Here is a 72,089-nt window from a genome sequence, read left to right on the forward strand (position 1 = left end):
TCGACTGAGGAAATGAGTATTTGAGGATCCTGGATCCTGAGGGTAAGCATATGATTTACTGGGCAGCGGTGACCCCTGTGCACTGAATGCTTTGGAATCTTGAACAAGCTACAGCAGGCACCCAAAAGCATTGGACAACCATCTGCACAAGATCCTCTAAATCTAGTGGCAGGAAAGCTGATCCAACAGCCATGTACCCTCAGAAGCTAACATATCCAATATCAAGGCACGAGTTGTGCAACACCTGATCCTCTGGGCAGCATATGTTGCTTGATCGTAATGAATGGCGGAGCAAGCTCGCAGAGCCGAATGGCCTCCTCCTGTTCCTTTTTTAAATGTTTCTATGTATGCCTGACACTATGGGGTGGATTATCATCTCCTCATAGTGGCAGGCTTTGGCTTGCAAAATGCAGAATGTTTCTTTTTTGCAGGAGATACAATTTTCCAATGCCTTCCCAGCTCCATCCCATTTTTCTGTGGCATTTTTTGCAGGTGGGGAAGGTCTTGGGTGCATAATGCACACATACCTTTCCTGAGGTCAGCATTCCCATTGTAAGGACCACAAAGAATGCTGCATCTACCCCCATAAACTATTTCTGTGCACTGGTGCGGCGTTTTTTAAGATAAAAAATGTGCCTCATTGGAGATTTCTGGAGCAACCTTACTAACGAGTGGGAACATTCTAAAAATTAAGTGTAAAATGATTTTATACCTTCATTTATTACTATCAGATTGTATTGTAAATTGAATACGTTATTGCAAAGTAGGTGTATTTTTAATGCAATGATCCTTCGTAAGGCTGTTTCCTGCAGAGATAAGTTTACCATTATATTGACCAGTATTGTGTAAGTTCTGACATGTGTTGTAGTACTTTTTCATTTGCAAAAATACCATAATGCATTCAAAATGTAGAAAGTGTGTTGGTAAAGCCTTCCTGTCATGTCTGGAACTGGGATCCAAATGTACAGACAGCTCTAACTTTTAAAAAAATTCCCAGCATTTGAAAAAGCAAAAAATAATAAGTACCTTCTCCCTTCTATTCATTGGTAGACAGTTTTTCTTAGAAATTGAAAAGAAAGCATGGCGAGATCTTCTGGCCACACCCTGCTGCTGGGATCTTCCATACCTGCTGAAAAGCAACGGTCTTTTAATTGGACTGACACACCTCTGTGAGGAGTTCTGCCATTTCTGCAAAATTCTGGCCCATATGTTTTCTTTTTCAATTTCAGGTTCTTGGAGGTGTAATAATGTTTGAATACCTGAAGTTATTATGCATGCTTGGCTGAGTTTCAAAAACAACTATTGCCACACTCAGCTCAATCTGTTGACACAGTTTTATAGGACAGATTTACAAGGTTGTAATAGTATACTCTGCCTTTTTTTGGTTTCAGAATATATGGCCATTTCCAATAATTGATGGCCACTTAAAGGATTAATGTTTTTCAACAGAGAGAATTTTTTTTGCAATATCAATGATAGATTTTTGATTGAACATTTTATTAGATTACAACAGGATTTTTTTTTACATCTGAATTTAAAATAATTCTCATTGTTACTGCATGGTTCCTGAGGCATGTGCGTGGTGGATAATGGGTGAGTGGCTATGGAGGATACATGGGGGCATGGGCATTCTGAAGGGGTATGTGGTGGCTTGGAGAATTGAAGGTGAGGGTGGTGAGGAATGAGGTTTAGAGGGACTTACATGATGGTGAGAGCTGGACTGCAATCTCTGAAAACCAAGGTGGGACTTCTAACCAGCCTGCCACTGCACCAACAATTCTCAGGCACTCCATCGTGGCACGCAAGCTGTGTTGCAAACCCAAATTGTGTGTGAAAAATAAAAAAATCCAGGTCAAGAATCACACGAGTTGGGTGTGTGTTTCAGAAGCTGCAAAAGTGGTCAACACACCTTTTCGGGTTTCTGCAGGAAAATACAGGCCCAGCTTTCAAAGTAACTGCTCTACCTAAAACTCAATCAGAGCAGGAGGCTCCCTGGGGAACAGCGCAAGTGCTTCAGGATTGTTTCAAAGTAACCCTGAAGAGATCAAACATCCCCACCCATTCTTGGCAGCCTGTGAAGAACCAAAATAGAGAGGGTTCATTCAAGAAGCCAAAACACCAAACACATCTGAGAGACTTTGTTGAAAACATGCAGCGCCAAAGCTGAGGTGTTGAAGAAAGCACACAAATCTCAAAACACCAGGTAATGTATTTTGGGAGGTTTAATACAGATGGGAAATATACAGTAAATGGCATAAACCTTAAGTGTATTGATAGGCAGAGGGATCTGGATGTACAGGTACACAGGTCACTGGAATTTGCAATGCAGTTGCAGAAGGTAGTCAAGAAGGCATACGGCATGCTTGCCTTTATTGGCCGGGGCATTGAGTTTAAACATTGGCAAGTCACGGTGCAGCTTTATAGAACCTTAGTAAGGCTGCTCTTGGAATTTAGTGTTCAATTCTGATCGCCACACTACCAGAAGGATGTGGATGCTATGGAGAGGATACAGAAAAGATTTTCCAGGATGTTGCCTGGTATGGAGGGCATTCACTAAGAGGAGAGGTTGGAGAAACTTGATTTGTTCTCATTGGAATGACGGAGCGACCTGATAGAAATCTACAAAATTATGAGGGGCATGGATAGTCAGAAGCTTTTTCCTAGGGTGGAAGAGTCAATTGCTAGGGGATATAAGTTTAAGGTGCGAGGGGCCAGGTTTAAAGGAGATGTACGTGGCAAGTTTTTTTACAGAAGATGGTGGATGCCTGGAATTCACTGCTGGGGGAGGTAGTGGAAGCAGATACGATAGTGACTTTTAAGGGGCATCTTGACAAATGCATGAATAGAATGGGAATAGATGGATATGGTCCCCAGAAGGGTCAGGAGCTTTAGTTCAGTCAGGCATTATGGTCGGTGCAGGCTTGGAGGGCCGAAGGGCCTGTTCCTGTGATGTAATTTTCTTTGGTCTTTGTTCTTTGTTCACTTAGTCGAGCTGACCCTTCAAGCACAACTTGCCCTGCATGTGGCAGAGTCTGCAGATCTCATTTTGAACTCATCAGCCATTACAGAAGCCATTGAACTGGACTGGAAGCAATCTCCCTCGATGATGTGAGGCTCCCTAAGAAGAAGGGAGGGACAGAATGCAAAGGGGCTCTAGCACTCAAACTAAGAGAGATGGCCTACTGAAGTGGAATGGGGTATCTTCAATATTCCCACCTGATCAAATGGAATTAAGTAACTAAATGAACAAAGCGAATTGAACAGTACCTTTCCCTTTGTACATTTGTGTTACTGTTTCAGAAAGAATTTTTAAAATAATGAAAAATATATTCAGATAACACATCATTGATAATTTATTCCCACCTGATGATTATGTGCCATGCAGTTAATCTAATTGTAAATCACCATGAAACGGTGCACTTCATAAGACGTTATCCCAACATTATGATTTGGTGTCGCACTATTGTGCAAAATAAGTAAAATCTCTAAAAGGTTTGTAAGTGTGTTTTGCAATACAGTATTAGGAATGAAATACATAGCCTGATTATTTTAAACATCTGCCTGCACTATTAATTGAAACATCAGCCAGTTTAAAATAGATGAGTGGATGCATTCATTAAGACAACAGAAACACATTAACAGGCTCAATGCTGATACTGTGCAGTGTGATTTCAAGCCACAGTTGTAAGGAATCTTGTCTTCAACCCAGCACATCTCTTCATCCAGCCTTTTGAGGTGTACAGAGCAGTGAACTGGGCTTTTTTCGATTGGGTTTTGACCTGAAATACATCAGCTCAGCTGCCTAAACCATGAGTCACAGAAGGCAGAAAGCCTGATATCTCACAGCCTGGTATGGCTCCTGCTCTGACTGAGACTGCAAGAAATTACAAAGGGTTGTTAACCTTGCCCAGTCCATCACGCAAACCAGCCTCCCATTCACTGACTCCATCTACACTTCTCGCTGCCTCGGAAAAGCAGCCAGCATAATCAAGAAACCCGTGCACCCCGGACATACTCTCTTCCACCTTCTTCCCCTGGAAAATGGTGCAAAAGTCTGAGATCATGTACCAACCGGCTCAAGAACAGCTTCTTCCCTGCTGCTATCAGACTGTTGAATGGACCTACCTCATATTAAGTTGGTCTTTGTCTTCACCCTATCTGTGACTGCAACACTATATTCTGCATCCTCTCCTTTCTTTCATCCTTATGTACTCTATGTATGGTATGTTTTGCCTGTGTAGCACACTAGAAACAATACTTTTCACTGTATCCCAATACATGTGACAATAATAAATCAAATCAAATATCTGACTGGGACAAACTGACTGTTCGAGTAGAATCCGGTGATGTCAGGATTTTGTCTATCTAAACTGTCCTTTCAAATTCATACGAACAAAAAGTGGATAGTTTTTAAAATCTACTTCCTTACAGTCAGGGAACATGCCCGACGGAATTTCTAGGCTTCCTCAAGAAAATTCCAACCTTATGCTTTAGTGTTAAGACCTGTAAAAAAAGGTTTCAAACATTTGCCAGTTGAAAAGCTGCTGATCCCAGAGATTGACTATGTTCCCAAACAGGTCTATTTTTTTTCAGGAACAGGAAACAGGATGAAGGTTTCTCAGGACCACAACCAGGCCTTATAAAGTACATTTATGAGTGCCACAAGTAGGCTTACATTAACACTTTAATGAAGTTACAGTGAAAATCCCCTAGTCGCCACACTCCGGCACCTGTTCAGGTACACTGAGGGAGAATTGAGCATGGCCAATGCACCTAACCAGCACATCTTTTGGAGTGGGGAGGCAACCGGAGCACCCGGAGGAAACCCACTCAGACATGGGGAGAAAGTGCAGACTCTGCACAGACGGTGACCCAAGCCAGGAATCAAACCCGGTCCCTGGCACTGTGTGGTGAACCATCGTTGGTTCCCACTAGGTAGTACTGAGCCAGGGTCTGGCCAGTACTACGAGTAAGTATATATGTTGCTGTTGGGGTTAGGGATGGGTTGTTCTACTTGTTGCTGTTGGGGTTAGGGTTGGGCTGTTACACCTGTATTATAGTTATTATAGTACATCCCAGTCGGGCTCCGCCTCCTGGGAGGGGTATAAAGGTCACTGCTCTGTTTGGGACCCCTCAGTCTGGGATCGTGTACTATACATGGTAGCTTCGTTGTAATAGTAAATAAAAGCCTTTATTTCCTTGAGCATCTCAAGCCTCGTGTGTGATAATGCGCATCACACTGTGAGGCAGCAGTGCTAACTACTGTGCCACTGTGCCACCCACTTTGGTGCTTTAGTATTCCTCCTGTTGATATAGGGTGAGTGCCATTAATCTGCTCTTACAAGACAGATGGACCTATGACAGCCATGCAAACAACTTAAGCCCCAGGAACTGAGCGAGGATGTCCACCCCGCCGTATTTATACTGGCATCGTGAAACCTCTCCCTCCCCAGGAGTTGGGGGCCATTGTGATTTTAAATTTGATTAACACTATTTCAGACTTATATTAGATTCCTTATATTATTTGTCACTGTTCGTATACAATGTAACTAGCAATGTTAATGAAAATATACTTAAAACTGGGCTAAAAATTTAGTTGCCCTGTTTTTAGGTAGCGTGAATTTATCTGTATCCCTGCAAATTGAGATGGGCACCTCACAATTTTCATGTAACAATCTGCAGTGTAGTGTACAGCAGTGTTTGGAGTGCAGTCTGGTGTTGTAGTGTTGGTTTGAACCTGCATCAGTGCAGTTGTCGCTTCCTTCAGCTTGTAGCTCCTGCACACAGCAGGGGGAGGTCAATAGTGTTTTCTGCCAATCTTGTGGAAAAGCCAGCCCACTCTTCTTAAAGACAGGGTGCACCTTAAAGAAAAGTTGCACAACAATGTTGCTGTAATGTAAATCTTTGCGAAGTTCCAAAGCGATGGACGTAGCACTGGAGACATTAGTGGCAAAAGTGGGTAAAAGGGAGACACTAGTCCCTCATGGACCATCCTTAGAAGGGAGTGGGAGTACATGACCAGGACGGCTAGCTCTCAGACTCTGGGCCCAAAAACCTAGCAGCAGTGCCACAAGTAGTCTAAGGAGCTCATGTGACTAGCTATGGTTATATTCACACGAGATTCCCTATCCATCACAGCACCAGCTGCTCACGCTACATTTCCATCACTCACCCAGCAACACTCCCTACCACTCAGGATCTACACCTAACATTTAGATACCCCACTTCACCCACATGGACTTATCATAACTACCAGCCTGGCATCCACATCTCATTGCTTCCACATACTGCTAGCAATTCAGCTATGGTAGCTCTTCCAAACATTAAGGCTCTCTTGCAGGACTAGATGGCACACAATTGAAGAACCAAGGAGGGATCAAGGTTGCCTTTGTCTCCAGAGCCCTAAGGAGGAAGTGTTTCTCTGCATCATGGAACCAATGAGTCCTATTACATCTAACATCGCTGAGAAGATTGAGGGTGATGGTATCTCCCCTCTAGACTCTCAGGTCACCATCATCCTGCTGTCTGGCCAAGTGCAGATGGTGGAATCATGAACTTCTTTCTTTTCACCTAACCCCTTTCCCTCACACTAACTTTCCCCTCCTTAGATCCTGCTTTCAGACATTCAAGAACTGCCCCATGTCCAGTCACAGGAGCCCTCTGGAGGGAGAAAGAGAACAGCAGTTCAGTATGGACAAAGAGGCCCCACCACCGGTCTGACACTTACAGTCACCAGCTCAGTTGGTGCCACTGCAAGTACCCTGGAGGCTAGGATAGCATTGGGATCAGCACGTGATGAGTCATTGGGCACCACTGCGCTGTAGCCATGCCAGGGGTAAAGGAGGGTTCATGTTCCAGTTCATGGGAAGGTGGGATGGAGATGGAAAGAGCTGCAGTGTACTCAGATGTGGATCTCAATGGGATGGCATACAGGAGAATGCTGATGGGTAGGCACCACCAAGTCACAAGATGCATTGGCTGACCTGCCAGACACACACCTGTCACTGTTAAAGAGCATGGAGGCATCTGAAGGCATGGCATTGAAGCTCCTCCTCTCTGCAGCCTCTGCTCCATTTCCCTGTTGTGCCACAGACCAAAGGCTCAGACACTACTGTTCCCATACCTATTACAGCCTTTGTGTGAGCCAGCTACCTTCCCCTCTGCCATCCCTGTGAGGATGCTACAACATTCTAACCATCTCAGGGAATCCCCAAAAGACTTCCAAAAGCACTCGAGGGTACCTTCAGAAAGTTTGCAACAGGAAAAGGGTTTAAGAAAAAAAAATGACCTCACCTTCAATTTGGGTGGCTGGTCCTTTAAATAATGTTCATGTTGGGTCCATCTTGCAGCTTGGCAATTGTTGCTTGCAGGGTGGACACCAAAGACACTTGCCCACACATTCATTCTCCAAGTTAGGAATCCTGGTGTAACATCAGTCACTTGGACTGTGGCATGTCAGGATGGCATGTCAGGATGGCATGTCAGGATGGTATGTCAGGATGGCATCCATTCAAAACCTTGCAGTGCAAGTAGGAGATGCCCTCTCCAGGGGACATATAGTCCTTAATTTTTCAAATAAAGTATAAAAGAAAATTCCATCCCATCCTCGGCATCATCTTTGTGTTGTGTGTTGCATTGTGTAAGGCTAACAAATGCTGAACAGCAGTTTGCCATTACGGAACAGTTTTATTTATACCTCTCCAGCAGAGAGGACAATATAACAAAATGCACAGACCTTGCAATATAATTCAATCACAATCTCAAGTAAAGCGTTGGTCATTTAGGACTGAGATGAGGAGACATTTCTTCACTCAATGGGTTGTGAACTGTTGGAAGTCTCTACTGCAAAGAACTGTAAATGCTCTCTCATTGAATATATTCAAAGTGAAAGATCGATTGATTTTTGGATACTGGAAGAGAATTGAGGGATATGATGGTAGTGCAGGAAGGTTTAGCTGAGGGAAAAGCTGGCCATTATCGTCCCAAGAGCTGGAGCAGACTCTAGGAACTAAATATCTTTCTCCTGTTCCTATATCTTATATTGTAATGTATTGAAAAATTCAGGTGATCCATAGTGAGGAGGATTAGCATTTCAATCTTGTGAATGGTCTGATCTCGCAGAGAGCGTGGGCTATGGTCAGTGTCATAGATGGGATATGTTCTTCATCAGGCATTCTGTTTTTACCACTGGTTGAGTAGATTATTCAATTAAATTAATGAGAGTTATCTCAATATCTTGGACGACACACCGAGATGAGCACGAAACGTCTGTAGATGAGCGGCGCTATGCAAGGCAATTTCTCACCAAAAGGTTTGTGTGCTAATATCATCATCAATCACATATAAGCTTATAGGCTTCTTTCTTTAAGAGACGTGTTGCACAGTCAGCGCTAGCAATGTCATTATTAATGATCACTGAGCTTGCTGAAAAAAAACCTGATTGCCTCAAAGTTGCTGTGCTATACAGCAATAAGGGAATACAAAGGTCAATCAATTTAAGTGCTGGTAGCCACAGTTTTCATTTATTTAGTGGCTTAGCTGTTTAGTTTTCGTTTTTAATTAAAGCGTAACTTATTGAAAAGGGAAGGCAAAAAAGAAAACACAGGGAACAAGCAGATAGCAGGAAAACTGCAAAACCTGAAGGGCTACCAAACAATTTATATATTAACCTGCAATCAAAATCTGTTCAAATGAGAAATCAATGTTGTTATTTAAATTATACATACCCATCACTTTGCTGAACTACTTTTCACATTTCTTAGAGGTGGCAAGTTGAGAACAAGTAACAAGGTAAAAATATGTTTCAGAGTAATCTCATTAGAATCTTTTCAATCTGCACCAGTTAGTGTTACCAACTGAATTTACACTTGTAGCTAACTCTCATTAATTTATTTGAACTATCGATTTATCCAGTGGTAGAAACAGAATGCCTGATGAAGAACAGAAGGGGCTGGATTTTCTGGCCATGCTCCCCCAAGACCAGAAAATCCCACCCAAGGTCAATGGACTTTTGCATGGTCTGTGTCCGGCCCACTACGATTCCCGTGGCGGATGGAACGAGAAAATGCTGCCCAAGATATCCCATCTGTGATACTGACCATAACCCACGTTCTCTGCGAGACCAGACCATTCACAAGATTGAAAAGATAATCTCTTACCATGCATCACCCTAATTTTTCAACGCATAACAAGATAGGATATAGGAACAGGAGAAAGATATTTAGTTCCTCGAGTCTGCTCCAGCTTTCAGGAAGATAATGGCCAACTTCTTGCTCAGCTAAACCTTCCTGCGTTATCCCCATAAGCCTCAATTCTCCCAGTATCCAAAAATCAATCGATCTTTGACTCCGCATATATTCAATGAGAGAGCATTTACAGTTCTTTGCAGTGGAGACTTCCAACGGTTCACAACCCATTGAATGAAGAAATGCCTCCTCATTTCAATCCTAAATGGCCAACGCTTTACTTGAGATTGTGATTGAATTATATTGCAAGATCTGTGCATTTTGTTACAATATCATCTCTGCTGGAGAGGTATGAATAAAGCTGTTCAGTAATGGTTACCTATAGTTCAACATTTGTTAGCCTTTACACATACAACAGAAAGATGGTGAGGATGGGATGGGATTTTCTTTTACTCTTCATTTGAGAAATTAAGGACTGAAGAAAACCAACACATTTTTGGAACTCTGAAAGTTGATTTTGAAGAAGTCAGAGTAATTTGAAAGATTGCTTTATGCGCACAATAACTCAGCACTGTATGTAATTGAAAAAATGGCACTGAAGGCATGTATGGAGAAAATGGGGGGATTCAACCCCCACAAAAAGAGCACGGCATGGTACACAGTGGTTAGCACTGCTGCCTCACAATGTCAGGGACTCGGGTTCGATTCCCAGCTTGGGCCACTGTCTGTGCGGAGTCTGCATGTTCTCCCTGTGTCTGCATGGGTTCCCTTCGGGTGCTCCAATTTCCTCCCACAATCCGAAAGTGATGTTAAATTCACTCTCAGTGTACCTGAACAGGTGCCACAGTGTGGCAACTAGGAGATTTTCACAGTAACTTCATTGCAGTGTTAATGTAAGCCTATTTGCGACACTAATAAATTTTAAACTGATATAATTATAAACAAAGGTGACACATTTGCCTGAAGTCAAATAAATTTGAAGAAGAGAATAAATGTTTTCCGCTCCATGAGAGGGCAGGATAATTTTGACGTAGCTTTCAGCACTGTGCAATATATTGAGACCAATTAAATTTTGGGATCATATTCATGACTAAGAATGAAATTGCACTGAGAATTACATGCTGCAAAAGGAAGCAGTTAACAAATGAGGCTGTTGCAGTTTACATTCTGGAATTAAAGAAACACTCCCATCCCTGTGGTACACCGCAAACTGAGAAATCAACCATAGAAGCATGCTTGTAGGAAGCCGAGAGAATAGTAAATCCAGGTCAAACCTTGAGCAAAGGCAATAAACTGGAGTGGAAGGAGGCTTTTGATGAGGCCACAGCCATAGACATAGCAGAAAGAGATAGTGCCAGATTGCAAGAAACTTCTCTTTTTGAGCTGGCACAGGAGATCCACGGGATTTTAATGAGATACAAGCCACAGTAGCCAAATTCACAGTCGCAGAGTCAGAAATCAAATGCTACCATTACCATATAACAATCCAACCATTTAAATGTCCCCATTTTTTTGTCCAAGTGTGATGCCTGTAGAAAAGTTAGTCACATTACAGTAAATCTCTAGGTCCCAGTAGAGCACAAGTCACAGTCATTCACCAAGTCAAGGTCATGGTAGACTGAAAGCTAGCTTAGCAGTCTGGAAATTCTTGGATGTGTATATGATAGATAGGGAAACATCAATTGTTGTTATCGAGCAAGAAGATCAAAATTTATACTCAGGCAAAGAGCACAAAAAAAAGTACTTGGAAGAGAAGAACAGGGCCGAAGATAAAATTCCAGCATCCACAGTAGAAATAAATGTTTGAGATATACAATGTACTTTTATCATCGATACAGCTCTACCCATGTCTGTTAGTTCAAAGGACATCCTTAAGTCACATTCCCTATGCAAAACTGGTGTGAAACTGACTCGTTGGCTGGGGTATTCCAACCCCCTATGGTGAGTTTTCCCATGGCAGAGGCGACTTGCCATTGGCTGCTGGCAGGATTTTCCAGCCCTGCTGAAGTCAATGGTAATTTAAAGGCGAGTTGGTTAGGTACATTTACCTGAACAGGCGCTGGAGTGTGGTGACTAGGGGAATTTCACAGTAACTTCATTGCAGTGTTAATGTAAGCTTACTTGTGACTAATAAATAAACTTTAACTTTAATTTGCATGGCCCACCATCTCACTGCCGGGGTATCCATAGCAGGGGTCATTTATAACTGGGCTGGAAGATCCCACCAGCGAGAAAGGCCATAAAATCCCACCCGTTGTTCCAGTAGCTGTACTCCTGTGTTGAGTGAAGTACATGTTATGGTGGAATATAATGATCCATCCTCTTACTTGCCATTAGTAGTAGTAGAAGAGTGAAGTCACCCTGATGGAAAGGAATAGAAGAAAATGCATTTAAAATGGGGCATATTATTTACACTATGGATTAATAAGAATATGTCTGACATTGAGGAAATGCTGAGGGCACAAGGTGGTCTTTGAGCAAGTAGAAGCAAATGAGAAAATTAGGCATTAGAATGTAGAAGTCAAGATAAAGGACAATGTATAGGTGACATTTAGCAAGGCTAGTTTAGGGCCTTACGTAGAGTTAGAAGTATTAAGTAAAGAGTTGGTGAAATGTTGTGAAGTGTGCATCCAAATGACAATTGGTCCATTCCAGATTTCTTTAATTCGATGGTCAAACGAAAAAAAAAGTGGGAATGAGTACGTGTCAATTTAATTGTTTGATAATACACAATTTGAGCATTGTTGAAAAAAGACATTTTGTTGAAGTCTTTTGCCTTGCACACATCAGGGCAATTGCAGGAATACCAGCGTTAGGGGAAACAACAACCTTCTATTGCATGAGAAGAGAGTGCTGATTGGTTGGCAAGTGGACTCTGATTGGTAAAGGTGTTGTCATGGTGAACACACCAGTCAGTGATGACGGCCATTCACTGGTTCATTCCTCAGGGCAATCCCTTGGCCAATCAGAGTCCAGCTGCCTTGTTTAAATTTTCAAACAGCGCTTGGCAGTTAACTGTCAGTCACCATTCAGAGGAGGAGAGGGGCAGAAAATCCCACCCAGGGTCTTTCATTAAGACACATCAATCAATGTTGCAATCCCAATCATTAAGTGGAATTGGTAGTCAAAGTTCAGGCTTGACACTGTCAGAAATGATGAGAGAGTAGAATCAAGCTAATGGAATTTCAAAAAAAGTCATTCACAGAATGTGGGTGTCACTGGCTAGCCCAGTATTTTTATTTGTTCATGGGATGTGGGCACCACTGCTGACCAGCGTTTATTGGCCATTCCTAATTGCCTTTGAAGACGCAGTTAAGAATCAACCACATTGCTGTGGATTTGGAGTCATATGTAGGCCAGACCAGGTAAGGATGGCAGATTTCCTTCCCTAAAGGACTTTAGTGAACTAAATGGGTTTTTACAACAATCATTTCATGGTCATCATTAGACATTTAAATCTAGACATTTAATTAATTCAAATTTCAACATCTGCCATGGTGGGAACCAAACTTGGGTCCCCTATCTGGGCCTCTGTATTACCAGTCTAGAGACAATACCATTACACCACTGCCCATCACTAACTACCGCTGAGAAGATGATGGTGTGCTGTCTTCTTCAACCGCTGCAGTCCATGTGATACATCCACAATGCTGTTTTGGGAGGGAAATTCCAGGATTTTGACCCAGCAAATAAAATACCCAGATGGAAAGAGAAAGAAGCCAGATAGATTAGTTAGAAGACTGGAAGAAGGAAAACTTTGTTATTTTCATTACTCCTTGTCAAATGATAATTTTGTTGAACACATACAGGTGTTAAAGAGATTTTTTTTTAAAAGGCAAATAACTGGCAATATTGGTGACACAGGTTTTGGATGTCATTACCATAAAGCACTATGGAACCCCAACTGTTACATTTCAGCTATTATTGATATTAGTTTAGTCATATTAAATCTGGGAAATTGCGCACATGTACCATTTACATGAGAATCCATAATTAAGTAGTGAGGGAGTGTAGTACATTTCAAGAGCTGAGCATTTTGTTATATTGATCTCTCTGCTGCCCTCTCCTTTGGGGATGTGTAAATGGGTTCATGGCTGCCTGCAGTTGGGCATGTGTTCGTCTTATACAGTGCAATACACAACAGTGACCTCTAGCTCTGTACTCCACAGCCAGAAGGAACATCTTCCCAGCATCTGTCCTGTCAAATCCCTTTAGAATTTTGTATGCAGTTCATCTTTCATTCTTCTAAGCTCTGGGGACAATAGGCTTAGCCTACTCCACTTATTCTCATAGCAAAATCCTCTCGTCCCCCAGACCCTCCAAGGCAAATATATTCTTCCCAAGGTAAGGAAACGGTATCTGCTCCAAACAGTGCTCCAAATGTGATCTCACCAAGGCCATGTATAATTGCACTAAGACTGCTTCACTCTCCAAACCCTTTGTAATAAAAACTAACAGACCATTTTGTTTTCCTAATTGGTTGTCAAGTTTCTGTGATTTTTAAGATCATTAAAAAAAAGGAGTATTCCATACAGCCCCTCAAACCAGCACCACCACTCAAAATGGTTATGGCTGCTCATCAGCTTCAATCATACTTGCCAGTCTGCTTACTCACCATATTCCTTGATTCTCAGAGAGAATTAGCCTTAAATGCAATCAATGATGGAGCAACTATAGCCCTCTGGGGTAGAAATTTCTAAAGATTCACAAACCATTGAGTGAAGAAATTTCTCCTGATCTCAGTCCTAAGTCATTGCTCCTTTATCCTAAGACTGTCTCCGTCTTCTAGATTTTCAAATGGGGGATACGACTTCTCAGTGTTTACATTGTCAAGCCCCTTCAGAATTATGTATGTTTCAATAAGATCACCTCTCACTCTTTTAAATCCCAGAGCGTATAGACCCAATTTATCCATGTACAAGAACACCCAGGTCCCTCTGAATACCTAAATTTCCTAGTTTCTTGCCATTCATCAAATATTCTGCTCTTCTGTCTTTTCTAACAAAGTGGGTACCTTCTCATTATTCCATGTTATATTTGACCTGTCATGTTTTTGCCCGCTTACTCAATCTGTCTAAAGCCAATTGCAATCTATTTGTGTTCACCTCACATCTTACTTTTCATTCTAACTTTATATCATGAGCAAACTTGGACACATTACATTTGGTTTCCTCATCCATGTCATTGGTAAAGATTGTAAATAGCTGAGATCAAGGGCAGGATTTTCCGGCCGCGCTCGCCGCAGAACCGGAAAATCCCGCCCGAGGTAAATGGACCTTTGCATGGTCCACCCCCACCCGCTACAATTCCCATAGAGGGTGGGACAGGAAAATTCGGGTGCAAATGTTGATCTTTGAGATACTCCACCAATTACTGCCTGCCCACCCAAAAATGACCTTTATTTTCCCTATTCTATCCATTAAGTAATATGCAAACCATACCATTACCCTCAACCCCATGAATTCTAATTTTGTGTATTAACCCATGTGGCACGACATCAAATATTTTGTGGAAAATCCAGATGCGCTACATCTGCTAGTTCCTCCTTATCCATGTTACGAATTATATTCTCAAAAAACACATTTGTCAAACATAATTTCCACTTCATCAATCTACATTGACTCTGCCCAATCATATTACAATTTTCTAATTGCCTTGTTATTACATCTACCATAATAGATTCTCACACTTTCCTGACTAAATAAAGAAAGGCTAACTGACCTATAGTTTCTTGTTCTCTTCCTCCCTCCTTTCTTGAACAACAAGGTCAAGAATCTGGGAAGTTCTGGATGATCAGAACCAATGCATTCGCTATCCCTGTAGTCAATTTGTTGAAAGGCTGAGGGTATGAGCCATCTTGTCCAGGAGATTTGGCAATGTTTTGTCCCAGTGATTTCTCCAGCACTGTTTCTTTAATAATACTAATATCCTTCATTTTCATTAGACTATTGGTTCCCTGTTATTTCTGGATTTTTTTACATGTCTGCTATCTTGATGTGAAGATGCTGGCATTGGCATAGTAAGAAGTCTCACAACACCAGGTTAAAGTCCAACAGGTTTATTTGGAATCACCTAGAATCATACATTGCAGAAGGAGGCCATTTGACCCATCGAGTCTGCACCAATCTCACCCAGGCCCTATCCCCATAACCATATACGTTTACCCTAGCTGATCCTCCTGACACTAAGGGGCAATTTAGCATGGCCACTCCACCTAAAAAGCACATTTTTGGACTGTGGGAGGAAACTGGAGCACCCGGACGAAACCCACGCAGACATGGGAAGAATGTGCAAACTCCACACAGGCAGTGACCCAAGCCAGGAATCGAACCTGGATCCCTGGCGCTGTGAGGCAGCAGTGCTAACCACTTGCCACCGTACTACCCTAAATGAAAAGAGCAACGCTCCGATAGCTTGTGATTCCAAATAAACCTGTTGGACTTTAACCTGGTCTTGTGAGACTTCATACTGTGCTATCTTGAGGGCAGCTACAAAATATTTGTTTAATGTCTCTCGCAATTTCTTATTTCCCATTATGTTATCCATGCTTCTGCCTCCAAGATACTTATGTCTACTCTCACTCCTGCTTAAATACCGATCTAAACTTTTACAGTTGTTTTTTATGCCCCCATAGTTGACTCTATCCTATTCTCTTTTTTTCTCAATTTATCAATCTTTGCTGAATTTTAAAATCCCCCCAATCGTCAGGCTTACTACTCTTGCAAATTCTGATTTTTAAAAAAGAAACTATTTGTCATTCACTATCGACCCCCATGATGTCTTTAATTCTCGGTTCCCATTTCACTTTTGTCAACTCGCCCCTTATACCTTTAGTTTGCCGTGTTCTGACTTGAGGGTTAAATACTGTGGTACTCTAAAATTTAATGTAATTGAGGAAAATCTATTTTAATAATACGGAAAAAGAACAAATAATGAGATTAAAGTGAATGACTGTGATTTGGAACAGGAATTGGTGCGATGTTTGGAAATAATTCTATGATTCAATGAGTCAAACAAGAATGTTTTACAAATAAACATTATTGGAAAAAGTAAAAATGAGACAGAGTCCAACTCATCCAGGAAACATTCACCATTACACAATTTGAAAATATTTTGAAGAGCAATAATTCCAAACAATTCCAAACCAATTTTTATTTTTCAAAATTTCTAAAATCATTAACATACTTTTATTTATAAAAAGGACCACCACATAGCTTTTTTAAATATATATTATAACTTCAATGTGTTTGACCATTTTGCAAAATCATAGGAAAATTCTTGAGCAGAAGCACTTTTTGTTTCATGTCGACATGTAATGATGTGATATTGCATTCTTTCAAGTTGATTTTATTTTTATTCCCTGCACAGACATAGCAGAGTAAATGTGATTTCAATAAATGCAAATAGCTCTGCTTACAGTTTCTGATCATGGATAAAATTTTGAATAGAAAAGATAGAATCCCTACAGTGCAGAAGGAGACCATGCAGCCCTTCGAGCCTGCACTGACAACAATCCCATTCATGCCCCATCCCCATAACCTCATGTATTTACACTGGTAGTCCCCCCCCCCCCCCCCCACTAGAATTCAATTTAGCCTCGATAATCTATCTAACCTGCACATCTTTGGACCATGGGAGGAAACATGAGCCCCCAGAGTAATCCCATCCAGACACAGGGAGAAGATGCAAATTCTACACAGTCACTCAAGGCTGGAATTGAACCTAGGTCCCTGGCGCTGTGAGGCAGCAGTGCTAACCACTGTGCCACCCAAAACATTTCTAATGTTTGGTAAGAATTCATCTTTAATGCTCCTCTAACATTAAAAATGTAATAGGTGGGTTTAGTATCCAGCAGGAACAAGATTGGATCTGTTCACATACTGTTCACTGATAAGCAACAGAAAGAGTGAAGCTTTCTTGTATTAATCAGCACTGGATCCGAATCCAGGTCCCACAAGTGAAAATGCATCGTGCTTACCAGATCCCAATTACAGATGTTTCAGATTGATCATTGTAAGAAGGAAACAACTTTGTGTAGTTATGCGAAAGTTTTCAAATTCCTAAACATATAGGGCATGATTCTCCTGCTTTTTTCCCTAAGTGCTTCTGCCAACAGGAAAACCAGAGTGTTTCGCACTGGCACTGGCAGGACCCATCAGGTGGAATTTGGCCACCTCTATAATTGCAAAGCATAAAACACGCTGGCCAGCCAGGCTTCACAGAGATCGGGGCGCCACCTTCATGATGTCACTGCCACAGTGACACAACCAGGGTGTTACAGCCAGGGGGAATGGTGTCAGCCTTTCTGTGGCTGAAAGCAACCTCCAGTGCAGGCATGCTATTCCAACATGAGTGGTTGAAGACTCACTATGAAAACAAAACAGTCAGCCAAGGCCTTTAGATCAAAGAACAAGCCTGTTTATAAATTCTGCAGTTAGAAAAGAGGAAGTGAAAACTCCTGACAGCTGTTTAGTAGCCTTCACCTGACAATCAGAGCAAGCCTGTTTATAAACATTGTGGCTAAGAACAAAACGAAGTACCTGAGATGTATTCAACTGTGAAGGGAAACAAAAGCAAAGCTCCTGCCTGCTGTGTAATAGGCTCAACCTATCAATCAAAAGGCTGGTTAAAGGCACTAGAGCATGAAATGCAATTTAGCAAAGCTTTTCAAAGCAGTTGAGCTTTCTATGAAGGGTCAGCAACTGAAAAAAGTGTTAAAAGAATGAGGCTGAGTGAACAACTGTGGTGAAAATAGAAAGTTCTTGAAGCCCACTGGATTATATCAACAATAAACTGTCTGGTTTGCTGTGGAACTGTCAATCAGAGCAGTTCAAAATGGCCAGGCTGCACCAGTTGCTCATCCAGACAAAATTAGGGAGTCCCCTGGTGAAACTGTCATCTTTTCTGAGTCAACAAAGTCTATCCACACCTGGGCTTCTGAGAGAGAGCAAGGGAAATCTCTTCTGTAGAATAGAGTGCTGCTGTGGTTTTGGAGGCTTCTAGTTCTCCAAGGGCATGGATATTAAAGTGACCAGGCCACTTCAAAGGTTTCACAGTACACAGACAAGAATGAAGATTTGGAAAAGAAAGCTACCTGAAATCACCATGTCAAGAGTAATCTCCACTTTCCTCAGGGCAAGAAGGGGCAGTCCAGCCACAAAATGCCCAGCCCAGGGGAGAGTCCTGATTTCAAACATTCCCCCCCAGCCCAAGACCACTCAACCCCCAGGACTCCTGGCAGCAACAGAGAGGCACATGGGCACTGCAGTTATCTCCTTGCCCCACAATCCCCCTCAGAGTCCAAGGCACCAGGTCCATGTTTGTCAGGACCTGCACCAAATCCCGCCCTCTGGACTTCCCGCTTGGAGAGGGGGTTGCATCGCAGAAAGGCATGACTGAAATTGGCAAATATCATTATTAATTACGTTCCTGACTGCTTGGTTGGGAACCTGATCGTGGCCACTATTGTGTACAGGGAGATTCGCAGCGGGTTTGGCACCCATCAAGAATCCCATTTTTTGCCTAACATTTGGTTCAACAAGCCATCATGATTCCTATCAGGGTTTAGTGGCCTTGGTGAATCGCCCCCATAAACTAAAGCATGGTACAGTTGTGGAAACACTCTGAAAATTACTCTGAGTAGAAGCCAATAAAACTTGGGCTGATGGTACTGGTCCAAATTGGTTTTGCACATCTTAAAATGGAATTCCTGTTTGGACCAATACCGATCATTTCCAATTTTTACTGTTTTTCCTCCTGAATTTGCCTTTGTCAAGGCATTTATCACCTTTAAAAAGGGCCTGAGTGGAGGCATGGCATTGAATTTACTTGGTCTCAGCATCTATGCTTACTTGAGCTACGTTTGGAGAGGCTTTATTAAATATAATAAATAGCAAAGTATTCTACAGACACATAAGCAACAAAAGAAAAATCAGGCTCAGTGTGAGAGTTACACACAATAAACACACAGGCAATGACACTGAAACTGCAGAACTATTGAATAATTACTTTGCCTCAGTATTGACCAATGAGACTAACATTGAAGAGTTCAAAATGGATACAAAGACATTTAATATTGAAAGGAGATCATTGATAATTAATTGAACTGCGAGAGGATAAATTCCTTTATCCGGTAGACAGAACAATCTTAACATTGGTAAGTTGGCAAGATAAGGCAATTCCAACTAAAGGAAAAAGTAGAAAAACAATTAAGGCTGAACTATATGAGAGTTCCGCCCCCACCCCCTCCCCCAGTTAAAATATGAGAGGTGGGAGAGCATGTTGAAGGCAACACCAGTTGCTCTGCAGCCACTGAATGGCCAACTAGTGATTAATAGACAGGAGATGGGACTTCCGCCCTTCTGGATCAGAAAATCCCACCTGGTAGAGCTGCCGGCTACTCAACAGCTACTCAAGCCAATTCTGAAGCACTTTGGATGCTGGATCATTTGGATCAGTGGTTTGTGTGCTTTTGTGATGGGGTTTGACAGGCTATATAGGGGGAGAACATTCTGGTGGTGGTCAACCTTGGGGCGGGGATAGGGGGGTGGGAGTGCCCTTTGAAGGGTCCAGGGGTCCCACTAAGGAGGACCCCTTGCTCCCCCCACCCCCTCGATGCAGCAGGCTGAGGCTCTCATGCAGGCATTAATTTCTAACTTTAGGGCCAGAATTGGCCCACTAGTAGGTGGGCAGGCAGATGCCACCCCTGCCACTGGTATAATTCTAGTGGGGTCAGGGATGAGTGGGTAGGTGGCAGACAAGTCACCCATAGATTTAACCAATGCCCTCCACCACCCACCCCCCCCCCCCCCCCCCTCCCTTCCCAACCCCCACCAAAGGTTAGGAAGTGTTAAATCCAGTCCCTGGAAACTAAAAGCTATGATAATTATTAGTTAGCATGGATTTCCAAATGGGAGTTAATTCTGGACTATCTTATTGCATTCTTGGAACAAGTAACAGAAAGATAGATTACAGTAATTTATAGAATTAATATATTTTAGTTTCCGAAGTGCCTTCAATAAGTTACCACATAGTTACTGTTGTAATTCAGGAAACACAGTCGTCAACTCACACACAGCAAGGGGCTTTGAACAGCTGTCTGATAATAACCAGATCATTCACTGATTTTAGTGACATGAATTGAGAGACAACTAGGGCGGCACGATGGCACAGTGGTTAGCACTGCTGCCTCACAGCTCCAGGGACCTGGGTTCTATTCCCGACTTGGGTCACTGTCTGTGGATTTTGGACATTCTTCCTGTGTCTGTGTGGGTTTCCTCAGGGTGCTCTGGTTTCTTCCCACAGTCCAAAGGTGTGCAGGTTAGGTGCACTGGACATCGTAAATTGCCCCTTAGTGTCCCGGGATGCGGAGGTTAGCGGGGTAAATTTGTGTGGTTACAGGGATAGGGCCTGTGTGGGATTGTTGTCGGTGCAGACTCGATGGGCTGAATGGTCTCCTTCTGCACTGTAGGGATTCTATAATTCTATGACAACTAAAAGGAGCTCTGGTTCAATGCGGCAACATGTAAACTCTGTGCAAAATGGAAAAGTGAGGACAAAATTAAAATTGGCATGACTGTTGTTCCCACACCTAGTGGTACACAAGACAGGTCCACATCCATTCCCATAGTTAGTTTTTCCTGGAACAGGCACTAGTCTGTTGCCAGGGGCTAATAGCTTGAGTGGCACCACTGATTAACCATGGCTGACCAGGAATCTCTCCCATGTTTACCGCCTGCCATTGGCAGGCAGTTGACTCTCAACTGCGACCGTGTTATGAACGCAGCTTCCTTGACAATCTAGTTCTCAGGTGGAACTCGAACCTGGAGTTTCTGCCTAAGACAAGGACACTACCCATTGCGCTATATGACCTCCATACATGTTCTAATGTCACTCCCATACTTGAATAGCTGGCTATAGTGCACCATTTGGTTCATCCTGTAGAATGGCCATTTGGGTGAGATGAACATTATATCATCTTTATTCAGCACCTTCAGAAGATGAAGGAAAATATAAAGTAACATGCAGGCGTATGAATTCTCAGTGCTATATTGATGTAGATCTTGGCAATACTTAACCTGTATTACTTGAATATAAGGTAAAATGGGAAAATAAAATATAAACAAAGGGAAAAGGATGAAAACAGCATTTGCAATATCTAAGAAATATTAAGTACTCAATTGTTCACCATTATCACACCCCTACCTCTATGCAATAAAACACAATGGGTATTTATGAAAGTTATTCAGTATATCAAGCCCATTCTCTCAACAAACCATGTACAACCTCTACCCACTCATTACTGATCCCAAAATTTAATCACACAATATTCATTCCACTACTCATTGCAGAGTCTCTGGGTTGGAATATCTATAGACAACATTACATTTCCCCCACTTCATCCCAGCAGTTACTACATTTGCATTCCATTACATATCTGGTCATCTCAGTCTACGCTGATCCCTGTGACCTTGATCCAATTGTCAATCTCCACTAAAAGACTTAATTCAGGGAAGGAAGCGCAGGGTAAAGATGCCAACACTTTATGGGGAGGGAGGAACAGGCTAGTTCTTGGGATGGACACTATGATAGTCCAGTTTTTCTTCTACTTTCTTCCCTTAGGCCCCTGCAGTCTTTTGTGCCCATTACTCCTGCCTTTTTTTCACTCATTTCTGTGACATGGCGTCAATGGCTGGCCAGCATTTATTGCCTATCCCTATTTGCCCTTGTTGTTGAAAGTCAACCACATGTGGCTCTGGAGTCGCACGTAGGGCAGACCAGGTAAGGACAGCAGATTTCCTTTCCTAAAGGACATCAACAATGGTTTCATGGTCATTAGTAGACTCTTAATTCTAGTTTTTTTAAAATTTAATTCAAATTCCACCACTTGACGTGGTGAGAATCGAGCCCGGGTCCCCAGAATTTCTGGATTAATAGTCTATCCATAATGCCATTAGGCCATTGCCTCCTTCTCTACTTCCCAATACACCAACTAACCTGAGCCTTTGGCTTGGTGGTATCTTCCACTATAAGTTAGAAGGTTCAGGGTTCAAAACTCACTCCACACAGACAAGTAAGTCAAAAACAGAGCCTAGGCTTTGAATCCTGGGCTGATACTCATTAGAAAACTCATATCTATTGGGGCATGTGCCCTCACCATTTTGGTTGTACCACTTAAGACTAAATATCCTCTCGGCTAATCATAGAATCATAGAGCCATAGAGGTTTACAACATGGAAACAGGCCCTTTGGCCCAACTTACCCATGCTTCTCTTCCTTTTTACCACTAAGCTAGTCCCAATTGCCCGCATTTGGCCCATATCCCACGATACCCATCTTACCCATGTAACTGGCTAAAGGTTTTTTAAAAGACAAAATTGTATCCAGCTCTACTACTACTTCTGGTAGCTTGTTTCAGACACTCACTACTCTCTGTGTGAAAATATTGCCCCTCTGGATCCTTTTGTATCGCTCCCCTCTCACCTTAAACCGATGCCCTCTAGTTTTAAACTTCCCTACCTTTGGGAAAAGATGTTGACTATCTCGCTGATCTATGCTCCTCATTATTTTGTAGACCTCTATAAGTTCCCCTCTAAGCCTTCTATGCTCCAGGGAGAAGTAAATTGAAGCCATGGGAGGAGTATTCACATCACAACCTGTCAGACTGTTAATTAGCCTGTGAATCCCTCCTGTGCTTCACAATATTCTCCAATGTAAACACAAGATGATATGAAAACAGAAACTTGCACATTTTTTGCTCTGTCCTATTTTTAATTTCTCTCATTGTGCCAATATTAATATTACTGGCCATTTATCAACCTCTGCTTTACACATTTGCACTTTATAAATCATTATATTTCTTTGTGTCTGCATGTGTGTCTTTCCCTTCACTTTCCTTGTATTCTGCTCTTTTTTAAATGCTGTTCATCTGCTTTATCTTTCTGTTCTGATGAAGGGTCCAACTGATATGTTAACTTGGCTGTTCTCTCTGCAGATGTGCTAAATAGGGCTATTTCTCAAAAACCAATGGATTCCCAGTGCATTAAACCAAGACTGATTGATTTTTACTCAATGGGAGCAATTTGACAAATAGGACAATTTAATTTCAACCACGGTGTCCCAATTAATAGACTTTTGCTATCAATGTCTTCTGAAAATGATGATACTATGCACAGACAAAAACAGTCAAATCTATCCCCATTTCGTTACAAAAATCAGAACATCACTAATTTCCTAATTGGTAATGAAATCTCTAATTAACAAAGGCATCCAATTATCTGAAGAAATTCTACCTTTCTCTAAAAGCTCTATTGCGGTGTTGTTAAAGAGAGCAGACCTTCGTCACAAGCTTTGAAAATATGCCAACCTTCTATGACCCTTGGGATATCTTCACAGAACAGTGCCCTGAAGAAACGGTTTAAAATCCTACTAATCATTCAAAAATTCTTTCACGTTTACATTTGACAAGTGCTGCAGACAACTTCTTACCTGAATTCAAAGTTTTGAAAATAACATTTTTGAAAAATATTGCGGGACGAATTAAACCGTGTCAGCTGCTCCGATTAAACTTCCTCCTCAATAGAAGACATCTTCTCCCCCACACACATAACCAATCCCCAACAATGACCTCTTAAAACTACACCCCTTGATCCACACAAGTCCTTTCCCCTGCAGACTCCACGGTCCCTGCACAAACATCCCCTCCACATATGCACACACCCCTCTTTGACAGAGATCAACCCTCCTTCCCCAAATGCACCATCTCATGCTCCTTGCAAGGGCCACCATCCTCCCAAATATACACTGCCCAACTCCACGTACACTCACTCCATTCCCTCATCTAGTTTTTTGTTGTGGGAAAAGCAACAAGAGCTGCACTGGTGTATCCAAGATCGCCAGGACAGAAATTCAAGGTCAAATTAAGAACTATCAAAACCCTCGAGCTCATTTTTTCATTTGGGCTCATATGCAACATTTGTTCAGAATATTTTCCATTTCTCTCCTACATTGCTCTCAAGTCCATATCCTGGAATCATAGAATCCTACAGTGCAGAAGGAGACCATTCGGCCCATCAAGTCTGTACCGACCACAATCCCACCCAGACTCTATCCCCATAACTCCATGCAGTTACCCTAGCAAGTCCCCCTGACATTAAGGGGCCATTTAGTATGGCCAATCCACCTAACCCACATATCTTTGGACTGTGGGAGGAAACCGGAGCACCCGGGGGAAACCCAAACACGAGGAGAATGTGCAAACTCCACACAGACAGTCACCCAAGCCAGGAATCGAATCCAGGTCCCTGGCACTGTGAGGCATCAATGCCAACCACTGTGCCACCATGCTGTCCTTCTATTCTCGATTTAATCAGGAATATCTCTCCCTCTTTTTTGGAATGCAGTGACTAAGAGCACATTTTCTGCTCTGGAAAGAAATCTAATTTGAGTATTAATTTTAAATTATACATGCTCAAACTTTCTCAGATAATAATGTCTATTTGGATCCCTCTCCCTCAATGCCTTTAAAATAATTAAAAAATGCAGCATATTAAAATTGACCTTGAAATTATGCTATGTATATATCGTCATGCAAATACACAGCACATTTGAATAAAACTGATATTTTAGCAGAGTCATTAAAACAGTAGAATTGCCATTAATGTAGCAGAAGTGAATTACAAAAAATGTATTAGTCATACACCAATTTTCACACTGCATAATTTCAATATCATGTTTCTTACGATAAGTGCACAATCTAAGACATATGCCTATTTGTACAAAAGACAACTTTACAATATCAAATTAGAGAAGAATGACCCCTAGTTCTACTGATTTTTCATGAGGTAACTCGTGTATCTGGTGCAGAATGGAGCCAAACTGAACAGGAGTGTCTCAGAATTTAGCCTCTGATCCCAGATAGGATACTCTACCAGTGGATTGGTGGACACTCGATGGGCCAAATAGCCTCTTCTGCACTGTAGGGATTCTATGAGCTGTGTTTGTTTGCTGATCTCAATAAGGTAGTCATTGCCACAGTACATTGGCCTAAAAATTGGTTTGTAGAAAAATAAAATCAACCAGCATTCCTGCTCCAAGGCCAGTTACCAGTGAGCCCAGGTGGAGAATGAGAACGGAAATGTCAGATGATAGGACTCAGCACATTTCTGACACTCCCCATGGCCACATAGTTTGCAAACAATAACGTCTAAACTCACACAAGAGGTAGAATGCTTTTAGCTCATTAATGTAGGGTAGCCAGTGCCTGTAAAACCATACTACTACATCAATCACCATTCTTGACGTTAACATTTAGCTGTTTTACATGAATGGAATATTAAATAAAGGTTATCAGACCAATGCTGGACTGTCATCTCAGAAAACATAATTCAAGTCTGCTTGGTTATAAATTCTGAGCATTGCAACAACATGGGTTGTTTGAAAACAAAGAAGGGATTTTATGAGCTGAGACACCTACTGCCAATAAATTCTATTAACAAGGGTATCCAATGCCAAGACTGCCAGCACTTTGCACTGTCAGTCCAATGTGCTGACCATTTAAGTGACATAGTTGTTCACTGTTCAATGCGAATCCAGATGATCATTACTTCTGCATCCCTTGTGGAGCTTTGGATAATTACAGTCACTTCTGTGCACCACGGATGTTACCAATTTCTGCATTCAGGGAAAAAATACCATGGTCCCTTCAGAGCATTTTGAAAAATCTCTGGGCCTCCTAAAGTTTAAAAGCGGCAAAGCATTCAAATAAAATGGTGATTGATAAATATTTAATAACTATGCATAAATGTGAGCAATGCTCTTTGTACAGATGGGAATTCTGCCGTCATGAGGGCTAAATAACTAAATCAGTCTTCAGATTAAACCAGTCATTTTAATGTTGAAAAATTTGCCATTATAAAACTCTAAAATAATCCTATTAAATGTCCTCTAAGTGCGACCTCCGTAGTATTTTCTGCTTTATTATGTTACATAACGATGACTTGAACAGAACAGTTTACATCATATCACTGATGCAGCTTGAGCAACTGAGTGACATTAATTGGTCATGCTTATGTGTATTTTATATATTTATTCCCAAAAATTAAAAAAAAATATTCCATTGGCCATTTTAACTCCTATACCACGGTACAAAACATAGTAACTACTCTGAAATTTAGATGGAACTAGGCATTAGCAAATATAAAATAACACCCCAAACATGGAAAAATTCATAATATAAAATAAATAGTTACTAACCATGCACAAACAAATATGGTCTAAAAACAAGATGAACTTGCAGCTTACACCTTATCTAAGCAATAATAGCACAAACTGCACAATTTATAATCACAGGAAAAATAAACAGGGAATGCCACTGTGATCAATACTGGATACATGACTTCATAGAATACAATTAGTACTCATGAATGGAGCATAGTAATAGTTATTTCCTCCAGCTATGTGATGTATCCCTGTGGTGTTGAGTTCATGCATGACATGCATCACTTGTTTCTAATTAGACAGTTCTGTACAATACATTCATGCGTTCGTGCAAATTTACAACCCTAAAACCTAGATGCGGTAATCTATTTCCCCTTTCTGTGTATTCTTTTTACAATTCTCCCATATCTCCAAATGACAACAAACCTTCTTTATATTTTTTTTTATACAACTGATTAATTGTCATTTACATCCGGAATATCAACATGAAGAGAGCACTAAAATGCACATCACTGTCCGTGCTTGCTTGTGTGTTTCACAGCGGGAGAGAAATTGTTAGTTCTAAAAGTTATATGCACCTTCTTAGCATGTGCACTTTCTATTTTTCATTAGAAAGTCGAGTTCAACATTCTGTTGCAGAATTTTAGCAGAAGCCTATAGTATTATTTACATCAGGGGCTGAACCACCAATGTCAAGTCCTCATCTCTGCATAATGTGCTGCTTTAAATCACACGCTGTGTTTTCAGCAATTCATGTCAGGAAGCCTAGTCTGAAAGGGAGTGTGTGACACAATCGTATACTCTGTGAGGTCCCTCTGCATGGTAAGGCCCATTGTGCCAGTAAGAATCACACACTGTTTGCAAGGAGTTAATTTCCGAAGCGGAAGAGTTGTTATCCCTTTTTCTTGATCTCTTACGGTTTCTCAAGATAAACACCAGCATGCCAACAACTGTAAAGGCAGAAGTAACAAAGACAAGTAAAAGGCCAGGTACCAGCACCGAAATTGAAACTCTGCTGGTCTCCAAGTAGGGATTCACATGAGTCCCTGTCTCTGTTGTTATGGTAATGTTACTTGATGAGGAAAACGTTAGGTGAATTTTTGCGTACAACTCTGGGCACATCAGCTCATTGCTGATCAACTTTATATTTCTGTCCCAAAATTGTTCAGGAGATGCACATTTTAATTCACTCATAACAACATCAGAGCCCATTTTCTCAACCCACTGCTTGAAAGCTATGATGTTACATGAACAATCCCACGGATTTCCATGGAGGTCGATTTGCACAACTGATGTTAGCTGATCCAAAACACCAGTGACCGGGAGATACATAAAATAATTGGTGTGCAAACTCAGCTTGGAGAGGGAGACAGAAGAAAACACATCTACAGGCAAAGACTTCAACAGATTGTTATGTAAAAACAATTCCCTCAGATTTGGAATCCCATTAAATGTGCCTGGTAGGATTAACTGAATTAAATTGAACTCCAAATTCAGGTACTCTGTGTTTTGCAGGCCTGCAAACATATCAGGAATGAGGGTTTCCAAGTTGTTATTATCCAGATACAGCCAGCGCAAATCAGTGAGATTCAGGAAAGTGTTGTTTTCTATTAACTTAATGGCATTATTTCCCAAATCCAACAAAGTCAACCTGCTGTAGTCCACAAAGTGAGTTTTCCTAATGATTTCTATATTGTTCTGTCTTAGGAACAGTTCCTGTACTTGGACTGGTTTGGGGTGGAGCTCAGCCATACTCTCAAGCTTGCTGCCCCTGCAGTTTACCTCGAGACCTGATTCGGGGCTATTGATGGAGCAGCTGCAAGCTGTTGGACATGCAGCTAATACAAGGGGGTTACTACTGCCATTCGGTACCACAGAATTGGCTGAAGGTCTTGTCCTCTGCAAGTTGCCGCGTGGATTCGATTGTTCTTTGCCCGCTGATGCTGAAGTTGGTGACCTGGGACGCTGAAAGGCAGGAGTTGGGGGCAGCCCAGAAGCCCCTTGAGCAGGTGGAGCCACAAGACTGAAATCATTATCAATCTTCCGAGGGCACAAATCGTATTTGGATGTTTCATTCAGGTCGTTTCCTTGTAACCGCAAGGGTGCCTCACAAACTACTCTTCCAATCAAGGCTGAGTAAGAAGTGTGTTCTAGCCATTCTTGAAGGGGAAAAAAACAATATAGATTGGAGATGGTCCTGATAGTTTTGTCATGACAACCATTGTTGGTTGTTGCCATATTTTGTTAAAATACATGAGAAAAAATATCTTATCAAAATTAATCTGCAAAGTATTGACATAAAGAGTTCACATTAAACTCCAGTACCAATTCTGGCTATAATTAACACAATTCTTCCTCATTAAATGTGCTGATCCAATAGATTGATTGGCATTCTGAACCTGCAATATTTCATCACCCCCACACCCCACTCTTAGCTCTATCAAGTCATGACAAATAGCAAAAAAAAAGTAACACACCGTGAAATTAAAACTATCGAGAGGGTGGTACATAGAATATCACAGGAAAATGGCCGAAAAAGCAGCAAGCTATATATCTTGGAGGATACGTGTGCTGTAATGCTGCCAAGCGTCACTGCTTACAAGAGGCATCTTCAAAGAAGGGTGCACAACTGAAACTCATGCAATGTCAGGAGCTGGAGTCGAACCATTGCCTGGATTCACTGCGTGTCCTTTCTACCTCTCAACTCACTCTGAATGTGTGGGTCAGTCAGGGCTGCATTGTTCTGTGCTGTGAACTCGTGTTCACTTCAGACTTGGCACAGATTGCCAGAACTTAATGTACCCCCTCCCCTCTCGGGCTGCCTTCAATGAATGGAGACAAGCGATTTCAACCACAGTTTTAACCAACTGTGCCATCTAGCGTTTATAATTCTTAATGATCATTATTAGCCCTTGCTTCCCCCCTCTCCTACACACACACACACAACCCCTCACTACCCCCACCCCACCCCTTTAACCCCAATGCCAGACTTTCCAACCTCACCTTTAAGGGGCAGCAATTCACAAGTGCAGTCCCAAGGGTTGTCCTCCAAGAGAATTTCAGCCACCCGGGGGATGAGCTCCAGGATGCCCTCGTATGGCAGGGTTTTGAGCCGGTTGCCCCGCAGGTCCAAGTGGGTGATGGGCACGTTCTGGAAGAGGTTGGGGGGCAGGGAGGTGATGAGGTTGTCGTTGAGGATCAGCACCTCCAGCTCGTTGAGGTCGCGGAAAGCCTCGGGGTCGATGTCCCGCAGCAGGTTGAAGTCCGCCTGCAGGTACTCCATGTCGTCCAGCCCCAGGAAGGTGTGCCGGCGGAAAGCCTTGATCTTGTTGTTATTAATGTGCAGCCGCTTGACCAGCTGCAGCCCCAGGAAAGCCCCCGGGATGATGTCGTGCAAGCCGTTATTCTCCAGGTGCAGGGTGACCGCGTTGTAGAAGTTGGCGAACTCGTTGGGGAAGAGCTTGGACAGCGAGTTACTGTGCAGGAAGAGTTGGTAGAAGCGGGAGGTGGGTGCGCTGAAATGCTGCAGGTTGGAGATGCCTCTCTTCTCGCAGTCGATGTGCAGGACCCCCTCCACCTCGGTACAAGAGCACAGCTTCTCACACAGGTCCGTGGTCCTATTGCCCCAAGCCAAGCCCAGTATGATTTGAAGCCACACAAACCAGGACAGCATTTTCAGACAGTAACACCGGGCTCCCATTTCATGCCATGAATTGATTCCACTGATCCTCTCCCCTCCCCCCCACAAAAAAAATGATAATGTAACAGATCCGAGGCCAGAAAGTCTCTAGGACACAGTTGCTCCTAGCAATGCAGGCAGGAGTGTGTGGGTATGTAACGCCAGTAAAAGCACCGCACTGAGCGAAGTCCTGGTTGCTTTCTAAGCAGCAAGCTGCAAGAAGCACTGAGCAAGTACATAATCAGGCATTACAATCCATTATGGGCACACTTTGGTTTCCTTGTTCCCTCGCCCCGGCAGACAATAAAATAATCCAGATTCTCTCAGTTGCACTGGGCTCCTGATCCCATGTCCCAGACGTTTCGTTGACCGCTCAGCACAGCTTGCCTGAGAGAGAGAAATTCTGCAATCTCCGCATATTCCGCCAGCCTCCTCCCTCTCTCTCTCCTGTGTTTTTTTTGTTGTGTGGAGGGGGAACAAGTGCTACAAGCGCCTCTGATGGTTCCACTTTGGTGCCCCGCTGGAAGAACTAACACCGAGCCCGGTTCTGGCTGGAAGAGAGAGAGAAAAATAAATGCTGGTCGGTGAAAGAGAGAGGGAGGGAAATCAATGCACATAGAGGCAACCAACACTGGCACGAAAACCGCCCATCCGTTTTATCCTAAAGAGATTTGGAGGAGAAATCCTCTCCCCCCACCACAGAAAATCTCTTCCATCCCTGCAAAGTAGATGTTTCTCGATGTGTTATTTTATCCGCTTCAATTAAAGCGACAACGCGTCAACTGAATATCAGGAAGGGGTAATTATCTCTCTCGCTATTTCTGTTTTAACACAGAAAACTCCTTGGATTTCGCACCCTCCTCCTTCCCCCCTCTCTCACACTGCACTGCCTCTCTCACGGACACTTTTAGCAATGGTGTGGAGCAGAAGGGAGACTTTGATTAAAGGATTACCCAGAGAGACTGTTAGCATAGGTCTCCCGCACGTCTGTTAGTCTGGCTGTGTTATGTGCGTATGTACATTAGGCTGAATGCATGCACGCAATTGTGTATTCCTTACGTACAACACCCCAGACGTGTGTCAGTTCCTCTCCCCCCTCCCTCCCCAATATAAACTAAACCCCCTCCTCCTCCTGCTCCCCACGTAACATTTTTAAATCTCTGTGTGTGTGGGGGGTGTAATGACGCTGTTGTAACAACTTTTTTTTCCTTTGTAATGGGGAGGTGGGAGAGAGGCAGCTTCCCAGTTGCAGCCAACTTCACTTTGCTGGAACGCGGCTTGGGCTGAATGCTGAATTGACAAGTCTGCTCTTGCAGAAAATCGCAACGCAATGGTTAAAGCGGCCGGAGGACGGTCTAACGGAGCGGACAAAAGCTCCCGTTGTGTGTGTGTGTGTGTTTTTGGTATCCATTGGGGGGGGGGGGGGAGAGTAAGAAAAGCGCAATCGCTCTCAGTCTGCAGGAACACAGCTAGATGTTCAGTTAGATGTCTTTGCTCTCCCTCTCTGCTTTCTCTGTGTTTCGCTCTCTTTTTTCCTCTATCTTTTTCTCCCTCTCTGTCTTTCTCTCTTTCTCCCTCTCTCTTGTTTCTCTCTCTCCCTGTCTCTCTCTCCTTGTCTTTTCTCTCTCCCTCTGTGCTGTCTCTCTTTCTGTGTTTCGCTCTGTCTTTCTTCCTCTGTCTTTCTCTCTTTCTCACTCTCTCTTGTTTCTCTCTCCCCCCTCTCCTTGTCTTTCTCTCTCCCCTCTATCTTTCTCTCTATCTCTCTCTCTCCTCTCACTCCCTCTCCCGTCTCTCACTCTCTGTCTTTTTCGCACTCCCTTTGTCTTTGTCCCTCTCTGTCTCTCTCTCCCTCCGTGTTTCTCTCTCTGTCTCTCTCCCCGTCTCTCTATCTCGTCCTCCCTCTTTTTCTCTCTCTGCCTTTCTCTCCTCTCCCTCTCTGTTGGTTTTTGCTGTTATGATATTGGAAGGGTTTCCCCCATCGCCCGTGCTTTCTCCGAAAGCCGAGTTAGCCGTTGTGCAACCAGAGAGATTATTGATGTAACTCAATTCGAGCGAGTACCTGCCGGGTTTCATTGCAGGTCGAACAGTAAAAGATGCTGAAAATGGCAGGGAATCCGCTCCGAACCAACTATTGGAACGCACTAATCAGGGTTCCTGTGCAACAACCGTCGGATAGCTTTCTATTCTGGTGTGAATTGTAATGTGACGCTAGCAGGAGAAGGGAAAACAGTAATTAATTTACCCCCCCCCCCCCCCAAGTTAAATTTAATCCATTGAACGCGATCATTTTTCGTGATCTGCAGGTTGCTATTTTAATCTTTGGAATCTGAAATTGGTTCTAAGAATTGTGTGAACATACAATCAGATCTGGTATGTTTATACCGGGCTAGAGACCGCCATGAGTGAATAGCGAAAATGTGCCGACTGTGGTGGGGTAAGGTTGTATTTAATAATCCAACCCGCTTCTTGTAGGCGGGAATTTATAGGAATCGCTATTTTTTTTAATGTCCGGGTAATGTCTGTGTCGGATTGGATTGGCGGGGGGAGGGGGGAGGTGATATTGTTTGCTGAAAAATCAGTATCATGCAAGTGATATTTAATCAGAACTCAACTGTTTAATGCACATTGTGATATTTAGCAGCAAACTAACCAGTAAAAAAAAATCAAGCTTGAACATTCCTCCGCAGTAAAAGTAACTCACAAAATCACAAATCTAATGATCGCACTTTCATAAACCCTCCTGAAAATCTCCGTGAAGTTGGACTAATCAACAATAAAAAAACCTCGCAATAAAATAAAAAAGTAAGCGCTTGTCTCGCCATGTTATTAATTTAATTTACTGAAGGTTCTTTAGCATTTGATCAATATATTGACATGGACAAGTGAAGACTGCCTCGTCGATTCTTTATAGTTTTGAAGTCCTACCAGTTTTGTCTTTCTCATCCTGCAAGATCTGTTACAAGTCATGCAGCATATTTCAGAGATGTGGAGAATTTCTGATCTGTAATAAAAATACTCGGGTAAGAATAGTTTGTAGGAGACATAGAGATGCCGTAACATCCTACGCCATCCCTGCTGCAGCGACTGCAAAGGCAACCTGAACCAAATGAAGATTGATGACAAACAAGGGAAGTTAATAATGAGAGGGTAGAGGCTGATACAGCACATGCAGCCTGCACCACAAGCGATTCATACAGGAAGGAACTTGTCACCTCTGCATTACTCAGCTCTTTGTATTGTTTGCATGTGATCCAAACTATACAAAAGAAAAGCACATTTTTTTTAAAAAAAGGCAGCTCAAAGCATTCTCATTCTCCTCTACTTAAAACAAGCCTGCTGGTAAATATGGCACACCTTTTTAAAATGTAGTTAGCTGCAAAAGTCACCGCGCTTGATCTGAATGGTTTATTGAATGGGCTCTTGAACTAGTCTACTGAAATTAACCACGGCTGGGGTCGAAATTTAACTAATTTCAGAGTTGACGCTTTGTATCGCCAAAGGCAGCTAATGTTATTTTTCAGTTTATTTCACCACATACTGTACACAGATCAGCAAGTACTTGGAGGAATAATTAAAGGCAAACTATTTCTGTTGGAGCTGACAGTGAGATTCTAAAAAAAAGCTTGGGAGGAACAGGCTGGCAGCTGCAGTATTGGATTGGAGACTGCACGCCTGGCATTTCGATCTGGGTCGTTACGGGTATTTATATTTGGAAAGGTGGTGGAAATCTTTTGAGAGAAAAAAAATAGTGCTCCCTATTCGAACAGTGCAAAAATGCTTCTTGGTGGAAAGACAGATATAACCATAGTGAGAATGTCCACTCTGCCAATGAAGGAAGATGCTCTGGACATGTGGGGAATAAACTGAGGAAAATGGAAGGGAGCTATAAAGTAACTTTTATCACCAGGATGTAAATTGTTATCTGGTTTCTATTTAGAATCTTACTCTTCATTGGAAACCAGCATTAAGATAACTTTCTCGAAAAGGGAAATAAGTGACAGACAAAATATTTTAAAGACCGCAGGCCCAGTTTTCTGCCAGTTTGTATTGTTATACAACCCCCAACCCCCAATCTACCAAATGAGTGAAAAGCCTAAGGAATTTTAAACATAAGTTAGGTTCAGAACAAATCAAACTCCCGTGATATTTTGTGCTAATTGAAAACAACATTGTTCTCGAAATTGCTGATTCTTTGTTTGTTTGACTTAGCTGCCTCCCTTCTTTTGTCCACACTTCCTAGTTTTTGGGACCTTCTCATTCAGTTTCTGGGACTTACTTTCTGTCTCTCTGTACTGTCCTGCCTGTACTGGCCGTTTGTTTGGAAAGCTTCTTGCTGCTGGGTTACCTGTTTCAAACTGACCCTAACTGCTTCTGCATTTGCAGCATGGGCCTCTGGCTGCTAAGCAACAGCTTAGTTTTTGAAAAACCTTTAAATTGCTTTTACGTTGTAAAAACCTGATTACAATACAGACAACATTTAAAGTGAAACTAAACATATAGACTTGCAGACATTTTTGTTTAGCATGAAACTAAACTGAGGTTTTAACCTATTCTTAGCTCACAAATGCAGAAAAACAAAAAATCAAATGTATACCTTGGGCTGAATTCTCTGACCTAGCCCATGGCTTGGATGCTCTGGCCCGCTGCATTATACTCAGTTTTGGCTGAGCACCAAATTCTCCATTCTCGTGGGCAGCCGGGCATAAACAGCTGGAGAATTCTGCCCCTTTGCCAAAATCTTGCTGCCATCCACGCTGGCAGGATCCTATGGTCCCACCGATAGTGTACGCCTGCTGTGGGTTTCCGGGTAGCAAGGGTGCTTTCAATGGGAAACCCCATTGACAATGGCAGGGCCATAAGATTCTGCCAACAGTGAGCGACACACTACCTCCTGCTGCCATGAAACAACACTGCGGAAGGGGAGGAAGCTCCCTTCCCTATTTCTAACACACAATACAAATATAAATTACTCAATCTCTATTTCCGAATGTAAGTAACAAATTAATAGGTCTGCATATACTTTCTTAAAGTAATTTTCAGTTATTTAGAATCAGATTATTCACATGTGGTTGACTAGGCATTGGTTCAAAATGTTTATATTTTGTGATAGAGCAATTTTCAACTAAAGTAAAAAAAAGTAAAGTTTATTTATTAGTCACAAGTAAGGCTTACATTAACACTGCAATGAAGTTACTGTGAAATTCCCCTAGTCGCCACATTCCGGTGCCTGTTTGGGTCAATGAACCTAACCAGCACGTCTTTCAGAATGTGGAAGGAAACCGGAGCCCCGGGTCCCTGGCATTGTGAAGCAGCAGTGCTAGCCACTGTGCCACCGTGCCACCCCCAGTTTTACTGTAGTAATAAAACTGAACAAGTTGCCATGCTTAAAGATATTTTTAATGCAGATTAAAACTAAGTGTATATTCAGAATATGGCCCAATTGCGCTGGTTCATAGAAGATTTTCTATTCATTTAATACATGCCACATTATTTTTTACATTTCAATCAATTCTTTCAAAGAAAATCCTCCCTTTTCAATTTGCTTATATTATTCATCTCAACTCCCCCCATTGCTAGTCTGTTCCACACATTTATCATCACTGTTGAGAAACAGTGAAATTTAAACTGTCTCTCTGAGCTTGAGTTCAGACTTCGCACGACAGAGTTTGTGGGTTAGGCTAGGGGTGAGGAAAGAAATTGCATGGCAGTTGCCCTTAAAAAACTACAATTTAAATAAATAATTTTATGATTCAACCTTTCAAAAAGCTGCAGGGGGGTGGGGGGAAAGAAAGATAGTGCAGACAAAATAGACACAGAGGCATGGAACCAAAGCCATTAGTTTAATGCCTGTGGGGCCGAAGTTAGGGGTGGGCACTGAGGTGGGAGCCAATCAATCTAAAGCCTGGTGACGTGAAGCCAGGGACAGTGGACATCTCAGGCCTCTTCTGGGATAGACTCCACCAGTATTCTGCCTGAACAGAAATGGAAAACTGCAGCCAGGACTAAACGAGCAGACACCAGCACCCAGATAAGTGATTCTGAGGAGATTTGGGAGGGCCTCAGACCACATGGTAAGGATAGTGGAAGCCCAGGGCAGGGAAGGCCTGAGGATTCCCTGTGGGTGCAAAATATGATCTTGGTCCCAGAGGGAAGGCAAAAAAATAATGGTTCCAGCTCTTCTTTCCACAAGGCTGGCCTGAAAGGCTTCTCATTAAAATTGCAGTTGGGCCCCAGTGAGTTCATTGGCACTTGATGTACATAAATAATGAAGAACTCACTAGCTTCTGGTTGGAGGTCTTCACGCCTGCTGACAAGAAGAGGTTAACACTATAAGACCATATGATTTAGGAGCAGAAATAGGCCATTCAGCCCATCGAGTCTGCTACACCATACAATCATGGCTGATAAGTTTCTCAATCACATTCTCCCACCTTTTCCCTGTAACCTTTAAACTTATTTCCAATCAAGAACCTATCGATCTCTGTCTTTAATACACTCAATGACCTGGCCTCCACAATCTTCTGTGGCAATGAATTCCATAGATTCACCACCCTCTGGCTGAAGAGATTCCTCCTCAACTCGGTTCTAAAGGGTCGTCTTTTTACTCTGAGGCTGTGCCCACGGATCCAATTCTCTCCGATTGATGGAAACATCTTTCCCCAAATCCACTTGATCCAGGATTAAAACCTGTTGGACATCCGCAGGATTGGTGTGGATACGTTCTATGGATAACTTAGACTGTCCAGCCTCAGCAAGAGTGTATTGCAATGAGAAGGAAGGACTGTAGAAAAAGGGATAATCAGCCATGGATGTCTAAGGAAATGAGGGTATCAAATTGAAAGAAAACAGCAAATGTGACGCCACTGTTTAAAAAAAGAGATAGACAAAAGGCAGGTAACTATAGACTGGTTAGTTTAACTTTTGTAGTGGGGAAAATGCTTGAATCTATCATCAAGGAAAAAAATAGCGAGACATCTGTTTAGATATTGTCCCATTGGGAAGACGCAGCATAGGTTCATGAAAAGCAGGTCATTGACTAATTTACTGGAATTCTTTGAGGACATTACAAGCGTGGTGGACAATGGGGAACTGGTTTTTGTGGTCTGGATTTCCAGAAGGCATTCGACAAGATGCCACACAAAAGGCTGCTGCATTAGAGAAAGGTGCACAGCATTACGGGGAATGTATTAGTATCGATAGGGGATTGGTTAACTAACAGAAAGCAAAGAGTGGGGATAAATGGGTGCTTTTCTGGTTGGTCATCAGTGACTAGTGGTGTGCCTCAGGGATCAGTGTTGGGACCGCAATTGTTTACGATTTACATAGATGATTTGGAGTTGGGGACCAAGTGTAGTGTGGCCAAGTTCGCAGATGACGCTAAGATGAGTGGTGCAAAGTGTGCAGTTGATGCTGAAAGTCTGCAAAGGGATATAGATAGTCTAAGTGAGTGGGCAAGGGTCTGGCAGAAGGAACACAATGTTGGTAAATGTGAGGTCATCCATTTTGGTAGGAATAACTTCAAAAGTGACTATCCTGCAATTGCCCGACTCCTGCTCCTAGTTCTTATGTTCTTATGCTGGATGAACAAAGTTAAAATCATCCCCCAAGCTCCCTGTGTAGTGCCTTATAAAGTTGAGATATTGCTACATGATCTTTATACCTGGAGGGATACTTTCTTTGCCAATCCAGATATCCTTCTGGGGAAAATGCTGCAATGTGTTTGGTGAGACATGGCAATGAATGTACTGCCAGCATAACACGAGACCAGATGCCGAAGATAATGACACTTCTTAAGAAAGCTGCTAATTTAAGACTAGCCAATAGTACCAGTTGTCAGCTAGATTTCGACATTTGCAGAATATATTGCCTTTCAACCTGTTTCCCATTTTCTGCTCGATCATGCTGAGCTCTCCCACTGCTCTATTATTGTTGACCATGTACATCCATTCTTCAGCAGATTGTAACTTCAAGCCACTGTTTGCAACTAAAAGCCTTGGGTCATGAATGATTTCAAGGGGCTTTGCCCATTCAAGGACTGTAACACAGTCTAACTACATGGTATTTAATGACTTATTGATACACAGAATGGGCTGCAGGTTGAGCTCAAGTCTGCTAATGTGCATGTGCTGCTTTAGTTTCCAACATCTGAGGAGCACTGGAGATAACACAGAATACCAATGAAAAGAACCAAAGCTGGGGAACACTCAGATATGTCAAATTTCGCCTTCTGTTGAAAGTGACCACTTGGGGACATCCTTGCATAGAAGAGCATGAACAGAATGGGACAAAGCAAATCATCGGCTTCTCTCAAGTTCAGGCAAGTAATCTAGTTCCACATATCTGTCACAGGCAGCATTATGTAACACAAGCTCTGCATTACACACCCTGGGGCTACCATTCTGATGTTTCCCCCTTTTCAGTTATTGTAGGATTGTATTAGCAGTCTGCTTGTATTGCCAGAAGCCCAGAACTACACAGCATGTAACAGCATCCTGCATCTTCAAGTGCTTGTAGGAATCATTCTGGGGAATGCAGCTAATGGGCTGGAAGCATGAGCAATTAATCATAGAATCCCTACAGTGCAGAAGGAGGCCATTCGGCCCATTGAGCCTGCACCAACAATAATCCCACCCAGGCCCTATCCCCGTAACCTCTTGTATTTACTCTGCTCGTCTCCCTGACACGAAGGGGGAAATTAACATGGCCAATCAATCTAACCCGCACATCTTTGGAGTGTGAGAAGAAACTGGAGCCCTGGAGGAAACCCACACAGACATGGGTAGAATGTGCAAACTCCAACAGACAGTGACCCGAGACCGGAATTGAACCAGGGCCCCTGGCGCTGTGGGGCAGCAGTGCTAACTACTGCGCCATCGTGCTGCTGAATGAGTCAAGGTGTATAAATGAGGACGCATATATGGTGATGGCAGATAAAGAGCAGGAATCTGATGCCTGGATAGGTAAATGGATACCGTAAATGACCCTACATATGTGGGCAGCACTTTGGCTGATTCTGCAGGCAATCAGTGAGTGATCCCCTAGGCTGGTTGCACTGAGATGGAGACACAAATGTTGAATGCGGTGGTGACTTTGTCTCTGTTGGATTTTGGCTGCTGTGTATTTACAAGAGGTGACATAGCTGGCCAACTGGTGTTGACCTAGACCCTGCCAGTTATTGGCCAGTAGATGTGGTAATGACTGCAGACATGGTTGGTGGCATGATAGTGGGGATATGAGCACTCTGGCATAGGCACCTGCTGATCTCTCCTGAGTGCCTTCTTTAGGCTGGCATACATTAACCTTGCAGTTGGGACACTTCAAAAGCAATCCCCTGCCTGCCGTTAATGTGGAATTATCCTGCTATCCAGCAAGGGCCTCAGACCAGAAACTTTGCAAACAATATTCATCTGCCTGTATAGCTGTATAAACTTTTCCAAAAAAAATCTTGACGTCACAAGAAGCAAAACAATTTAATCAAAGAAGAGGAAAAAAAAACACAAAATATTTGATTTTTACAGCAGAAAAAAGTCATTGAGAAATAAATAATTCATCAGGCCTTTTCCCCTTTAAGAGCTTATTTCAGTGGGAAGCTTCCCTTTGCATTTGAGCAACCTAAGTGCATAGTGCAATCCTTCTGCGATCAACAGAAGTCATCTATGCTTGGATTTCCATACATTAGCGTTTATTTAAATATTAAAGCAAATTCTCTCCGATAACCTGGGGATTAAGAGCCAGTGAGAAAGTACACGCAGTGGGATATCTGCAGGGAAGGGTCAGAATGATGCCATGTTGAACTGTTGGTCCCCGCTCACACAGCCTTTACCAGCAGGAATGAAAAAAAGCTGCCTGGGCAATTAATCTTCTTTCTCTGACTGCTGTACATCGAGCTATATTTTCACATGCCATATTAGAGGCTGTATTATAGAATGGAAGACGCTGTTTCAGTATAGTTATAGATGCCATCCTTATATACTGCATTGATCAAAAGATAATTCATCCATTGACAGTCCAATAAAGCCGGGTTTGATGACCATTGCATATATTAAACATCAAAGATCGCTGTACATTGATCGAATGATTCATTTTAAATAATGTTTTGCAATTAGAAAATGCTTGTGATGGTAGCTTTCTAATTGTAATGCAGGAGTACTGTGTTATTACTGTGTACCAGTTATTTTTTCTGAGCATTTCTTTTGATAATCATGTTTCCAAGGTGAGTTATGTCAATTCATAGCTGGGTTGCAGCTTGCACTGCTTTGTAGATGCACAGCATGACACTTTGCAGGAAGAGAAAACTGGCCTCTAACTGGTTTACTCTTGCCTTGATTTGTTTCTGTGTTATGGTCCCAGGAGACCAATTACGAAGCTGCATTGACTAAGCAGTTGAGCTGTCCACAGCCCTGGCCACATGGTGCCCCCTGGTGCTGTCTTTTGGAAAGCAGTGGGTTGTGTGTCTTCCAGCCTTGTCCTGAATTTTAAAAAAATCATGATTCATCCTATAGAGATAAAGTAAACCATAATCCAGTCTTTAAACTTGTGAGCTATAACACATTTACTGACATCATAAAAACAATGGCATAGGGCTGGATTGTACGGCCCCACCATGGGATGAGTTGTCTGGTGAGGGGATTGAGAAAATTGGGCAACATGTTAGCGCGCCATTCCTGCACCTATCTGTCCATCCACACCGCAAATCTTCCCAGCAGAAACTAATGGGGCCTCCTCCCACTGCTGCTGAGATTTTAGTAAGAAGTCTCACAACACCAGGTTAACTGGGATTTTAGCCATGGTGGCTGGAGATCAGCATCAAATATCCAGCTCAGCAGGGTTCACTGGTTAGGCTTGTGGCTGGTTAATGGGGTGGGTGGTACTTCCTTCATGGGCCCTTGTTGTCCATTGGAGGCCCCCTCTCCAGGTCATCCCACATACTCATGTTGCCTGTCCGCCTTGCACTGTTCATCCTGTCTTCATAGAATCATAGAAGGAGGCCACTCGGCCCACTAAATCTACACTGACCACAATCCCACCCAGGCCCTATCCTCATAACCCCATACATTTACCCTAGCTAGTCCCCCTGACACTAAGGGGCAATTTAGCATGGCCAATCTACCTAACCCGCACATCTTTGGACCGTGGGAGGAAATAGAAGGAAACCAACGTAGAGACGGGGAGAACATGCAAACTCCACACAACATCCCAAGCCGGGAATCGAACTTGGGTCTCTGGTGCTGTGAGGTAACAGTGCTAACCACCGTTAGAATTTGCCAGTCTAGCTTCACCGACACCCCAAACCTTTTTTAAATTCCATGCGCCAGTGCAGCACACTTTCCACTGGGACTGTTGCAGTGCCAGCCGTGGTCACCACTCCCTGTGACGCTAAGGTGAGCCATTAATTGTCCAGCAGTTCCTAGAAATATTCCTCCCTAACGGGGCCAGAAGGACTGTCACAAGCCAAATGGTGGCCATTAAATTGTTGCAGGGTGAGCTGATAAAGTAGGGATGAGCTCGACTATCATTTATGTGGGGGAGCCAGCATGCTCCCCCATGTAAAACCCAGCTGTAGAAACTAAAGTACATTGTGATGGTGAAGTAGCAGAAAGAAGAATGTTTGAAATATTACTGAATTGGGCTCCATGCCTTAAAGTGAGGTACGAGAAGAAAGGGAGAAAAAGGCGAGGTGTATTCAACACAAACTAGCTATTATGGACTGTGCATTGGACTTCTTAGTCTCGTGGTGATCAACAATTCTTTGTGGCCCAGTACATTTGCAGGAGGACAGCGAAACGTCCTTGAAGTCAACACAATCCTTATGATTGACTACATTCGTCACAGTAGCACAGTGGTTAGCACTGCTGCTTCACAGCACCAGGGACTCGGGTTCAATTCCTGGCTTGGGTCACTGTCTGTGTGGAGTTTGCACGTTCTCCCCGTGTCTGCGTGGGTTTCCTCCGGGTGCTCCGGGTTGCTCACATAGCCTGAAAGACGTGCTGCGTGGGTGCATTGACCCGAACAGGCGCCGGACTATGGCGACTGGGGGAATTTCACAATAACTTCATTGCAGTGTTAATATAAGCCTTATTTGTGACTAATAAATAAACTGTACATTCTACATCACGTACAACTTGCATTTATATAGTGCCTTTAGTGTAGGAAAGCCATTGCAAGGCACCTTATTCTCTCTCACAGATTATTTGATCCTAACTGTCGACTTTGCTGTGTTATAGTTCCAATGTCAGACATAGTGGCACACAAAACAGCCATTAAAGTAATCGGAAAACATTATCTTGTGTTCATTGCCTGGACCCTGTGCATTACAGATGACAGCGGTAAAGGTTAATCTGAGATCTGGGAATTCAGCTCAGAGATGGACATCTATGGGAATGTTTTCTCTATCTGTGTCACCACAATGTTCCAGTATTTGATTTGATAAGAAAGAACTTGCGTTTTTATAACAGTTTTCATGTTGTCAGAACCACCCCCCACCACGCCCTCCACCGCACCCTCCCCCCACCCCCCCCCCCCCCCCCCCCACCCCATAGTCAAAGGCAGCAGCTAACTTGTACTCAACAAAGTTCCACCAACAGTAATGAGACAAATGAATAGCTAATGTAGCATTGGTTGATGGATAATTGTTGACCAGGTAACTGGGAGAGCACTATTATCCTTCACAAAGCACCACAGAATCTTTTATGTACACCTGAACGGGCAGAGAACCCAAACTTCATATCTCAGATGGGAGCGATTTTCAAGTCCGGCCTGCCACCAAAATTATTGCAGGCAGAACGGGAGAATGTGGTGAAAGGTCCGCTGACTTTGGGTGGGAATTTCCAGTCTCACAATAGGCAGGACATGTCTCCAATATTACAGCACTCGGTACTGCATTGGTGTGTCAGCCTAGTTTATGTGCTGAGTGCTGGAAGGTCGGGGGAGTGGGGGGGTGTTGGGAGGCGGTGGGAGGAGCTGCTAACTCAGAGGTGAGAGTGCTATCACTGAGCCAAGCTAACACTCGGCTACAGGAATGAGTGAAGATCCACTGATTTCCAATCACATCCATTAGCCTTCAATGTCTCCAATCCCCTTTCAGCTATTGGAAATACCAGCCGCTCCATGTTGCATGTGTGAACTTATGCTGATAACTCAAAACGTTTCGAAGCTACGAGTGTGCCAGTGCTGGCTGATGATTGTATGTGTGGCTTCTGGTGCAGAATGTGATCTGGAGTGTGGGTAGCTCAATTTCTTCCAGCATGATAACACAAGATTAGATATTTGTTTACTGCATCAGTACAAAATATTCCTTGCTGTTCATGTGTATCTTCTGCGTAACAGGTAATATTATCTATATGGAAAGTTACATATCGCAGATGGCACTTTTTCACTGAAAAGAGGCATGAACAACAAAAAACAAGGCTCACTATTTTTACTGGAAGATGCAGGGCCAGATTCTCTGAGCTCACTCACAGCTGAGGTTTTTCAGTCCCGCTGCAGCAAACGGAGATTTGCCTGAGTGCCAAATTCTCCATTTAAGTTTAAGTTTATTTATTAGTGTCACAAGTAGGCTTACGTTAACACTGCGATGAAGTTACTGTGAAAAATCTTCTCACTTTGGCACCTGTTCGGGTACACTGAGGGAGAATTTAGCATGGCCAATGCGCTTAACCAGCACGTCTCTGCTGGCAGGGTGTGAACAGCCAGAAAATTCCGGCCACATTGCATAAGTTCATAAGGTATAGAAGCAGAATTAGGCTGTTCGGCCCATCGAGTCTGCTGCGCCATTCGATCATGGCTGATAATGCTCCTCATTCCCATTTTCTTGCCTTCTCCCCATATCCCAGCATCTACCACACTTTGGGGTAGCGAATTCCACAGATTCACAACCCTTTGGGAGAACACTGTTTTAAATTTGCGACCCCTCATCCTATGGCTATGGCCTCTAGTCCTGGAATGCCCATTGAAGCTTCTTTTAGAAATCGTTCCCCCATCTTCCAACATCAATAGTGATACTTTCCATTTGCCAAAAAAAGTCTTTCTTGGCATCACACTATTTCTTCCTCACCGTCTGCAAGTTCCAAACATCATTTGATTGAGCTGGTGGTCTTCTTATGGGTTTGCTTTGTGACATCCGCATCCACAATAGGGGCTGGGATTTTCTTGGGTTTGGGAAATAAATAATGCAGCTATTCTGCCTTAGGCTTATTGATATGTGAAGCTCACCATTTGTGTTGATGTAAATTGCCTTCTTGCTAAATTCTTCCATCATAGTTGTAAGGTTTCCACTTATCACATTTGTGTGGATGAAAAGTTAATCTGTTACAGGAATCAACGTGTCTCCTGCTCATTAGGTGCTAAACTGCGATGATCATCACTCTGCTGTGATTGATTAAAAATAGTCAATTGAACTAGAATAAATAGAGGATGCTATGGGGACAATGGGAGCAATCTTCTTTTTCCCCATTTGATTACAGATTCTTAATGCTTGGCAAACAGGCTTTCCAGAGATCCAAAACATGTATAAGTTTGGACCCTGAAGAGAGTGGAAAATGTGGCAAAGCATATATTTAAAAAAAAACTAAAATAATAAGTAAGAAAGTCACTTATCCATAACGTGCAGTTGTCACGAACAGGAAGCGAACATCTGTTTATGAACAAATCATTTGAGAAATCGTCCAACTGCTGAACAAATTTTGTAAAATTGTGATTAATCTTATGAGCATACATACATATGTTTAAACGTTTCATTTCAGATTTACTCTTAAACAACAACAAATGAGTCAAAACAAACTCTGCTGTTCTTCCACACTGCACCTCAGGATGGATTTCGTGATCTTGTTGGATGTACAATGCAGATTCACCAGGATGATCGCGGGGGCAAAAGGGGTTAAAATATGAGGAGAGATTGCATGGGACTGGTATTCCTGTGAATAAAGAAAATCAAGGAACATTCTAATTGATGCTTTTAAGACAATCAAAGGGACTAGATAGGATATATTGAAACTATTTTCTCGAATTGGGGAGTCCAAAACAAGGATGCTTGACTTTAAAATTGGATGTGGAGATGCCGGCGTTGGGTGAACACAGTAAGAAGTCTCACAACACCAGGTTAAACTCCAACAGGTTTATTTGGTAGCAAATGCCATAAGCTTTCAGAGCACTGCTCCTTCGTCAGATGGAGTGGAAATGTGCTCTCAAACAGTGCAAACAGACAAAATTGGAGACAGGTCATTCAAGGATGTTTTTAGAAAACACTTCTTCACACAAAGGGAAATCTGAAGCAGTCTTCCCAAAGTGTGCATGGTGCATAGTGGCACAGTGGTTAGCACTGCTGCCTCACAGCGCCAGGGACCCAGGTTCGATTCCCGAACTTGGGTGACTGTCTGTGTGGAGTTTGCACATTCTCCCCGTATCTGCGTGGGGTTCCTCCGGGTGCTCCGGTTTCCTCCCACAGTCCAAAGATGTGCGGATGAGGTGGATTTGGTCTTGCTAAATTGCCCCTTAGTGTCAGGGGACTAACTTGGGTAAACGCATGGGGTTATGGGGATAGGGCTTGGGTGGGATTGTGGTTGGTGCAGACTCAATGGGCCGAATGGCTTCCTTCTGCGCTGGAGGATTCTATGATCTTATGAGATCTGTTGATGCTCGGCCTGTTGAAATGTTAAAAACGAACTGAGATTGTTTTTTTTTATGAGGCAAGGGTGGGGGGGGCACTATTCAGAGTAATAGGACCATTGAGGGTAAATGGAGGCAGATACCAATCCGCTATGATTGAATTGCATCACAGGCTGTGAGGGTGGGATGTGGATTGGGTATTGGTGTGCAGGGGGGTGGTGGGGAGGGGTGTGGTGGGCGATGAATGGCCTGCTCACACATTCCTCTGCTCTGAAAGAGGAAACAAGACTGATTTTGGAAAGGAAAATATTGGAAATGCACAGCATCTGAAAGGAAAGAAGAGAGGTAAACATTTTGGCTCATATCCTTTTTCTAGTTTTTAACTCAACATTCTACCCTGCGCTGCCTGGCTCATATTATTAATAAATGAGATTTATGTGCGTTCTGAGAAACACTCCAGCAGTACACAATCAGCTTTGCTATCAGAGATCTGAGTTGATCAGTCTGGAACCATTGAAATGTTTATCAGAAAATAGCTGAGCTGAAGGAACTCCCTTCCCTTTTTATGTAGACAGTGCCAACTGACTGACTGACTGACTGCACCAGCACTTCTGCATGATCACTTAAAAAAAAGGAATCCGGCAATTTTGGTTTCTGTTCTTCTATTTGATTTACTTCTCAACCTTTTTTCACTCGACATGTTGCTAAATGTTGTTCATGAGTGGCTGAATAGTTCATTTGGGAATAGATTTGAGCTTCTGACATGAAAAATCCAGGAGTATTGAATGGTGTGTATCGTTGCAGTTCCCTTTTGTCACACCTGTGAGGTAAAGTTGGAAGAATCACTTGCCCATCTGGGTAACACAATATACAAGGCAGGCAGGACCCAGTTACAGTTCCAATATGCTGCCCCTAGGTGTTGCTATTGTATTTTGCATGCCTCATATAAAGTGCGATGGTGGAAGAAGATTGGTGCTTAAGCCAGTGGTTATTTGGCAAGCAGATATAGGCTGCAGTCACACTTACAATTGGCTATGAGATAGAGTAGTTTACAGCATGACTGGACTCAAGAGTGCAGATATGTGAAACCACCTCTCCTCTGGACTTCTCATTGGATGTAATATAACTCTGGCTCCATGTAGAATCACAATATATTCAGAGCTCTTTTGTCACTGAGCCACGTGTGAAGCACAATTGGCACCGCAGTTTGGATCAACTAATACTGAATCATATTCTTTAGGTACATACCAGTAACTGCAATACCCTCATCTTCTTATTGAGAAATTCCAAAGACAAATATCCGTCTTTATATGTATCCTGCTCAATATTGATTGCTAACCATTTTTATCAGTTTGGTGCAGGAATTTGTTAAAGGGGGAATCTCCATTCTACTACACAAGGTAAGCAACAGTTGTAGTCAGGGGGCTGAGGCCCTTAGAGGAGTGTACTGGATTTAAGGAGATAACACGGGTGCCAGCAGTACTCACTTGAGGGTTAAGTCCTGGGTCAGGAACGGAACCCCTTAAGAAAGTGTTTTTTTATTTGTTAGTAGGCTTACATTAAGACTGCAATGAAGTTACTGTGAAAATTCCCTAGTTTAATTTACTTTATTTATTAGTGTCACAAGTCGGCTTACATTAAGACTGCAATGAAGTTACTGTGAAAATCCCCTAGTTTAGTTCCATTTAGTTTATTTATTAGTGTCACAAGTAGGCTTACCTGAACACTGTAATGAAGTTACTGTGAAAATCCCCCCAGTTGCCATACTCCGACACCTGTTCAGGTACACTGAAGGAGAATTTAGTTGCCACGCTCTGACACCTGTTCGGGTTCACTGAGGGAGACTTTAACATGGCCAATGCACCTAACCAGCACATTTTTCAGAAGGAGGAAACGGGAGCACCCAGACAAGACATAGACAGATACGGGAGAATGTGCAGACTCCACAGTCACCCAAGCCAGGAATCAAACCCAGGTCCCTGGTGCTGTGAGGCAGCAGTGCGAACCGTTATGCCACCACCCATTAAAGACCGTAACATTGTGGATCTCTTAGCTTCCTTATAAAGGAGCATCAAGGATGCCTCTTTCAGGGAACTTGGCAATCTCTATGTGTGGCATGGATCCAGATAATTATCAGTTTCCTCAGTGAGGCTGGTGCCTAGAGATTTGCCTCCAGTGGCACAAGCATTGACTGCCAATATTTAAATAAGCTGAACTCCCCCTGGTATCACTTACTCAGCAGATCACTCAGGAGCTCCTCCTGTCACTTACACTGGGATACCTACCCTGCTGTGATGTTTATAGCCTGAAGATTTCTGTTGGTGAAATGGCTTACTCCAAGAGAAAGTCAACATTACAGTTAAGCAGTCTTGGAGCAGTATTATCATTTTTTTTTACATTCCTGTCTGGTTTTTGCCTATCAGGAAATTATCGTTTTACTGTAGAACTTCCTGTGTTATAGTCCTTATACTGGGTGTTAGCTTTGTTGTGCTAATTTTGTCCATTATAATTGCTTGTTAGAGGGAAGACCACAACATCCTAACCTTTTTCTCTTCAGGTATCATGTCCTAAAAGGACATTGGTGCCCACTAATGACTCCAAAGATTTGCAGATTAGGTTGACTGGCCTTGCAAAATTGCCCCTTAGTGTCAGGCAGACTAATAAGGTAAATATATGGAATTATGGGGATAGGGCTTGTTGTTGGTGCAGGCTCGATGGGCTGAATAGCCTCCCCTGCACTCTATGGATTCTATGACTCTATAACCATGGACTTCCATGTTGGTCCACATGGTTATGCTTGTCAAAACCCTAGCCTTTGCCTATTGTATGTTGGATCCTCCAATGCTTTAAGAAGACTCATGGACAACATTAAAGGTAGGAAATGCACAGACTATGCTGTGGAGGTGATCGCTGCCATTGTGTTCTTTATCTCTGGTTCTTCCCAGACTAACTCAGGGAACCGGGGAATCAGCCAAACTACAGTCTGTACATAGAATAATCAGATGACGAATGCTTTTTGCAGTCCTGCAGCTGGCTTTCTAAAAGTACAAGGGATGCTTTATTTTATTATTTCATGGGACATGGGCGTCGCTGGCTGGCCAGCATTTATTGCCCATCCCTAGTTGTTCTTGAGCTCAGTGGCATGCTGGGCCATTTCAGAGGGCAGTTCAGAGTCAACCACAATGCTGTGGCTCTGGAGTCACATGTAGGCCAGGCCAGGTCAGGATGGCAGATTTCCTTCCCTAAAGAACATTAGTCAACCAGATGGATTTTTCCGACATCTACAGAAGGCAATTCAGCTCCATCAGTGTGTAGCCTGTCGAGTGAACTTACACACATTATTTTGCTGTTCGGTGCCTCTTTCCAGTTAGCAGTCACCCAATATTTTGCACCAGGCATCTGTGGCAACCCCTTCAAAAATTGAAGGAAGTTGGAAAAATAGCTCCTCAGACAGCCTCTTTCCAGCCAGGGATAATGATGTATTTGCAGCAGTCAGCAACAGAGGTTGAGTTCAGATACAACAAAGCACATGAAACCCTCAGAATGATGAATTAACATTGTCATGTTTCACTTTTTATGTTTTTGCACTGGCTTTGTACGTTAAAGTCAAACAAATTAAGGGTAGGTGGATGCTACATTTAATCTACATCACACAGATCAATGCAAGTCTATTAGAAAAATAGAAACATGGAAGATAGGTGCAGGAGGAGGCCATTTGGCCCCTTGAGCCTGCTCCACCATTCATTATGATCATGACTGATCATGAGCATTACTTTAAATGAATAATTATTTGAACCCTTTCTCAGCACGCTGGTTGGGAAAGTAACAATCACAGACCTTATGACCTTCACAGGATGGGCAAGTACAAGTGTGATAGGAAGTACAACTCAATAGCCTAATCCTACTTTTTCCCCATAACCTTTGATCCCATTCACCCCAAGTGCGATATCCAGCCATCTCTTGAATACATTCAATGTTTTGGCATCAACTACTTCCTGTGGTAATGAATTCCACAGGCTCACCACTCTTTGGGTGAAGAAATGTCTCCTCACCTCCGTCCTAAATGGTCTACCCTGAACCCTGAGACTGTGACCCCTGGTTCTGGACTCCCCTATTATCAAGAACATGCTCCCGGCATCTACCATTATTTCATTCCATTGGACAGGATGACAAGGGAACGTACACAAGTGATAATCAGTCTTAAGTGATCCAATAAGATACTTACATGGTTATAGAATCTCCACATTTTACAGCATGGATGAGACCATTTGGCCGTTTGTGTTTTAGCTGGCTCTTTGAAAGAACTGTTTAATTTAGCTCCACAGCCCAACTTCACCCCCCCCCTCCCCTCACCGCCCCCCCCGCCCCCCCCCCCACCCCCCGCCACACACCCCCCACCACCCCCCCTCCCCACCCCCATCATAACATTGAAAAATTGTCACCTTGTCCAGAATGCCTTTGAAAAGTTCCCCTGGAATCTGCTCCCACCACCCTTTCAGCTGTGAATTCCAAATCTAAATGCAACTCTGTGTGAGAAAAAAATTGTCCTAATTTCCTCTACATTTCCTTATTGCCATCATGATGAAGATTCATGTAAAGTGGGCAAGACGTAGCTATGAATGTGGGAAAAGGAGTGGTTGAAATAGTTGGCAGGCTTGTTGGTCAAATATTTTTTCTTCATTCATGGGGCATGGGCATCGCTGGCTGGCATTTATTGCCCATCCCTTGTTGCCCTTGGAGAGCAGTTCAGAGCCAACCACATTGCTGTGGACCTGGAATCACATGTAGGCCAGACCAGGTAAGGACGGCAGATTTCCTTCCCTAAGGTACATTAGTGAACCAGATGGGTTTTTCGGACAATCAACAATGATTTCACGGTCACCAGTAGATTCTTAATTCCAGATTTTGTTTATCGTATTCAAATTCCACCATCTGCTGTGGTGGGATTCGAACCCGGATCTCCAGAACATTTGTTGAGTTTCTGGATTAATAGTCTGGCAATAATACCATGAGGTCATCGCCTCACTTGCATGGGAAGAGGCCAGATATATTGGCCAACTGATTACTCAAGTTAGAATAAATAGAAAAGGAAGTGAAGTGGGGTAATTGAAATAATGCAACATTAAACATTAATAGCTTTGAAGTAGGCAAATGTAATTATGAGCATTACTTTATATGAATAATTATTGGAACCCTTTCTCAGCACGCTGGTTGGGAAAGTAACAATCACAAACCTTATGACCTTCACAGGATGGGCAAGTACAAGTGTGATAGGAAGTACAAACATGAACTGTCTTCCCTAGTAAGAGAAAGAGAGCAGCTGCAACCTGTATAATGCTGCTCACATTGTGAAATATGGTAACCCACAAGATAAAAATATGTTACATGACCTTTTATATCAGAGAGAGACAACCTGTAGAAGTGGACTGTGTCTCCCAAGTATGCTTGTGAATAAAAGCCTCTGGGTTACTGCATCTTACAGACGTGAGTGATTTCAATCTGTGAGCACAGCAACAATCTACGGTCACCTCTGCAGTATTTTGAAGGAAGGAATGTGAGAAGACATTCTTCATCCGGAGGAGGCTAAAAATGAAGGTCAGCGCTTGCAGTTCGAAGGTGTCTGGAGGCAAACAGATCAGCCCATGAAAGTGACAGGGCACATGCCTTATTTTCTACCCATTGCTCCCCCCACCTCCACCTCCCCACCCCATTTTTGAGGAGGGAAGCGAAATTAGGTGAAATGGAATTTACTTTGACTGCTGCCCTTTCATGCATGATTTACAATATAACTATTCAAAGAAGCCTAACCTTTGAAGAGGAGAAAGACATTCAAGGTCATTGCAGAGTGTGGGGATGTAGCCCCTGTACCAATAATTCTGAGGCTTAGACAGTAAGACAGTTAAATTTGTGAGCGAGCTTGTGACCTCAGTACAACGGGACCTTAGTGGTATGCCTCAAATTTTGTTTTCTTTTGTATAACGTGACAAGTGCATCCCTTGTTGTACTGGCTTGAATGTTGCAAGCTATCTATTATCCATGGTAGAGATGAGCAGTGTGTTAAAATGATCAAATTGTAGATTATTAAATTGGCTTGCTCATTAGTAATGAACTTCATTAAAATTAGATCATTAAAATTAGTTAATTAAAAATGCCGCTGAACCATAATTTGTTGAAAGCTTAATATTATGTGATACCCTTGTACACCTTGTGGCTACCTTGATGCTACTCCCATCACTGTTTGGACAGTGAATCAATTCCTCATATATGAAGGACCTAACCTTTGTTGTGCCGTCTGACAGAAGTGCCAGGGAGAAGCTAGGCAGCTTCCTAATGATCGAAGTGTGAATATAAGGAGAATCACCCTGAGGTTCTTGAAAGGATAATTTTGACAGACACTCTCTTGCTTGTGGAACAGTAGCAAATTTATAAATATGTCTTCTACGGTGCAATTTTTATTTTCAATATAACAATAAAGCTGGCTACCAGTGTTACTGAGAGAATATGACTCCGTGAGTGGAATAGTTATGACTCCATTCAAACATTGCGAAAACTGATTTCCGCCATAACTATTAGGATAGGAATAATTTTTTTCCAGCATATAAGAAACAGATCAGCACTGTTGAAATGTTATAACTTTAAAAAAAAATTTAAATGCCAAAAATGGGGAAATGTATCTTCAAACAAGCAAGACATTTGTTTAATTAGCAGCTGTTTTGAGGGAATTCTGACCTGCCAAGGTGGGTGGGTTTGTGAACATGAAGAGCGGGAACTGCTAATGTGTCAGAAAGTTGGTGGGAACGTGTTAACTTTCATCTTCAATCATGCAACACTTCAGGACTCTCATCCTCCCCCCCACCATCAACCAACTCCACCTGTGTATCAGGCGGATCTGCTGTTTAAACATTTAAATTACTTATTACCTGTTTCTTTAACCCTGAATGCAAAATGCAATTCCTTTTGAACAGGTTTTCAAGGCTTCCTGGAGCTCACCAGCGAAAACTAAATGAGAGGTTAATGGGGTTTGACAGAGTTGAACAATTGGGAGATGGAACATACTTTAAATAGTAAGAAGTCTCACAACGTCAGGTTAAAGCCCAACCTTTGAGACTCACCTGATGAAGGAGCAGCGCTCTGAAAGCTCGTGATTTCAAATAAACCTGTTGGACTTTAACCTGGTGTTGTGAGACTTCTTACTGTGCCTGCCCCAATCCAATGCCGGCATCTCCACACCATACTTTAAATACTGAGGTCTGACACCTGCTTCTTTGTTTAAAGGCTTTCATTCACAGAACTGGTTGTGAGAGTGTGCTTTCACTGCTCAGCAACTGATTTACAATAGTTTAGAGGTCATTTCTAATGTAGTGGAGTTTACTGTCTACACTTCCCAGCTGTCACCCTCCAGATCAGCATGGGAGCCACGAATGCAGCGCTACCTTCAACTTCATAATAAGAACATGATGGGAAGCAGCCTCAGCACAGACAGCAGCAGGGGCAGCCCTCTTTCAAGCGACTATTGTTCCACAGGATAGAAAGGGAGTGATCATAGAGCTCCAGCTCATAGGAGGCAAGACATCTAACACAGAGAATGAGCATCCTGGATCTAACTGAGCACCTGTGCCTCAGGAGGCTCAGAGCTTCCTGTAAGGCAATTGCTAACTGTTGAAAGGAAGAGCTCTTTGCAAATGGATCAAGTGGGCATGCATCCATTAGCAGGACCTTCATCTGGAATTAAGACCCTGGGAGCTGAAACCTCACCACCTAGCAAGAGCTCCTGGCCAATCAAAGATTGGCCAGTCTTGCGCTCAACTTTACCACTGAGGAGGCCGTGGCTATTGCCGGTTGGACAGTTCCTGTGCCCTGGGATTGTGGAAGACCCGGGCTGCAGGTAAACACTATGGTAGAGGTAAGTGGGAAGCCGGGAGGTTGGAACAAGGGGAAAGGGTCTGGCTCTCTGCAGGCCCGCACACTTCCCAATGTCCAGTCCTTCAATTGAGCAACTTTGATTGAGGCACCATCCAGCCCTCTGAAGTGACAAGTGATGCACACAGGTTCACGTAATTTGCATCCCACATGGCAATAGGCCTACCTGCAGCTGAGTTCATACCAGTGATGGTGGGATGTGGCCCTTAAGTGGTAATTAAATGGCCACTCATGGGCCTCAATTGGCAGCAGGGCAAGAGGCCTAACATGAACCTTCCCAACCAGAATTTCATTCTGATGGAGCAGAAAGACATTGGAGTTCAGATATGCCACCACCTTGCTGAATTAAAGCCCATCTTACCTCCAAACTCACCACCAAAGAGGGCAGAAGGTTGCAACTGTAGCAGGGGATATGGAACCCCCTGCTTTAAGATTATTAAAACAAAGTAGATTAGTTTAAAATAGGGACCACAGTGTGCTTTATATATATCAAAGGTATCACAATGTACCTCACTTGTCTGTGTAAGCAAATATATAATCATTTTTGAACAAGTATTATAGATTTAAACTGTATTTTTGGATTTTCCTTGTGAGCTTTGGCCAACAAGCAGTTTATCGCTTGGCATAATGGGCCTCTTTTTAGGGCTTGGCATAATGGGGAATAGGTTTAATTAGACAGACTGCATTCTTTTGGAATAAAGCAGTATAGAGAATATACCCTATTATCAGGGCAGGCCAGTTAGCTGCAGTACCAAGGTTTTTGAAATTGATAGAGGATTCAGCTTCTAGCTGCAATGAATAACTGCGATGTAGCCTCTACTGATAATGGGGCAGGGAAACATTAAAATGGAATATCAGGCTGGTTGCATAATAAGCAGCCAATCCGTCACAGTCTACATAACGCGATCCATTGATGTGGCTGTTGTTTTCTCTTCCCTGAGGGAAGATGACTCCCTTATTGTTCTCAGGACCGCAGGTGTTAGGAGCGACCCTGGGACCTACCGGATTTGCGTAGGTGAAGTTATCAGGCAACGGGGGGAAAGAGTCCATGGGTTCAGTTGACCAATGAATTCCTAATTCTGCTGGAAGGTAAGGGGCTGTTGGCCGAAGTAATGAAGTGTATTTATGTAATTGGACCATCCAGTTTGAATGACAGGTGGAGCGGGAAACTCAAATGTTCAGAAACGTATATCTGTTGTAACATCAGAGAGAGGCTAGAATCCTTTGACCATCTCTCTCCCAATATGTGTTGGTTAAATTAAACATCTATAACTGCATACTGTTTTTCGCAAGTCTTTGTGTTTGCTGTGGTCAGCTGAATACAAGACTCCCCAGGTGGATACCCCGAGCATTTCCCCTTACAGCAACCAATATCTTGAATGATAAGAGAAAACAACAGCCACATCAATGGATCGCGTTATGTAGACTGTATTGGATTGGCTGCTCATTATGCAACCAGCCTGATAGTCCATTTTAATTAGGTCAACTGTTAAGACAACAGTGGAGATCCCGTTCAGTGGGATTATTTGTGGTACCAGATTATGGTGCACAGAAACCTGCAAATTGGCTCTCCAGTAATTAAAGTTGATTTATTAGTCATAAGTAGGCTTATATTCACACTGCAATGAAGTTACTGTGAAAATCCCCTCATAGCTACATTCCGGCGCCTGTTCGGGTACACTGAGGGAGAATTTAGCACGGCCAATTCACCTAACCTGGACTATGGGAGGAAACCGGAGCACCCGGAGGATACTCATGCAGACATAGGAAGAACGTGTTAACTCCACACAGACAGTGACCCAAGCTGTGACTCGAACCTGGGTCCCTGGTGCTGTGAGGCTGCAGCACTAACCACTGTGCCACCGTGCCGCCCTCTAATTTTGCCCAGCTCCCTATGGAAACTGCTTTCACATGTTAATAGGATCAATTTTATCTTACTGCAGAGTGTGTCTGTGCCACCATCTCACCCTGATATTTCTTATCGTGGACCACAATGTGCCTGGTGTAAAACTGCCTGTGGACTCACTCACTCACCTATTTCCCACATGGCAGGAACACTTAAAACCAACCCAATCCATCTAATTTCTTCTTGTATCCCCATGGAAATGAGGGACTTTCTTGTTCTCAAATATTATCAATTTTTCTGGGTAGAGATGACATTAAGATAACTTTAAAGTGGTGCTGATATTTTCCAGAAAGCTATTTTTTGTTAATTCCCTGAAGTTTTTCTGTTAGCCTCATTTTATCGACTTTTATTTTGATCAAAACATGAGGAGATGTTTTGTGAGTAGACAAGATGTTGAATTATTGTTACCAAAATGGGAAAACTCTCTGTTAATCTTAAAAAAATCACCCATGGGATGTGGGCGTTGCGAGCTAGTCCAGTATTTTTTGTCCATCCCTAATTGCTTTTGATGGTGGTGGGCCACCTTCTTGAATCGCTGCAGTTCATGTGGTGTTGGTACACCTACGACGCTGTTAGGAAAGGAGTTCCAGGATTTTAACCCAGCAATAGTGAAAGAACGGCGATATAGATCCAGGTTATGATGGTGTGTGGCTTTGGTGGGGGGAGAGGGGTGGGGCGAGGGGTGGGGGGGGGGGGGGGGGGGGGGGCGGGGGGGGGGGGGGGGGCGGGGGCGGACTTGCAGGTGGTGGTGTTCCCATGTATCTGCTGCCCTTGTCCTTTTAGATGGTAGACATCTTGGGTTTGGAAAGTGCAGTCAGAGGAGCCTTGGTGAGTTGCTGCAGTACATTTTGTAGATGGTACACACTGTTGCTACTGAATCGATGGTGGATGAAGTGAATGTTGAAGGTGGTGGACGGGTTGCCAATCAAGCAGGCTGCTTTGTATTGGGTAGTATCAAGTTACTTAAGTGTTGTGGGAGCTGTACTCATCCAGGCAAGTGGAAAACATTTCATCACACTTCTGACCCATGACTTGTAGGTGGCGGGCAGGCGTTGGGGAGTCAGAGGGTGAGTTACTCAATGCAGAATTCCCAGCCTCCAACCTGCTCTTGTAGCCACAGTGCTCATATGGCTAGTCCAGTTCAGTTTCTGGTTAATGGTAACCTATAGGAAGTTGATAGTAGGGGATTTAGACGTGATAATACCATTGAATGTCAAAGGGATACTCTTTTGTTGGAGATAGTCATTGCTCGGCACTTATGTGGTGCAAATGTTACTTGCCATTTTTGACTCTAAAATCTCCTGTGTTCCTGCAGTAACTTTATTGAGAGACCTGTAGAATTTAAGGGCTGATTGTTCCAAGAATTCAGCAGAGCAGCCATCCCTTAAAGAAAATGTGATCTGTAAAGCAATTCACAGTAGCTACTTTTATTCCACCTAAGAGTGTTTCTGAGCATCTTACTGGAAGAGATAAAGCTGGGGGTATAACCTTGAAAGTTCCCCTATGGCAGTTCATCTCAGAAATGGTGAAAGGTGAAAGAAGACTCTTGCTGTCAACATGTGACAAACAGGCCCTAGACACAATACCTGCACTATTTCAACATCAAGGGCTTCCTCTTGATTAATGTCCGGCTGGTCAGTAACGGGCAACACAGGTTCATGCAGGTTAATGGGCATTTTGCTGGTAGCAGTCATGTTTTGCTCCCTTGAAATCTTGTGTCTATAGACTGGTTATTTGAAGGAGAAAGTGAACTTGAGGTCTGGACTTTGGGTGATCTGGCCGAACCTCTGTTATCTAATGGAAGCAGTATTTTTTTAAAAATTCACTTGTGGGACATGGGCGTCACTGGCTGGCCAGCATTTATTACCCATCCCTAGTTGCCTGAGGGCAGTTGAGAGTCAGCCACATTGCTGTGGCTTTGGAGTCACATGTAAGCCAGACTAGGTAAGGACGGCAGATTTCCTCCCCTAAAGGACATTAATGAACCAGATGAGTTTTTCTGACAATCGACAATGGTTTCATGGTCATCAGGAGATTCTTAATTCCAGATATTTTTTGTATTGAATTCAAATTCCACCATCTGCCGTGGCAGGATTCGAATCTGTGTCCTCAGAACATTAGCTGAGTTTCTAGATGAATAGTCTAGCGATAATACCACAAGGCCATCGCCTCCCCGTATTGTCATAACATAGACACAACAGAGATCCATGAGATTCATGGGATAGTCCACCATACACAATTGGCATTTTGAAGCTGTGATTCAGATACCTGGGCAAATAAAGAGGTTCTTGCCCTGCCACAGTCTCCAAGGTAATTTTGTTTGCTGTGTGCCACACAATGGGCAGAATTTTCCAGCCGCGCTGGTCTAAAAGCTGGAAATTCTCACCTGACCACCAATGGCGTTTCATATTCTTCGCAACCTGCCCGCTAAAATTCCAGTGGTGAGCAGGATGGGAAAATTCCGGCCAATGTGTCTGCCTAAACATCCAGAGATTTCCTCCTAAGGAGGCCCTCTACAGATAAAGACAACATTGAGAACATAACCAAAGAAACAACGTTACAGTTCACGTGTTCGTCAATTATCGTTTATTGAAGAAATTTTTGCATGTGTGATTGAAGCACTGATTTCATGAATTGGCCTCTTGCAATTTTGCCCTCTGCGCAATGTTAACTACCATGGAAACCCATATTTGTATTTGCAAACATTTCATTTTGCGCCAGTTGACAACAAAAGCTCAAAATAGGAAGGTAATGAAAGTAACCTAGTTTATTATCTGAAAAGTCCTCATTACCTCTATCCTCAGTGTTTTGCAGTTTGATGTTTCCTCCGTGGTGATATTGTCTGTCTTATGGGTCTGACATCCTGACTTTATATTCCAGCCAGCAATTTCCCAGTGGAAGGAATAAGTGAGTTGGCCGGTAGAAGACTGCCTGTGAGTGCTTTTTTGCAATTTAAGTGACCATATCCCTTCTTATGCTAAGTGAAGAGATGTCTTTGCCGTTGGTGGTGCTTCCCAAGTTACAGTGACTAGTTGCTGATATTTGCAACTTTGCTGTTTATAATCCACCAAATAATGTGGCAATGTGTGCTCACATGCAAGAAGTGGATAACTTTCAGGCTTGGACTGATTAATGGAAAGGAACATTTATTATCACAAAAGTGATGAGGCGGTGGTATTATTACTAGACTATTAATCTAGAAACTCAGCTAATGTTCTGGGGGCCCAGGTTCAAATCCCGCCACAACAGATGGTGGAATTTGAATTCAATAATTAAAAAAAATTGGAATTAAAAATCTATGATGACCATGTAACCATTGTCGATTGTCGGAAAAATCCATTTGGTTCACGAATGTCCTTTAGGGAAGGAAATCTGCTGTCCTTACCTGTGACTCCAGAGCCATACCAATGTGGTTGACTCTCAACTGCCATCTGAAATGGCCTAGCAAGCCACTCAGTTCAAGGGCTACTAGGGATGGGCAATAAATGTTGATGTGGTGATGCCGGCGTTGGACTGGGGTAAATACAGTAAGAAGTCTCACAACACCAGGTTAAAGTCCAACAGGTTTATTTGGTAGCAAAATCCACTCGCTTTCGGAGCGCTCGCTGCTCCTTCATCAGGTGAGTGGGAGTTCTGTTCACAAACAGGGCATATAAAGACACAAAACTCAATTTACAAAATAATGGTTGGAATGCGAGTCTTTACAGGTAATCAAGTCTTAAAGGTACAGACAATGTGAGTGGAGAGAGCGTTAAGCACAGGTTAAAGAGATGTGTATTGTCTACAGCCAGGACAGTTAGTGAGATTTTGCAAGCCCAGGCAAGTCGTGGGGGTTACAGATAATGTGACATGAACCCAAGATCCCAGCTGAGGCCGTCCTCATGTGTGCGGAACTTGGCGATCAGTCTCTGCTCAGCAACTCGGCGTTGTCGTGTGTCATGAAGGCCGCCTTGGAGAACGCTTACCCGAAGATCAGAGGCCGAAAGCCCGTGACCGCTGAAGTGTTCCCCAACAGGAAAAGAACACTCTTGCCTGGTGATTACCGAGCGGTGTTCATTCATCCGTTGTCGTAGCGTCTGCATGGTCTCCCCAATGTACCATGCCTCGGGACATCCTTTCCTGCAGCGTATCAGGTAGACAACGTTGGCCGAGTTGCAAGAGTAGGTTGCAAGAGTTGCAAGAGATGGTGTTCTCATGTGAGATGATGGCATCTGTGTCGATGATCCGGCACGTCTTGCAGAGGTTGCTGTGGCAGGGTTGTGTGATGTCGTGTGGACCATTGTCCGCAGCAAACTACCCAGCCTTCAGGAGAACAGTGACCACGACACCACACAACCCTGCCACAGCAACCTCTGCAAGATGTGCCGGATCATCGACACGGATGCCATCATCTCACGTGAGAACACCATCCACCAGGTACATGGTACCTACTCTTGAAACTCGGCCAACATTGTCTACCTGATACGCTGCAGGAAAGGATGTCCCGAGGCATGGTACATTGGGGAGACCATGCAGACGCTACGACAACGGATGAATGAACACCGCTCGATAATCACCAGGCAAGAGTGTTCTCTTCCTGTTGGGGAACACTTCAGCGGTCACGGGCTTTCGGCCTCTGATCTTCGGGTAAGCGTTCTCCAAGGCGGCCTTCATGACACACGACACCGCCGAGTTGCTGAGCAGAGACTGATAGCCAAGTTCCGCACACATGAGGACGGCCTCAACCAGGATCTTGGGTTCATGTCACACTATCTGTAACCCCCACAACTCGCCTGGGCTTGCAAAATCTCACTAACTGTCCTGGCTGGAGACAATACACATCTCTTTGACCTGTGCTTAACGCTCTCTCCACTCACATTGTCTGTATCTTTAAGACTTGATTACCTGTAAAGACTCGCATTCGAACCATTATTTTGTAAATTGAGTTTGTGTCTTTATATGCCTTGTTTGTGAACAGAACTCCCACTCACCTGACGAAGGAGCAGCAAGCGCTCCGAAAGCGAGTGGCTTTTGCTACCAAATAAACCTGTTGGACTTTAACCTGGTGTTGTGAGACTTCTTCCAATAAATACTGGCCAGCCAGCTGTCCCACGAATGAATAAAAAAAGTGTCATGCATTGGCCACCTCTAATAAGATTAGAGATTCAGGGCAGCAAGGTGACACAGTGCTTCGCACTGCCGTCTCACAGCGCCAGGGACCTGGGCTAAATTCTTGGCTTAGGTCACTGTCTGTGTGGAGTTTGCATGTTCTCCCTGTGTCTGCATGTGTTTCCTCCAGGTGCTTCTGTTGCCCCCCACAGTCCAAAAGATGTGCTGGTTAGGTTTATTGGCCATGCTAAATTCTCCCTTAGTGTACCCAAACAGGCACCGGAGTGTGGTAACCAGGGGATTTTCACAGTAACTTCATTGCAGTGTTAATATACGCCTATTCGTGACACTAATAAATAAACTTCAACTTAAAACTTAAAAAAACAGTGTCTAACCATCTCTCCTTAACCTTTCAATGGCATTGCCAAATTAGCCTACCCCACCATCAACATCCTGAGGGTCACTACTGACTATAAACCTTACTGGACCAGACACATAAATAATGTCGCTATAAGAGGTTGGGTGACTCCACCTGACCACCAAATCCATTCCATCACCTGCAAGACACAAGTCAGGCCTATAATGGAATGCTTTCCACTTGTCTAGTCAAATGCAGCTCCAACAATACTTGGGGCTCTGATGTTCGAAATGTGAGGTGCCCATAAAATTAAAGTCAAATGGTCGCGTTGGAATCTCTTGTGATGTGACTATTTTAAATCCTTTCATGTGGCAATGTTTTGTTTTAAAATAATTTTTTGATGAGGCCATATGAAGACATTTGCGTCAAAAGAACTCTGCATATAGATTGTAACTGAAATTCATGTTATATATTGTCTTTAACTCAAGTACCTATCTCCTCTTTCTTTGCCTCCCTGACACTCTGGGGAAACTTATTCCACCCTACTCGCCACGGGAATAAAACCGGGCGGAGGGGCGGACCATGCAAAGGTCCGTTGACTTCAGGCAGGATTTTCCTGTTTTGGGGCGAGCGTGGCCGGAAAATCTCTGAACTCCCCATCCCCATCTCTCTGCCTCCCATCCTCGTTGTAAGCCCACATCCCACATCTCTCAATCTTCTCTATCCCACCCCAATTTTCTTCCATTCCTTCTCTCCCCTGAACAAACCCGCACTTACTGATTCTCCCTTCACCCAATTCCTGGTCTATCTCTCTCTCTTGATCCATTGCTCTGCTTCATTCCCCACTCAACCTCCATTCCCCACTCACCCCCATTCTGTCTCTTCTCCTCAGCCTCATTTCTCCTATCTTTACCAAACCTTGTTCCCCAATCTTTCTCCCACCTCTCCAGCACTGACTCCATCCTCCTAATTGTTTCGAGAAGCCAGCCCACATTCCATGTCCCACCTCTCTGTTGTCACAGCAATGTTTTTTTTAAAGTTTATTTATTAGTGTCACAAGTCACATTAACACTGCAATGAAGTTACTGTGAAAATCTCCTCGTCACCACACTCCACCATCTGTTCGGGTACACAGAGGGAGAATTTAGCATGGCCAATGCACCTAACCAACACGTCTTTCAGACTGTGGGAGGAAACCAGAGCACCCAGAGCAAACCCAGGCAGGCACGGGGAGAACGTGCAAACTCCGCACAGGCAGTTACCCAAGCCGAGAATCGAACCCGGGTCCTGGTGCTGTGAGGCAGCAGAGCGAACCACTGTGCTACTGTGACGCCCCAAAATTACATGAGCCAGGTTGGAGTTGAACCTTCAATCTTCTGATTCATAGTCAGACGTGCTATCCATTGCGCCACTGACATAACTGATTATGTCACCAAGCCAGAGGGAGCTCTGTAACGACAGCCAGCGATGGCATGAAATGGGGGGAGGGGCACAGGAGTGACAGGAAATGCAGTTATTCCAGAAGACTCCTAGTTAATTATAGCCAAGGGAGAAATGATATTACTTTCAGAAGTGTGACCCGTAGCTCAAACTGGATTATGGAATTTAAGGCTGCATGCTGAACATTTCTGAAATGCTAAGTATTGTTTAATTGGGCCTTTTGTTTGGGAATACAGTTAAACCTTCCAGAGAGTAAGATGCATTTTACCAAAACGTAAATGGAAACAACTTCATCGTATGAATTTCTGTCCTCCTGTCCCAACACGATATAAAACAAACTCTCTTTAGAATAGAAGTGGGAAAGAAAGACGAATAGAATACAATGATTGGGAATTAACATTCCCAACAGTTTTGTTGAAACTGAGTATTTCATTTGTGGAGTGGAAAGGTTCAGAAAAGCTTTGAAAATGTTAGCAACAAGCAACATTTTGGAGGAGTACATGATTTTAAGAATTATTCAAACATTAAGACCACTGCCCTTTATCTGAATTCTATATTCAGCTCCGCTATGTGTGGGTAGGTCTGCTTGTAACCTTCAATGTCAAAGCAAACACTGACATTCCACATTTCAGCATTGTTACATTCATGTACAGTTGATAGAAATACAAATGCCTGATGTTCTGTGAGCCTGGAGAACGTACAGTTCCCAGTTACAAAGCGGAGGAAAAAGAAACAGGACACTTGTTGGTCTTTGTTATTTGATCTTTCCTTTCTTGCTCTTGAGCTTTGAAGCATTAGTCAGCTCTTCTTTAGCTGTTTTGATTCAGTTTGTTGACAGCATTCCTTTCATACCAGCTCACCAAATTAATATAAATAAATCCTGAACATGAAAACAGCAGAAGTTAAAGTCAGACTGCATTGGGTGGGCATTGCCAACTGTCTGCCCTCACCTGGGTTTGAAATGTGTCTGCATGGAATACAATTTCACAGTCAATGGCTGCCCTCAGCTACAATACCGAAGAGATCATTGTTCTTGGTTGTGAGACTTAGCAAGTTTCTATTAATATAAATGTTGCCAGACTTGTCCTCATAAAATCATAGAATCCCAACAGTGCAGAAGGGGGCCATCTGGCCCATCAAGGCACCGACTCTCTGACAGAGTATCTTTACCCAGGCCCTCTCCCTTGCCCTTTTCCCCTCACCTCACAAGTAGCCCATTGCTAATGCATCTAATCTACACATCTTGGGGCCCTAAGGGGCAATTGAATATGGCCATTCCACCTATCCTGCACGTCTTTGGACTGTGGGATGAAACTGGAGCACCCAGAGGATATCCACACAGACGCGGGGAGAATGTGCAAACTCCACACAGTCACCCAAGGCTGGAATTGAACATGGGTCTCTGGTGCTGTGAAACAGCAGTGATAACCATTGTGCCACTGTGCCACCATGTAGTTTGTACACTGATACTTAAAGAAAGGATGGCCATCAGGACAATAATACTTTACTCTGGTGCTAAAGACTGCTGTAGTTCTCCTACCGTCTCCCTGAGATTTTTATTGCTGCTACTTATGGGTTTTAAGCCTTGAAGGTTTCCATATTTAGGCCGAAATTCCCCGACTTCACCCGCAGCTGGGATTCTCCGGTTGCACTGCAGTGAATGGCGTTTCGGCTGAGCACCAAATTCTCCATTCTCACTGGCAGCAGTGATGGGGTTAACGAGATGGGAGAATTCTGGCCTTAATCTTCCCATTGTTGTTGGTGTTTTGTGGTTTGGTTTCCACATTGATTAGTGTATGGGCCTTTCTTAGGTTAAGTTGGATTAATCATTATCGGGAAGGTTTCCCTCTGCATGAGTGACTAAGCTCTGACTCAAGTAGGATTCTTCAAAACTATTTTATGTTACACTATATCTATATAATAAGCTTCTCGGTATTGACATCTCTCTTGTGCACTGGCAATTCCATCATCTTCACACAGTCTCCAGCATGTTACAGCTGCTGTCACTGTTATGTGATGATACACATCACTATTTTATTATGAAAGCTATTGACCATCACTCTTCTGAAGGAAAATCTCAACTTTGTTTTAAAAGCAATCTTGAGCTATTTCCTTACATTACATTTTCGAACTTCTTTTATTGTTTCAGATTATATCTTACTCCTACTCTTCACTGTCCCTGAGTCATTGTTACAAAGGGTTCAATCTCCCACAGTGTTCTTAGCTTTCTGGCAGGACATTCTGAACACATGTGGGTGTTTGTCTTTTCCCTGTAAGATCTATCACATTGGCGGAGTGGAACAGCAGCTTTCTAAGATTGCTGAGATCTCCCATGACAGCTGAGCTGCAAGGATCATGAGACCTTTTTTCATTGAAAGACTGATCCAAGAGAGATGACTGCAGGTACTGGACAATCACACTCTCTTGACGAGGAAGAGAACAAACTAGCATTCTCTCTGCAATCTTCTGTTCCGCTCTTAACACATTGGAGACAGGTCTGAGAAGATGATGTATCTTCAACTTTGATGAAGAATTTCACTGCAGCATTGAGGATGAGAAAGGCATTCAGTCTCTGAGAATTGAACAAATCTGGACAGTGAGAAGAAGAATGCTGAAAATCGTGTAGGCACGTCTGAATATAGAACAAAGATGATTTATCTACTACACTCAGGATCCTATTTTCACTTTCTGTAGGTAGTAGTAACATTGCATCACTTGCTTCAGCGTGAGTCTGCTCCATTGCAGACAATGGGATGAAGTGTCATTATAAGAAGTTAAGAAGATAAGACAACGTCATCTTCAGCATTGGGATGAAATTGTGGAACTGCTGGTGCAGGACATTTCTGTATAGGTCTCTTCAGCTGTCGAAGCTCTGTAGTTTTGGTCTCTGAGTCTGCATTGAACGACCATGTTAGTGGAAGGATGACTTTCTGATGAGATTGAAGTGTGGACGTCAACTACTTTCACTCAAATTGAGAGATGTTCTGGCAGCGTGATTAGATTCAGGCATGTTATTCTCCCCGGACAGCTCACCATGGTCAGCCAGCGATATACAATACCTCTCTCTGGTGGGTTCAGTGGGACAAAGATACAAATCCTGCTCTTCAACAGCAGACACATACCTTACATGGCTCAGCAGTAGATTCAAAGGGCATACCAACCTCTAGGATCACATCTTCCGACAACTCAACTCTTATTACAACGGCTTATTTTTTGTAACCTCCTTCCAGAAAGAGCCACCCTAAGTCTAGAAGGTCCTCTCATGGATGGTCACTGTCTGGTGCAGTGCCTTCTGTTTCTGCACCTTGTGGCATATCTTTGAAATGAACCGCGAGATCTACAATCTCCGCCTAATGACTCACTGCTCACTGAATAAACCTCACCAGCTGCTGAATGGAAATCCGTCAGTTTGTCACCCAACCTTGGAAATTCCTTTCTGACTGATACCTGGTTGTCCTGCTGTAGAGATTCCATCTACCGCTTTCAGAAAGCCCAGTTGTATACATGCATTTCTGCTCAGAAAGATAGGCTTTAACTGTGCAAAAGATAGAAGGTTTCTGTAATCTGACACCGCTTATGGCAAAAAGTGGCAATTATGTGACCTTTTATTTGGAAATCCGTTCATACTGGACCTTGCAATTAATGCTTGATGGCTGGGTCTATTGCTTTGAACCATGTCAAACAATCAGCCAATATTGTAACCTTTCCTGCAGTGTCAAGTTTGAAGCCAGTTTTAAAACTTTTAATTCCAAAGTAACTGACAAATATTTGATTTGATTTGATTTATTATTGTCACATGTATCAGTTAGTATGCAGTGAAAAGTATTGTTTCTTGCGCGCTATACAAAGCATACCATTCATAGAGAAGGAAATGAGAGAGTGCGGAATGTAGTTGCTCTGTTGCTCTTGGCAGCCTAGGAACCTTATCCTGCCTCTTTTATTCATTCGTGGGACATGGGCACCGCTGGCTGGCCAGCATTTATAGCCCATCCTAGTTGCCCTTGTTCAGAGGGCAGTTGAGAGTCAACCGCATTGCTGTGGCTCTGGAGTTACATGTAGTCTAGACCAGGTAAGGATGGCAGATTTCCTTCCCGAAAGGGCAGTAGTGAACCAGATGGATTTTTCTGACAATCGACAATGGTTTCATGGTCATCACTAGATTCTTAATTCCAAATATTTTTTGTTGAATTCAAAATCCAGCATCTGCTGTGGCGGGATTCAAACGCAGGTCCTCAGAACATTAGCTGAGTTTCTGAATTAATAGTCTAACGATAATACCACTAAGCCATTGCCTCCCCTAACCAAAAGAGATGGCAGATGACCTTTCTGATTAGGAGATGCACTAGAACTGCTCAGCCTGATATTCTTTAGTTTTACCAATTTTCTTTCGAGAATTGCCCAGCCTACGGGGAGCTTTTATTAAAATGAGAACTGGCAAATAGTGAACCAGAGAAATAAACCTTTTGAGTTGAAGTTTATAGTGTCACAAGTAGGCTTACATTAACACTGCAATGAAGTTACTGCAAAAGTATTACAATCAATTGTAGTATTACAATCATAGCTAGGGTGTAGAGAAAGATCAACTTTATGCAAAGTGAGTCCATTCAAAAGTCTGACAGCAGCAGGGAAGGAGCTGTTTTTGAGTCGGTTGGTACGTAGCCTCAGATTTTTGTATCTTTTCCCCGATGGAAGAAGGTGGAAGAGAGAATGTCCGGGATGCATGGGGTCCTTAATTATGCTGGCTGCTTTGCCGAGGCAGCGAGAAGTGTAGACAGAGTCAATGGATGGGAGGCTGGTTTGCGTGATGGATTGGGTAATATTCACAACCTTTTGTAGTTCCTTGCGGTCTTGGGCAGAGCAGGAGCCTTACCAAGTTGTAATACAACGAGAAAGGATGTTTTATATGGTGCATCTGTAGAATTTGGTGAGAGTCGTAGCTGACATGCCAAATTTCCTTCATCTTCTGAGAAGGTAGGGGCGTTGGTGGGCTTTCTTAACTATAGTGTCAGCATGGAGGGACCAGGACATTCATGTTCTTGATCCTTTACTCCTCCTAGGAAAGCTGTCATCTCATTTCTTTCCTTATTCCCAATTTCCTGAATTGTCTGCCTTTCATAGGTAATCATTTGTTTTCTCCCTTGAATGAATTTTTTAGATTCACAGAAGTATCCTGTCTCCCTGTATTGCAGATACACAATGCCCCCTGCTAGACCACTTGCTTTCTGTGCTGTTTCTTCACACCACAGCGTGGGCATCTCAAGATGGTTGCTTTTGGGGGTTTCGTACTCTTTCACCCATTTAGGGGGATTTTGAGTGGGCGTAGCTGCCAAGTTTGGGCCTACCCAACTAACAGACTCAGCTGAAACCTCAGTATTTTAATGGATTATAGCTCGCCTCATGTAGTGAACTGCTTGATCAAGTGTCAGGTCGTCTTTTGTCTGTAAAAAGTCTGACAGATTTTTGTTGCGCACTCCAACATCAATGCAGTTGATCTGCAACAACTGATCTGCAACAACTGGATAGCCGGCATGGCTCTATAAGAAACAATTTGACAGATTTCACTAGCCTTCGGAATCTCTGATTGAATCAAGCTCGTTCGATTACACTGTTCCGCTTTGGGCTGAAATATGCATTGAATTCGGACAGTTTTGAAGTTTGGGACGTTCTCTTCTACTCAATGGACAGGATTTTATGGCCTCGCTCAACTGAGACTGGAAATTCCCGCCCAAGGTCAACAGACATTTCCATTCTTCGCCCCACACCCCCCACCAGTCCAATTCCATGGCAGGCTGAACGGTCGAAATCTGGCTCATGTTTCAGGAGAACATCATTAGCAACAGGTCCTACTGCACAGAGGAATGAACTAAACTGATGCTTCTGCTCTTTGGCATGTAAACCGAATGCTGCTCAATAATTCAGGAGGTGATTTACCCACAACTCCCAATATTGGCTTCTCTGTGGATCTTTGGGTTTTTGGACAGCGGCACTGATCATCAGTGAGTGCTCAACTGGTGCTGACACAGCTACTGATTCTCAGTCTGCCTCTGTCCAAGGTTCTGACTCTTTTGAAGAATTGTTCTTCCGATTTCTCTCCATGGGTGTTCTGTCAATGTCACTGAATCATTGTTAGATACCACCATCACTGCCACCATATTTTGTGGTTTGGTTACCATGTTGACTGGTGTTTGGATCTTACTTAGTATAAATGTGGTCTCAGTATTAGAAAGGTTTCCCTCTACACGAGTGACTCAGGTCTGGTAAGCACATCTCTCTTGTGCACTCCTGGTCCCCCCATGCTGACACTATAGGTAAGAAATCCTATTAAAGCCTCTACTTTCTCAGAAGAGTAAGGAAATTTGGCATGTCAGCTACGATTCTCACCAACTTTTACAGATGCACCATAGAAAGCATTCTTTCTGATTGTATCATAGCTTGGTATGGCTCCTGCTCTGCCCAATGCTGCAAGGAACTACAAAAGGTCATGAACGTAGCCCAATCCATCTGTAGCGGGATCCCTCTTTTTAACTCCACTGGGCTTATCTTAGGTTTCGTTCTCTGTTACCCAAACCCCACCAATGCCCGAGTGATTCTCTCTCTCGCCGATGGAACAACGGCCACCTTGCGTCTGCTTCACTAGAGTAGCGCTCCCAAGAGAGAGAAAAGGAAACTGCTGCCTATCCACTACCTGGCAGCCTTTCCTGAGTGGGCGGTTTCGAAGCGCCCAGGGTACCCTCAGTTCTAGACTCCGGAATTATGGTAAGGGATATTTAATATTGTGACTTGGTCAGAGATCGTTGGTGAGAAATTGAAAAGATCAAAACGGACTCCAATGGAAGTCAAAGATATATATATATTTGTTAAAACATCAAGGTCAAGATCACCAAACACCAGGAAAACAACACACAATGCCTTATGCTCTATAAGACTATAGCTATGGAAGGAATACTAAAACGACACAACGAGGATGCTTACTTTACACAAGTTTACTAGTGTCTTAAACTATGAAAGGTGCATGCAAAAGCCCCCCTCCCCCCCCCCCCCTTTCCCCAAAGCCTCATCCACTATGATGATCTCGGGAACTTCACGAATTACTGGAGGATACTCACAATCCGAGTTTAAATTGCTTAGTGGGCTTCGGGCTGCGTGCTGGAGACAAACGAGAGGCAGGAACAGGAGAAGAGAGAGGAGAGAGGAGAGCGAGATGGCCGGCCTGGCCATCCTTTTATATTGTAAAACTTGAATTTTTTTTCCAGCCAACTCCGCCCCCTTCCAACCGGCAGTTCCACAGACAAAGGCTTGCTAGTGTTATCTGTAGCTGCGATCTTACAGTCCATAGAGACCAGATGATCCCATCCCAGGTAATAGGTCTCTTGCTGTCCTTTATTGTTCCATCGGAGATCGTTTAATCGTTTTCCCATTATGGAAATAGGCTTCTCCTTGCTCTGGGACAAGGCCATTATCACCTGTATTGAGTCCAGACCAGGTGCATTGTCTTGCTGTCGGCCTAGTCTGGTGATGTCGTCAGTTCACTTTTTTGCTGCTGATAACCTAATCAGCAGTCCGTCTGGTTTCTGGCTGCTTGCAATTTTTGGACTGGGCCCCTTCACACACACACACACACACACACACACAGACAGGCTGGCTGAGCTCCCTGGGAAATTTTTGGTTAAGTCCTGCAGCCAAATGTGGCCACTTTTACAGTTCTTTAGGGTTCAAGTCCTTTTCCCAGCTCATAAAAAGGCCTGAGTTGCCCGAAAAACTTACACATCATGCAAACCAGCCTTCCATCCATTGACTGTCTACACTTCCCGCTGCTTCAGCAAAACAGCCAGTATAATTAAGTACCCCATATACCCCAGACATTCTCTCTTCCACCTTCTTCCGTCAGGAACAAGATACAAAAGTCTGAGTTCACGTGTCAAACAACTCAAGAACAGCTTCTTCCCTGCTGCTGTCAGACTTTTGAATGGACTTACTTGCATTAAGTTGATCTTTCTCTACACTGCTACACTACATTCTGCACTCTCTCGTTTCTTAGTCAATGAACGGTATGTTTTGTCTCTATAGCGCGCAAGAAACAATACTTTTCACTGTATGTTAATACATGTGACAATAATAAATCAAAGCAAATCAAATCAAATCAGACTATTCCATCTTCAGCATGGTGGCACAGTGGTTAGCGCTGCTGCCTCACAGTGCCAGGGATCTGGGTTTGATTTTGGCCTCGGGCCACTCTCTGTGGGGTTTGCACATTCTGCCCATGTCTGCGTGGGTTTCCTCCAGGTGCTCCAGCTTCCTCCCACACTCCGAAGATGTGCAGGTGGATTGGCCATGCTAAAATTCCCCTTAGCATGAGGGGGCTAGCAGGGTAAATACTTGGGGTTACAGGCCTGGGTGGGATTGTGGTCAGTGCAGACCGAATGGGCCAAATGGCCTCCTTCTGCACTGTAGGTATTCTATGATTCCTCACAGAGGGAGTGATTTTCCGGCTGTTCATGTTGGTGAGACCTTCTGGTCCTGCCAATGGCGGCGCCCCCGCCACGGGCCTCTTGGCGGGAGGGGGTGGGATCAATGGGAAACTCCAGATGGACCAGAAGATTCCGCCACCGGATAATGGGGGGCCATCTTCTGCCACCAAGAACCATGCTGTGGTGGGGACCAGAAAATCGCAGCTAGAGACTCACTTATGTTGCTATCTCTGTTAGATCATGATACATATCACTATCTCTTCACCATCATTTTTAACCCATTATACTATCATTGGTGCTGCGCGCATTTTGCCTGATGTGAGGTTTCACTCCCAATTTTTCCACCTCCCACCAGCACTGAACCCAAGACCTTCTTGGTCTGTATAGCTCAGCTTTCCTTGAACTCAGAGCCAACCTCAACCTGTTGATTTTGATTAACATTCATTTAATTGAATGATGGACCTCTTAACTGTAATAGATATGTGGGATGTGAACGTTTTCCTTGTTATATCAATCGCAAGACTGGGAATCCAAATGGCATATGAGCTGTCATCCAAACTGCAGCTACCAAGAAAAAAAGTGTATCCTGAACTGTAAAAGGGTGAAACTGATAAGAATTGAAATCTGATTGAGTGGAGATTTCCAGAATGTTGTTTGCCAGTTTGTAAAAACAGCAGCGTGAAAAGAAGTTCTTCATTTGTATCGTGCCTTCTCACAATTCTCTGAAATGCCTCGAGATGAAGAGCAATGGCTGTTGTTACGCTGGTAAATATGACATCTTGAACTGAGCAAGATTCGAGAATCTGAGGTGAATCATCGGTTAGTCTGTTTTCGACTGGTGTTGATTAAAAAAGCAATATTGGCCGGAGCTTCCTATTCTCATTTGAAGTAGTACCATGGGATTCTTAGAATTCAGAAGAGGTCATCGTACAGATACACAGAAGGCATAATTGCCTTCCTTCTCCAACAGTTTATCACTCCCCTCAGTACTGCAGCATCGGTCTAAACTAGGTGTTTGAGTCTGGAATGAGATTTGAACCTAAATTTCAGATTGAAAAATGTCATGCTAAATAATATACAGTAACATAACATGAGACCTTACCTTAATTGAAGTATTGAATATGGAAATATTCACATTTGACCTTCTGAGATGACATGCAGTCCACAAACAATCGCATTTGCACACACAACTTGCTGTGCCCTTTGGGTGACGCACTATGAATGT

The 72,089-nt window shown here is 43.2% G+C and overlaps 1 protein-coding gene across 1 annotated transcript; it reads right to left on the reverse strand.

The window, feature by feature from the left end:
* Nucleotides 1-26,055: 26,055 nt before the first annotated feature.
* Nucleotides 26,056-30,102, reverse strand: slitrk1 (SLIT and NTRK like family member 1). Its single transcript, XM_078222744.1, has 2 exons — nucleotides 29,406-30,102; nucleotides 26,056-28,561 (listed from the first exon to the last, which is right to left on the reverse strand). Exons 1-2 carry the CDS (start codon nucleotides 30,100-30,102, stop codon nucleotides 27,168-27,170), a joined length of 2,091 nt encoding a protein of 696 aa, XP_078078870.1. The 3' UTR covers nucleotides 26,056-27,167.
* Nucleotides 30,103-72,089: the final 41,987 nt, after the last annotated feature.

This window comes from Mustelus asterias, chromosome 10 (assembly GCF_964213995.1).
Source record: "Mustelus asterias chromosome 10, sMusAst1.hap1.1, whole genome shotgun sequence".
In the NCBI taxonomy this organism is placed as follows: Eukaryota; Metazoa; Chordata; class Chondrichthyes; order Carcharhiniformes; family Triakidae; genus Mustelus; species Mustelus asterias.

Bases quoted from the DNA above. Each gene is read 5' to 3' on its own strand.
- slitrk1 (XM_078222744.1), bottom strand. From the start codon at position 30,102: ATGGGAGCCCGGTGTTACTGTCTGAAAATGCTGTCCTGGTTTGTGTGG. The intron at 28,562-29,405 runs GTGAGGTTGGAA...TTCCCCTTCAAG, and splicing joins TGAATTGCTGCCCCTTAAAG to AATGGCTAGAACACACTTCT.